General features: G+C 45.1%; 1 protein-coding gene and 1 long non-coding RNA gene across 4 annotated transcripts; both read left to right on the plus strand.

The window, feature by feature from the left end:
• Window positions 1-7,709: 7,709 nt before the first annotated feature.
• LOC132389204 (zinc finger protein 436-like) lies at window positions 7,710-15,576 on the plus strand. 3 transcript variants are annotated; one of them, XM_059961666.1, is made up of 4 exons: window positions 7,710-7,839; window positions 8,067-8,360; window positions 10,191-10,288; window positions 14,209-15,576. In XM_059961666.1, the coding sequence occupies exon 4, from the start codon at window positions 14,563-14,565 to the stop codon at window positions 15,430-15,432; it is 870 nt and encodes a 289-aa protein (XP_059817649.1). In that variant the 5' UTR covers window positions 7,710-7,839; window positions 8,067-8,360; window positions 10,191-10,288; window positions 14,209-14,562; the 3' UTR covers window positions 15,433-15,576. The 3 variants fall into 3 exon arrangements, with proteins under 3 accessions (XP_059817649.1, XP_059817648.1, XP_059817650.1); XM_059961665.1 differs by lacking the exon at window positions 7,710-7,839 and having other exon boundaries at window positions 8,005-8,360; XM_059961667.1 differs by lacking the exons at window positions 7,710-7,839; window positions 8,067-8,360 and adding an exon at window positions 9,206-9,297.
• Window positions 15,577-21,671: 6,095 nt separating this feature from the next.
• Window positions 21,672-41,029, plus strand: LOC132389205 (uncharacterized). The gene is made up of 4 exons (XR_009510447.1): window positions 21,672-21,794; window positions 25,368-25,540; window positions 26,740-26,914; window positions 40,523-41,029. It is a non-coding gene; the product is annotated as an uncharacterized LOC132389205 (long non-coding RNA).
• The last annotated feature ends 31,060 nt before the right edge of the window (window positions 41,030-72,089 follow it).

Raw genomic sequence — 72,089 nt, forward strand, 5'->3', positions numbered from 1 at the left:
CTTTCTCCGTCTGGTTATATTTTCAGGTCGCTTTCTTCTCCCTTCATATTAGACAATCAGACGGACTTCAGTTAGTAGCTGCGGGGGAGGGGCCGGTTTGCTGTTCTGTGAGACTCACCGCGCGGTTTTCTGTGTCAAGCTGCTGCCTGTCCGCAGGGCGGATTCCGACACGCAGACATTCCTCAGAGCGGGAGCGGCTTCTCTGCTGAAAACAAATCCAAATGGTTCGACATTCCGCGCTCACAGTCAACTGTGAACAAAGTTGTCTCAATACTGTCTTTAAATACTTCTGTTACGGGGAATACACTATAAAAAGAATGATATAGAAAAGCAGGTTCTCGAGTGTCTGCAATCTGATGTCCACTTGCTACAATTGCTATCAGACTTTATTAGATAACAGTATTTTAATTTTACCTCAAACTCCCATCATCTGTTGTTTTAATGTGCGTTTTTGCAATTTAATTAAATAAATCGATCTGTGATCGGTGGCATTCTGAACGGCGACATTCCGAACAGTCCCTCAGTTATTCTGAATTGTGTGTGTATGTGTGTGTGTGTATGTGTGTGTGTGTGTGTGTGTGTGTGTGTGTGTGTGTGTGTGTGTGTGTGTGTAAAAGATCAAGAGATAGAGAGATCAGAGACTGTCCTGAGCGAAAGGTTCTTCTGCACCGACTCAGTACAAACCAATCAGAGAATTCTTGTGATTCAAGGTAATAATATCGTTTCTTTCAATCCATTTGGTCAAAAATGAATTCGTTTAGTTGAACATTTCCCTTCTCCCCTAGTATTCCGTCACTATCCTGACAGATGCCGAGCTGCGGGGTAAACGCTCACTGTTTCTGGAGTAGCAGACACACCATTTACCTCTTTTGTTGAAACGGGGCGGAGTTGAGTGGGTTCCCGGCTGACCGGTGTGATCACCATGCACCGAGATTTCAGTCCGAGCCGCTGCTTCCGAGGCTATTCGGTTATATTCCATCTGTCGCCCATTACAGGTACACAGTTCCGAGTGAGACGGGGTAAATGTGGATTACAACAGTTCTGGCTCCGCAAACCCTCGCTAGTCTGGGACGTGTCGGACATCGGGAGGAGAAGGAACTGGAACAAATGGAGGAGGCACAGACGGGAATATTAAAGACTGGGGTGACTGTCAGTCGCGGTCGCAGCTCGGTTCCGTCCGGATTTCCGTGTAGATCTCACATTCCCCTTGTTTTTCAATTCCCATGCTGTGGAAGGGATTCTGAAAGTTTTTATTCTTCACCCTCCGTGGGGACGTGCTTCCCGACGCTGGACGAGTTTGAGCTCAAACATTCCTCACCTGTCCCGGCACCGGGAGTCGCAGTTCTGCTGAAATCAAACCAAGCATTTTGGACAAATTGCCCCCAGAGGAAATCTGAACAACTTCTGTCGTATATTTCTGAGAGATTCCCGATTACAGAAAATCTATAATATTGATTTAGTAACACTAACATTAAGATATTATTGCGTCTTCATCCGGACAAATGCTGTCACGAGAAAACCGTCGCCGGCCGTCAACAACGGGCTTCACTTCACAAGCAGCGCTTGTTGACCCACATCACGCCAAAACTCATCAGAAATGCTCCTTCCCTGATTTATTTATTTACTTATCCCTCCCCTTTTTGTTCTCTCTCTGCCCATCACTCTGCCCGTTCTCCATCTCCATCTGGTGCTCCCCTCCCGCTTTCTTTCTCCCTAGGTCTCCCGTCCCATGATCCTTCCCCTTCTCTGTATCCCTTTTCCCAATCACCTTTCTGGCTCTCAGCTTCACACCCCCCCCCCCTTTCCAGTTTTCTCCTATCATTTTGAATTTCCCTCTCACCCTCCTACTTACAAATCACTTACTATCTTTTCTTTCAGTTAGTCCTGACGAAGGGTCTCGGCCCGAAACGTGGACAGCGCTTCTCCCTATAGACGCTGCCTGACCTGCTGTGTTCCACTTTGTGTGTGTTGCTTGAATTCCAGCATCTGCAGATTTCCTCGTGTGTGGATAGAGATGCATTGTTTAAAGCGGAGATGCTGAGGAACGTCTTTAGCCAGAGAGTGGTGAATCAGTGGAGCTATTTCCCACAGGCAGCTAGGGAAGCGAAGTTTTTATTTATATTTAAGGCAGTTTGACAGACTCTTGATTGATCAAGGCAAGAGGGATACGGAGATTAGTCTGTAGACTGGGGCTGAGGGGAAAAATGGATCAGCATAATGAAATGGCGGAGCGGACCTAACTCTGCTCCTATATCTTCTCGTATTATGGCCCTACTGCTCCTGACAGAAATTTGTATAGGGAAACCCTTTGCTTCTAGAGATCACAAAACTATTAAATCCAACTGAACTATGGAAAAACAGTGCACCGTGTTGAGATTCTGAACTGGAATAATCTATCGGAAAGGATTTGACGTCTGGATTGGGAGCAGCAATTTTCTGGCAAGTCTGTACGTGGTAAACAGGAGACCTCCAAAAGGGAAACTGTGAGAGTTCAAAGCCTGTACGTGGGAAACAGGAGACCTCCAAAAGGGAAACTATGAGAGTTCAAGGCCTGTACGTGCCTCTCAGAATAAGAGCTAAGTGTATCAGTTGGGGAAACCGAGGTTTTCAAAAGATATTGAGGCTCTGGTAAAGAAAAAATGCAGGTGCATAACAGGTATAGATAGTTAGTAACAAATGCGGTATGTTTGGGGTCGAGGAAACGTAAGAAAAAAACTTGAGAAAGATACCAGAACGTTTAAAAGAAGACATGAATTTGCCCTAGCAGACAAGGCGATGGAGAATCTTATGGGATTATACTGATATTTGCAGAACAAAATTATTGTCACGGACAAAATTGACCGTCTAGATTATCAATTTATGCAACTTATTGCAATTTATGCATGGAGACAAACAAGATGGGGGAGATTTTAAATAGTTTATTTGCATCTGTGTTAACTCGGGAAACGGACACAGAATCTACCGAAGTGAGGCAAAGCAGCAGTGACGTCATCGACCCTGGACAGAATGCGGAGGAGGAAGAGTTTGCGGATTTGAGGCAAATTAGGGTGAATAAATCCCAAACGCGAGACAAGTTGTTCAATTGGATACTGAGAGGGGCAATTACAGAAATTGCAGGGGTGGTAGCAGACATATTGAAAATACGCTTAGCAACAGGAGAGGCACCGGGTGATTTTATGCTCACCTCACATTCGAATTACCTGCTGTTTTTTTCACGATGTCTTTCAATAAATCAACCCGCGGCAGTCCCGACCGCGACATGACACAATATAAAGAACTATATCAAGGGGGAGGGGAAGGGCAGGGGGTGTGTGTGGAAGCTCCTGAGGGGGAAGCTGAAAATGTGTTCCCCTCTGTGGGTAGGTTGAGAGAATGAGAAGGAGCGAGATAAAAGAGATGGAAAGAGGGGAGAGAGAGAGTGTGTGAGGAGAGGGGAGGAAAGGAGGGAGAGTGGAAGGGACAAAGAGCGGGGTAACTAGAGGGGGCGAGAGCTTGAGTTAGAAGAGAAGAGTGTAGAAGAACTGGATTATGAAGGATGGTGAGACGGTGAGTACAAGGCAGAGAGCGGGGAATGTGATAGGACTGGCAGCTCAATATTCCGCAGTTCCGTTGTTCCAGACACAACAAAGTTGGGGGCGGGGTAATTAAAGGGGCTGTTGTCGTCACTAGTCAGGCAAAAAAAATCGTGATTACTCAGTCAGGCCAAACTGGAGAACTGCTCCACATACAAGAAAGAAAAATACAGCACAGCGGCAGGACATGCGCCAAAATGTTGTGTCGAACAAGCTAAAATGCAAATCACTACATCCCTTCGACGTACGTCATGTCCATATCTCCCAAACTTCCTTACATATATGTGCCTACCCAAACGTCTCCTAAAGGTCTCTAATGTATTTGCCTCTGCCACCAAACCAGGTCATTTACAAACAGCACAAATGACAGAGGCTCCAGCGCCGATCGCTGCAGACTCTCCTCATTACAGACCTCCCGCTTGAATGTCCCTTCAGCCACTACCACCTGTCTTCTATACGCAATCCAGTTCTGAAATCAGGCTGCCAATTCACCCTGGACTTTCCCTTGTTCCCTTCACAAACAGAACAGCAAGACTGGCCACTTGCCAGTCCTTCGGGACCTTGTCTGTGGCCAAAGACGACAAGGATACTGGTCAAGGGGCCGGCAATCTCATCTCTGGTCTCCTTCAATAACCCGGTGCTAATTAACCCTTGGGTCCGATCCTCCTTAATACTCACCTTAATCGACAAGTGTCCGTTGGAACAGGTTGTTTTCTGAAAAGAAAATATACTATGTCAGTGGGAGAACATCAAAGGTAAAATTTTGGGAATTTAAGCTTTTCTGGGTCTGTCAGAATAAAAAGAAAAAGTAATATACTTTTTGGGAATCTTGATTTTCAAAAGATATTGAGCCTTGGTAAAAAGAAAAATTGAGGTGTGTGTAATGCACAGGCTGGTTGGAATAAATGTGGTACCTATGGAGTATAGGAATAACAGTGAACGTTTAAGAAAGAAATCAGCATCTCTATAAGATGGCATGAGTTTGCCCGAGCAGACAAGGTGATGGAAATCCGATGGGATTATACAGATATTTTAAGAACAAAGGGATTGCAAAAACAAAACTGACCTCTGGATTTTCAGAATGGTAATTTAGACGCGGAGACAAAAGAAAAACAATGCGGGCGATATTAAATGGAGGTTTTATATCTGTGTTCACCCAGGAAACGGACAGAATGTATAGAAGTGGGATACAGCAGAAGTAGGGGGTCATGGACGTGAGACAGATTACAGAGAGGACGTGCTTGCTCATTGAAGCAAATTAGAGTGAATAAATCCCCAGAGTCTGACAAGTTGATTCCTCAGACCCCGAGGGAGACAAGTGCGGAAAGTGCAGGGGCCATAGCTGATATGAGGGAGATGTAGGGGCAGCGAGAAAGGGTGTCAGAGGAATGGGACAGAGGGTCATGAGAGGCGTAGGGGAAGAGTGGGATAGGCGAGAGGAGAGAGCATGAGGCAAAAGGAGAGCGAGGGTGAGAGAAGGGTAGGAGTCCAGGGAGGAGTAAGGGTTAGGGAGAGTGAGGAATATGAGTAGTAGTGAGGGAGTAACAGATGAAGTATGAGACAGGATTAGGGAGGTTGAAAGGGGGAGGGGAAATAACGGGGGCGAGGAGGGGCTGAGGGAGTGGGTTGTGGAAGGAGAGGTGTGCGTCGAGGAGAAATCGGTGTGTGATAGGGGTAGCGAGCAAGGAGGGATGTGACTGAGGACGCGTGAGATGGTCTGCAGGGAGGGAGAGGTGGTGGGCTCTGCGAAGAAACAGGGTGACGAAGTCGGACGGCGAAGAACAACGGGGGAGTGAGATGGCATCAATGGCGACAGTGAGCGAGACGGGTTGGAGGCAGAAGGAGGGAACGTGTTTGCTGCGGAGGGGCAGGAGAGTGAGCATAACGGTGATGGAGAGAAAGAGAGTTGAGGTTGACATGTGGCGAGGTCAGAATTATTGGAACAGGTATTTATTTATCCACAATTGCAAGAACGGTTGTCATGGCTTTTCCTGAGTCACTGAACAAAGCCAGTGTGAGATTGCGGTTCCTTGTCTTTGGACACCACAGCGGGGATGTTCAGCACGCAAGGTTCCTGGTCTGCGATTTTACACGGGAATTTTCCACAAACGATTCATTCACGGTCTCTGGATCTTATTGCGCACCATTCCAGTCTTTACCACGCATGATTCTCATTCTCTGTATCCCACAGCAGGAGATTCACTGTGCACAGTTCCCGATCTCCAAGTCGAACGTGTTAATCTATCGAGTCCCATTCATCTGCTCTCCATCCCCTCACATCCATGTTCCACGAAAAAAATGCGATGCTTATGGAGTCGTGGAAAAGCAAGATAACATGGAGAGAGAAAATATGAAGGCCAAAAGGTGGGATACGGTTGCTTTGCAGAGAAGATGAGTAGGAATCCTAAGGGATTATACAGGTATTTGAAAATCAGAAGGATTGCAGGGGACACAAATGACCCTCTGGATTATCGGAATGGTAATCTGTGCGTGGAGACAAAAAAGATAGTGGAGTTCCGAGGTGGATGTTTGCACCTGTGCTCACTCGGAAAAAGGACACAGAATCTGTAGAAGTGAGGCCATGGACGTTGTACACGTCACCGATCAGGAGGTGCTCAGACAAATCAGGGCAGATAAATCCTCAACGGCTGACAGGTTGATCCCCTGGATCCTGATGGCGGCGTGCACGGAAATTGTAGGGACGTAGCGGATATGTTCAAATTATGTTTAGCGACAAGAGACCGACCAGAGGACTGCAGGATAAGTAATTTTGTTCCACTTTTTAGGAAAGGCACTAAATTTAAACTAGAAAATTATAGGACAGTTGCACCTCATATCTGTAGTGGAAGGAATTGGATGGACCAGAATAGTTAACATTTGAACAAACAGGCCTGTTTAGGGACTTCGTGTTTTCTAGAAAATCCTATAGGTTTTTTTTTGAAGAGGGATGTTATCAGGAAAATTGATGAAAGGAAGGCATTGGGTATTTTCTACATGGATTTTGGTAAGACTTCATACAAGGTCTCACATCGGATGATGGTCAATCAAGTTAATTCTCTTGGCGTTGGCGTTGTGGGAGAAGGCAGATAGTGGTAGCTGATGGTTGCCTTTCTGACAGGAGGCCTGTGACTGGCGGAATGTCGCAGGGATCGGTGCTGATATCCGTTGTTGTTTGTCACCTATATCAGTGATATGGATGATTGTCTGATTAACCGAATCGGCAAATTTGTGGATGACAGCGACGTTTGAGATGCATTTGACAGCGAGGAGGACTATCAGAGCTTGCAGACGGATCTGCATCAGGTGGGGAAAATGGGCTGAAAATGGCAGATGGAATTTAACTCAGGCCAGCGAGTTGTTGCTCTTCGGGATGATCAGCCAGGATAGGAATTTCACGGTGCACGGTTGGGCACTCAGAAGTGCGGCAGAACAAGGGCGCCTGGGAATACAGGTCCACATTTCATTGAACGTTGCGGCACACCTGGACAAGGTAGTAAAGAAATGTTTGGCACATCGTCCTTCATAAGTTAAAGTATTCAGTACAGGAGATTGCGTCAGTTAGGAAGGTTATGAGACCTAATTTGGAGTATTATGAGCAGTTTACGTCAGCGACCCACAGGAAAAATGTAAATAAGATTGACAGAGTACAACGACAATTTACAAGGATGTTATTGTGACTGCAGGACCCGAGTTATAAGGGAAGATTAAAGAAGTTTACGACTTTGTTCATGAAACGCGGAAGATTTGGGAGAGATTTAATGAAAGTCTACACAGTCATGAGGGGTATAGATAGGTTACATGGGGTAGAGGGATGGGGGGAGAGTGAGTATTAGGTCAGGCGATAGAGGGAACTGAGAGTCCCATTTTTAATTAGCACACTACTACTCCCCACCCCACCCCGGTAGCTCATTTTCAATCAGCCCATCACCACACCCCCTTGGTAAAACTTCCGGCCATTTGGAACAGCCGAATTTTAAGTGAAACAAATTCCACAAGTATTTCCGGCAGGATGACATTCAGCAATCACTGCTTGTGAAACGAATCCCGCTGTTAACCGTGAGCGAGGGGATTTCTTGTGACAGCAGTTGTCCGGATGGAAATACAATAATCTCATAATGATGGAGTTTATAAATGTTAATAAACTCCTCTGAATCGAGAGGCGCTGAGAAAATCATTGACTATATTTTTTTCCCACATGAGTTGGAATATGTAGTCGAACGTGTTTGCATTAATTTCAGCAGAAAGGCGGCTCCCTGTACCTGAACAGGTAAGGGACGTTTGAGTTGAAACTGTACCTACGCCGGGCAGTCCTGTTTACACACGGGGCGGAGCTCAGACCCTCCCAGAACCCGGACTGGATCAAATCCGCAGCCTGGGACTCGCTGAGTTAAACAGAGAAACTCCGCCCCACTGGTTACGATGAAAGAAAAAGGAGAGATCTACACAGAAATTCGGACAGAAAGGTTAACGCAGCCTGTTTGTTTTCCTCTTTAGGGTTGCTACATTGACCCCACTCCTGCCTCCTCCCGCTGTCAGACCCGTCCTGAGCCGGTGAGAGTTAGTGTGACCCGGACTGCGGCAGACCCGCTCTACCCCGGCTCACCCGGCCCTGTCCATCTGTAATGAGCGACGGACACATCACAGCCGAGTGGCCTCGGGAGCAGCAGCTCAGACTCAGCTCTCCGTACAGAGTGAGAACACCGGTGCAGGACCAGTGTCGATCGCCCGGCAAGTCAGACTGTGATTTCCCGGGACCACACTGAACGCCGTCCTGCTACAACATCAGAGGTAAGTGTTGTCTATGATTCTACACAACGATTCAGCGTTTACAGCGAGGCTCGGCTTTGGTCGGAATCGGGAGTGAATTTACTGGGAGAAGGGAGTCCTGACATGTACATGTTAACGGGACAATCATTGTCCAAATGGATTAAGAGAAACGATGCCGTTGCCTTCAACCAGAAATACTTTCCAGGGTGGTTTTTAATGAGTGCGAGCAGAAGATACCTTTCATCCTGATAGTGACACGTGAAATCCCACGGGGTAGTGACCCATCACCGGTCTCTCTCTCCCTCATTAAAGCACAGCTACTCAGAATAACAGGACGAGATCACAGTTATATTACGGAATGTCTCTTTTGGTAATGCCTCGGTTTGATTTATTTGAAGAAAGCCTGAAAATTATTTGAGCACATGTCCAGATGAAGCGAGTCTGAGATTAAACGCAAAATGCTGGAAACTCGCAGCAAAGTAACTGGTAACGTTGCAGGATCGAGACCACACGTAATGTTCTGTGCAGCACGTCATTGGGACTATCTCTTCCTGTAGCAGAAAGGGTTAAACTTCCTTCAGATTTGAAGGGCAGTGTTCTGTCCAACCGGTTGAATTTAGTCTCTGCATAACGGCCGCTCCCTGTTCAGAGGAATGTGTACGAGCAGGTAAATACTTGCACGCAGACACTGGGCTCCGAGACTCACAGAACCAGCCGCACCTTCCCAATCAGTCAATCATTTGGCCGCTTGCCCTTTCCATTCCAGTCCGAATGAAGGGACTCGGTCCGTTACGTCGACTATTGACATCCATCCATAGATGCTGCCTGACCTGCTGAGTTCCTCCAGTATTGTGTGTGTTGCCATGGTTACGAGAGATCCGTGTGGGGCATGGGCGGAGTTATTTGTCCGAAACGGCACACGGTATCCACACTCACAGAATATTCTTGGGGAGTTACGGTGAGAATAATTCAGCCTCTGATATTTATTTCGGATCTTTATTTCCAATTAGCTAGTCCTCTGTGCATTGGATCAGCGGTCAAGGAAATATTTTAAGCCACTTTTGTCTGTGGTGCTTTTTGTCTTCCGACTGTTACCGGCTTGCACAATTTACATTTTCCACAAGTTAAGTAAAGGTTAAGAACAGCTCTCGAACAATGGCCACCTGTTTCAAAGCAAGAGTGCGAGATCCGTACAGCAAAACACCTGCTTCGTTTTCAGAATGTCTAATTTCAGACGAAATATCGATTGTTCCTGCGCCGATTGGGAGAGTTTTGAACTCTGCTCCTCAATGGCCAGTGGAAGCAAAGTCTTCCACTCTGTTTATGGCCGATATTGTCGATAAACAGCGGGATTGAAGTGTTTCGGGGATGGACAGGGGTGGGGGGGGGGGGTGAATGCGTAATGACAGTTTAGATCAGATCTGCCGTGACCTCATTATCTGCAGCAGCAGCTTCTAGCAACCGTGTGGTCCAGTTATACGTATTGGTGTGTTGACACGAAAAGCTCTGACAATTTAATCAGTGCAATTTAGTATAATGACGGCTTGCGAAGAGGGATATGATTTTATTATAGGGTTGAATTGGAAACAAATAGTAAATCGATTAATTATTCAATTTCCAGTTTTATGCATTGATTATTTCCCCCTGCTGGTAAATAATCAACACACAGTTGGAATTTAAATAATTTAATTTATAATTAAGGTGAGGGGTTCACGCTGAGACGATTTGGGGAACCTTGTGTGCCCGTCATCTGCCAGACAACCGTCGTCAGGAGACGTGCGAGTTATTTAGTTCCATTGGTGCCGAAAAGTGTCAATTTCTGCCTCACCTCAGACTGAACTCTCCGCGCAGGTTAACCACCCTGGTCCAGATCCACTGCCGCTCACCCGGGAGGTCAGAGTGAGGTTACCCGGGACCGCACCGAACGCCATCCGGTTACAGCATCAGAGGTAAGTGGTGTCTCCTATATCAGGGTATAGGTTTATCTGCTTCCCCGCAGGTTAAACACCCTGGTCCAGATCCACTGCCGCTCACCCGGGAGGTCAGAGTGAGGTTACGCGGGACCGCACCGAACGCCATCCGGTTACAGTCTCAGAGGTAAGTGGTGTCTCCTATATCAGGGTATAGGTTTATCTGTTTCCCCGCAGGGCAAAGGGTTGTGTGAAATATGAAAGCGACGTCGATCATACCTAAACGAGAGAGAGTTGTTGGGTAAATTGGAGTTTGCGCGAATAGGGAGCTGCTGACAAATAGAACCAAGTCTCACAGGACCACAACCCACTTCTCCAAAATCAATCAAACATCTGGCCCTTCCCCCTTCCTTTCCAGTACTGATGGAGTACTGATAAAGCTGTTTACCCTCTCAACCCCAGATCCTGTCAATGGGGGTTAGTCTGTCTCCCTTCCTCCTGTAGTCCACAATCAGCTCCTTAGTTTTTGTGACAATGAGGGAGAGGTTGTTTTGTTGACAAAAGACAGATGTTGTTCAGACGTCAGGGCATGGAATTATGATATTGTAGCCATTACTGGAATTTGGTTTGACCCAACAGTCTGAGGGATTTACAGGAACCTATTTATAGAGAGATCGCAGACTATGCCAAGAAGCAATTTTTCATTTAGTAAGTGAATTTAACTTTCCATATATTGACTGGGACTCCCATACTGTAAAACGACTAGATGGGGTAGAGGCGTCAAATGTTCCTTTAATCAGTACGTAGAATTCCCGACGTAGAGGTTAGGAAATGATGCAGGGCTAGAGACAGAAATTAGTGTATGGGGACACTTTGTGTCTAGTGATCATAATGCCATGAGATTCCAAGTAAATACGGAAAAACAGAGGCCTGGACAGCACTTGACATTCCAAATTGCAGAAAGCTCAATTTTAAGGATTTGACAAGTGTGGATTGGGACAGAATGATTTTTGGCAAAGGAGTACTTGGTAAGTGGGAGGCCTTCAGAAGTGAAATATTGAGGATGTCTAGTTTGTATATGCTTGCCTACATAAAAGTTGAAAAGGAACTGGTGCAGGGTACCTTGGTTTTCAAGAAATATTGAGGCCCCGGATATTTTGTTCCTCTAAATGCCTCAGACTGTTGGGTGCAGCCAAGACTCATTAATGACTACATCATTACATCATGACAACATGACTACATCATTCCACGCCGTGAGCTCAGATGACATTTTTTAGTGGTCTTCTGTTGGTTTCTGAAAGCTTCCCTATGGGTTTTGCTCGTTTGTTTGCCCTTTCTTTGGCTTTTATGTTGGCTTTGGTCTCTCATTTCAACCACGGTTGTGCCCTCCTGCCTTTCCAATGCTTCCACTTCTTTGGGATGTATCTACCACGCACCTCCTAAGTTGCTCCCAGAAACTCCAGCCATTGCTGCTCTGTCGTCATTCCTACCAGATTCCCCTTCCAGTCAAGTCTGACCAGCTTCTCTGTCACAGAAACATGGAGAAGGTCAGAACAGAAACATGCCCACTCTGGACGATCAGAATGGTATTCTATACGGGAGACAAAATGGATGGGGGAGGTTTGAAATAGTAGTTTTGCGTCCGTATTTACACAGGAGATGGACACAGAGTCTGTAGAAGTGAGTCAAGGCAGCATCAACTTCAGGGACCCTGTACAGATTACAGAGGTGAAGGTGTTTTCTGTCTGAAGGAAAATTAGCGTGGATCAATCCCCAGGGCCTGACAAGTTGTTCCCCAGGACCCCGCATAAGACAAGTGCAGAAATTGTCGAGACCTAAGCACAGATATTTAAATCATCCTTAGTGACAGGTGAGGTACTGGAGGATTGGAGGACAGCCAATGTTGTTCCTCTGTTCAAGAAAGGCTCTAAAAATAAACGAGGAAATTGACATCAGTAGTGGGAAACGTATTGGAACATTTGTGCAGAAACAGAATATATAATTATTTGGATCTACGTGGATAGATGGCATGGCTTTGTGCATGGTAGGTCATGTCTAACCAATCTTATAGAGTCTCTCGAGGAAGTTATCAGGGAAGTGGGTGAAGGCAAGGCAGTGGATGTTGTCTACATGGACTTTAGCAAGGCACTTGACAAAGTCTCATATGGGAGGTTGGTCAAGAAGATTCATTCACTCAGCATTCAAGATGAGACAATAAATTGGATGAGATACTGTCTCTGGCAGAATTCAGAGTGTGGTAGCAGATGATTGTCTTTCTGACTGGGGGCATGTGACTAGTGGTGAGCCACAGGAATCAGTGCTGGATCTGTTGTTGTTTGTCATCTATATCAGCAATCCGGGTAATAACATGGATGGCCGTAACAGCTAATTTGTGGATGAAAACAAGACTGCGGGTTTAGCAGACTGAGAGAAGACTTGCTTGCAGTCTTGCAGTGCTTGCAGTGCGAACCGGACCAGGTGAAGAAATAGTTTGAGAAATGGAAAATGGAATTTAATGCATCCAGTTTTTACACTTTGGTAGGATCTACCAGGATAGGTCTTACACAGTGACTGTTAGGGCACTGAGGAGTGTAGTTGAAGAAAGGGATGGGACCATAGGTCTATAATTCACTGAACGATGTGTCACAGTTGGATAGGGATAAAAAGAAAGAATTTGGCACATATGCCTTCATAAGCCGAAGTACTGAGTACAGGAGATTGATGTTATGTTGACGTTGTACAAGACAATGATGAGGCCTTATTTGGAGTATTGTGTGTAGTTTTGGTCACCATCCACATGAAAGACTTTTAAAAAAGTTGAAAGAGTTCTCAGAAAATTCACAAGGATGTTGCCAGGTCTGGAGGTCTTGGGTTATAAGGAGAGATTGAACTGGACTTTATTCCTTGGAACGCAGAAGATTGAGGCGAGATTTGATGGAAGTGTACCAAAATTATGAGGGCATAGATAGTGTAAATTCAAGCTGACTTTTGCTACTGAGATTGGGTGGGACCAGAACCAAACGTCATGGGTTAGGGGTGAAAGGTGAAACATTAACGACAACATGAGGCGAAACGTCATCATGTCAACGTACGAGTGTGGAATGAGCAGCCAGCTCAAGTTGTGCATGGGAGATCGATTTCAGCAAGTTAGAGGTTTGTACAGGTACCTGGATGGTAGCGATATGGGAGTGGGCAGATGGCCAACGAGCCTGTTTCGATCTTGTACATTCTATGACTCTGATTCAAGAAACTGAAATAATACTAATATTCATTCTAAATCCTTTGAACAGCTGTGTGGATCAACTATTCATCTCAGCAGGATATATTTACATGGCTTTAAAATGTGGCACTTTAAATTGACAGTACATGAAAGAAAGTCAACATAGGCTACTTGTGTGAGATTGTTTCAGATGCTCTGGGGCCAGACACCAATGCAGCTCAATGGAAACAGGGAGTAATACCAATTCGAGAGTTAGACTGAGGCAAGTCACAGATTGGAGACAGCAGAAACATAGAAAAAATCCAACAGCACAATACAGGTCCTTCGGCCCACAAAGCTGTGCCGAACATGTTATTACCTGAGAAATTACCCAGGGGTAGCCATCGTCCTCTAATTTTCTGAGCTCCATATACCTGACCAGGACCCTCTTAAAGACCCAATGGTATCCGCCTCCACCACCGTCGCCGGCAGCCCATTCCACACACTGACGACTCTCTGTGTAAAAATCTTACGCCTGATAACTCGTCTGCACCGATTCTTATAGAGAAAGGAGGAGCATCAGAGAATTTGATGGGCATCCCATATACCAGCACTGTGCCCAGTTAGAAGGTCATTTCTCTCTCCAACTTGGGTTGAACTTCACTGTAACAGTGTGATGTCAGACCACACCTCGGCGACCAAAGTGATCTCATCTTAAATGTTGTCCTTCACATACTGATTGATTTTGTTATTTTTTCAGGTTACACACGACAAGGAATTTGGCTACGGGAATCTCGAACACAACAGGCCAGTCTCGCTGTGTCTGCCCAGATATTTAAAAAGTGCAGCGGGCTATTCGTGCAATCATCCTTCAATCGTGCAATCATCCATTCGTGCAATATTTCCCGATCCTACCTGTTTCGACCGGGAAGGGACTCGCTCGGTCATCTGACCTACTGGCATACCCGTCATTTTACACCGGGGAGCGGCCGTTCATCTGCTCAGACTGTGGGAAGGGATTCACTCGGTCATCCCACTTACGGACACACCAGTCAGCATACACTAAGGAGAGGCCAGTCACCTGCTGAATTTGTGGGGAAGGTCATCTGACATAATGGCAGATCAGCGAGTTCACACTGGGGAGGGGCCATTCACCTGCTCAGACTGTGGGAAGGGATTCAGTAAATCATCTCACCTACTGAAACACCAATCAGTTCACACTGGGGAGAAGCCGTTCACCTGCTCAGACTGTGGGAAGGGATACACTCGGTCCTTTCAGCTGAAGGCACATCGGAGACTTCACACTGGGGAGAGACCATACATCTGTTTTTTGTGTGGGAAGGGGTTCACTCAGTTATCTAACCTAAAAGCACACGAGTCAGTTCACATTGGGGAACGGCCCTTCATCTGCTCAGACTGTGGGAAGCGATTCAGTCGATCATCTCATCTGAAGGTACATCAGAGTGTTCACACTGGGGAGAGGCCGTTCACCTGCTCAGACTGTGGGAAGGGATTTACTCATTCATCCTACCTGCGGAGACACCTGGTAGTTCACTCTGGGGAGAGGCGATTCTCCTGCTCCGACTGTGGGAAGGGATTCAATCGATCATACGACCTACAGAAGCACCAACAACTTCACACTGGGGAGAGGCCGTTCACCTGCTCAGTCTGTGAGAAGGGATTCACGCGGCCATTCGACCTACAAAGACACCAGCGAGTTCACACTGGGGAGAGGCCGTTCACCTGCTCAGTCTGCGGGAAAGGATTCACTTTCTCATCTCACCTAAAGACACACCAGTCAGTTCACTCCGGGGAAAGGCCATTCAGCTGCTCAGACTGTGGGAAGACATTCACTCAGTCATCTAACCTACAGAGACACCAGCGAGTTCACAGTGGGGAGCGGCCGTTCACCTGCTCAGTCTGTGGGAAGGGATTCGCGCGGTCATCTAATCTACTCAGACACCAGCGAGTTCACACTGGGTAGAGGCCGATCATCTGCTCAGACATTCGGGAGAGATTCTCTCAGCCATCTCCACCAAATGTGCCTCATTGAGTTTACACTGGGGAGAAGCTGTTCACCCGTTGTGAAAGTGGGAAGTGATTCACTCAGTAATCTAACCTTGTGACAACTGGCGTTTAATATTCTGGATCTGAGACGAATAAATCAGTTCTATTTTAAACTCTGTCTCCGGTACTTAGTTAATTTATAACATGCGTAGTGCAGAGTAGAGAGTCTATTCAGTCTAGCTGGACCCTGCCAGTGATTCTGTTCCAGGGCAGTCCTTTAAATCCTCCCCTGTTGTTCCCCTTTCGCTCTCCCTGTGGGATGGGTTCCAGTCACCAGTCTATCGGTTAAGAGGTTCCCCTTGAATTCCCTGCAGACTGAAGAAGACGAGCTGACTGCAGTTCTGTCTGACATGTTCTCCGCCCCTCTCATCTCTGGACTGAGGAAGAATGACCTCCTTATTCACGACTCATTTCCACATTATGTGTCATTTTTCCTGCTTCTAAAGGTTGTTGAACACACCCCTGTCCTTTAAAGACTGAAAGCAGAATGGGGAAACATCTGTTGGATGTTCAACGAAGCAGGGTCAGAAACCCGATGGGGATCTGCACAGGGCAGAGTTTGGGGCTCTGGATTATGAACGTATGATGGTGAGAAGGGAAGCAGCAGCGGGGCGTGGCAACGAATGATAGAGTAGCAACTTTTGGAAGCTGATTGACAGAGAAAATCTTTTGTTTGTCTGACTGACGAGACAAACAATAACTGTGGTGCGGTGCTCCACTGGTCGTGGAACATGTGTGTGTTGGGAATGGTTTTATCTATTAAGGGAGTTGTGCCTGCTTGTTTATCTTGTAGAATTATATCCGGATGGTTATTATGGATTGTCCTATCCTAATTATTGATTATCATATAATTTGTAAGGTTTTGACTCTAAAATTGGATCAGGCTTGAATTTATTGTGCCTTTATGAAGTGATAGAGGGCATTCATGAGTTTGTATTTTAAAGATTTTGGTGAATGATATTTATAGACAATAGACAATAGGTGCAGAAGTAAACCATTCGGCCCCTCGAGTCTGCACCGCCATTCTGAGATCATGGCTGATCATTCACTATCAATACCCAGTCCCTGCCCTGTCCCCATATCCCTTGATTCCCCTATTGAGAATATTTGCCACTTGATTGTACTTTTGTAAGTAATCAGATTGATTTAAACTGCTGCAGGAGCCTGAAATGTCTCGATTGTCTCTGGTTTCTCTTGGCATTTTCCTCACTTACTGCTTTGTTTGTTTGTTGGTAGAATCTGCGGGTAGAATGAAGGGATAGCAAATGTAAAAACAAACTCCCTGATGGGAATTGTATAGAGACCTCCAAACAGTAGTAAGTATGTGGTCGACAAATTCCAATGGGAGTGAGAAAATGCGTACCAAAAGGGCAACATTACAAGATCACAAGACAATGGAGCAGAAGTAGGTGAGTCTGCTCCGCCACTCCACCTTTTGTTAATAGGAGGGTTAAAAATGGAACCAAGACAAATTCATGTTTGATAGAGCTATTTATAAAAAAAAGAGAAGTATAATTCAGATAATTGTAGTAGAATAATTTCAAGCGTGTACATTAAAACAAAATGGGACAAGGAATGAGGAATAATTATATCTGAGGAAGAATGGACAATATTATGGAGTTATCAATGGAGCTGTACCAGTTCACAGAAACGGACGGAGATTGGATGGAAAACTTTGATATGATTATCTTATTACACCCTCTCAGAAATCCCATTATGATAGTTAACTTCCTGTTTGCTGGAGAAATTGTGTAAATCAAAATGCATACCATTATCATATTTTCTGGGATGGCCCTGTTATCAAAGACTATAGGGGTGGATTGCACAATGCCCTGAAAGACATTTTAAATGTGAAATACCCTTAGAAATTAAGACCATATATATTGGGTATATACCTTAAGAATCGGTACAAAGGGATAAATACTTAATGAATATACTTCTGGTGACTGGTAAAAAGATTTTTTTTTTACCAAGAAATGGTTATCACAGAACAGCCCAACCTTAAACGCATGAATGGAAATTACAATGGATATTTACAAAATGGAGAAGTTAACAGCATCTGTTAATCATAAGTTAGAACAATTTGATTCATACTGGGGAAAATGATTTAACTACATAACACCTCATAGACCTGATTTTATTCTCACAAATGAATGAAAGTGTTGTAAAAAAAAAGACCACTGCTTACTTGTACATAGTTTTCTCCTTTCACTTGTTCTTTTATCTCTTTTCTATAAGTGCATATCTCAGATAAATATTATGTGGAGACTTGTGGCATATATGTGTACAATACCTGAAATACATCTTATGGAAAAGTTTGTTGATGATGAACTTCATTAAAAAATGAATTACAATAAAAAGAATCGCGATCCCGATGAAGGGTCTTGGCCCGAAATGTTGATTCCCGTCCATAGGTGCCGCCTGACATGCTGAGCTCCTCCAGCACTTTGTGTGTAGTGCTCTAGATTTCTAGCATCTGTAGGTCCTCTTGTTTCCAGATACTTATATATTTATTGAAAAAACAAGCTGCTGGTGCGGTTGTGTGTCTCTGCCGGTAAAATATTAAATAAAATCATGAGAAAGAGGTGGCATAGGTTTGGAAGGTGTAGAATCTGTGGGTAGAATGAAGGAGCAGCAAATGTAAAAAAAAAAAAAAATCCCTGTTGAGAATTGTATAGAGACTTCCAAACCTCCAAAGTACGTGGTCCACAAATTATAATGGGAGATAGAAAATGTTTGTCAAAATGGCAATGTTACAATAGTCATGGGGGATTGTCATGCAGGTGATTAGAAAAATCAGGATGGTGTTGGTCTCAAGAGCAGAAGTTCCTGGAATGCCTACAAGACGCTTTTTATAGAGCAGCTCGTGGTTGAGCCCGCTTGGGGATCAGCTTTTCTGGATTGGGTGATGTAACGAACTGGAATTAATTAGGTCACTTAATTTCCAAAAAGCCTGAGGGACAAGTGATCTTAATCTGATCCAATTCACCCTGACATTAGAGAAGGAGAAGCTAAAGTCAGATGTGAAATAATTAGAGAGGCATGAGAGCAAAATTGGTCGAATTGATTTGAAAATAACAAGGGCAGTGATGAAAACAGACAAGCAATGGCTGGAATTTCTGAAAGCAATTCGGAAGTCACAGAGAGGAAGTGGTATGCTAAAGGTAAGGTGACAAAACCGCGGCTGATAAGAGAAACCAAAGAAAACGTAAAAACCAAAGAGAGGGCTTAGAGCAAAAATTGCTAGGAAATATCTTCAGCTACATATAGTGTAAAAAAGAGTTGAAAAAGGATATTGGACCACTAAAAATTACGCTGGAGAGGTAGTAATGGGGTGGCGGTGCAAGGTGATGGCAGATGAACTGAATAAGTATTGTACATCACTCTTATCTGTCAAAGGCACTGGCAGTAATATGGAAGTCCCAGATGTCAGTGGTCAGAATGTGTAAAGTTACGTTACTCGGGAGAAGGTTCTTTGGAAACAGAGACGGTCTGAAAGTAAATAGGTCCCCTGAATCAGATGGTGTACACCCCATCTGGAGATCTGAAGGAGGTGACTGAAGAGATGTCGAGGCACTAGCAATGAGCTTTCGAGAGTCGTTAAGGAAACTAAGAAGTTTTTACCTTCACTACTCCCCCTCTCGCAGTTTCACCTATTACCTACCACTTCTTCCACCCCTTCACCCCCACACTTCTTCCTCTGACATCTCATCTTTTTGTTTTCCCCAGTCCTGATGAAGGGTCTCGACCCGAAACTTCGACTGTTTACTATTTCCCATATATGCTGCCTGGCCTCCTAGGTTCCTCCAGCATTTTGTGTATGAGTTGCTTGGATTTCCAGCATCCACTGATTTTCTCCCGTTTTTGATAAAAGCAAAAGCAGGGTCAAGTCAAGTCACTTTTATTGTCATTTCGACCATAACTGCTGGTACAGTGCATAGTAAAAATGAGACAACGTTTTTCAGGACCATGGTTTACATGACACAATACAAAAAACCGGACTGTACTAAGTAATAATATAAAAAAAAACACAGAGAAAGCTACACTAGACTATAGACCAACACAGGACTTCATAAAGTGTACAAAAACAGTGCAGGCATTTACAATAAATAATAAACAGGACAGTAGGACAAGGTGTCAGTCCAGGCTTCGGGTATTGAGGAGTCTGATAGCTTGAGGGAAGAAGCTCTTACATCGTCTGTTTGTAAGAGCCCGAATGCTTCGAAGCCTTTTCCCAGACGGCAGGAGGGAGGAGAGTTTGTATGAGGGGAGCGTGGGGTCCTTCATAATGCTGTTTGCTTTGCGGATGCAGTGTGTAGTGTAAATCTCCGTAATGGCGGGAACAAAGACCCTGATGAACTTCTCAGCTGACCTCACTATCCACTGCAGGGTCTTGCAATCCGAGATTGTGCAATTTCTGAACCAGGCAGTGATGCTGCTGCTTCACTCATTATATATATATATGACTATCGGTCATACTATATAGCAAGAAAATAGTGGGAAGTTAGAGGATTGCAATGATTTTACATAACCAACAGGAAACAACCAAAAATAGAACACAGGAGAGACAAGATGAAAAATTAAGGTCAATGAGCCGATAATATCAAGTATCAAAAGTTGTTCAGATACAGAAAGAGTAAAAGAAAGGCAAGAGTTGATATTGTACCGCTGGAAGATGATGCTGGCGAGTTAGTAATAGAACAAATAGTGGCCGAATGTAGTATTTTGTGTCAATCTTCACTGTGCAAGACACTAGCAGTATAAGACCATAAGACATAGGAGCAAAAAATAGGCCATTCAGCCCATCAAGTCTGCTGCACCGTTCTGTCATGGATGATTGCGTTTCTCACTCAACCCCATGTACCTGCCTCCTCGGCATTTCCTGTAATGCCCTAACTGATCAGCAAACTATTAGCTTCTGCCTTAACTGTACCCACAGACTTGGCCCCCACAGCCGTCTGTGTCAAGAGAATTCCACAGATTCACTGCTCTCTAACTAAATAAAATCCTCCATAACTGTTCTAAAAGGTTGCTCCTCAGTTTTGAGGCTGTGCCCTCTGTTATGGCTACCCAGACCATGCTAAAAGTCCTCTCCTCATCCACCCTATCCAGACCTTTCCACATTCGGTGGGTTTCAGTGAGATTTAACACCCCCACCCATCCTCATTTATAAAACATAGGTCAGTGTAGGAGTACAGGCCCAAGGCTGGAAAATGCTCCTCATATCTTAATCCCTTAATTCCAGGAATCATCTTCTTGAACACCCTCTGGACTCTCTCTAATGACAACACACGTTTTCTGAGATATGGGTCCCAAATACTCTCAGTGCGACTTGAGTTGTGCCTTATAAAGTACCAGCATTATCTATCTCCATGCTTATATATTCTACTTCACTTTAAATAAATGACAGCATTTCATTTGCCTTCTTTATCACAGACTCAACCTGTAAACTAACCTTCTGGGAGTCTTGCCCGAGGACTCATCTTTCCTTCTGTACTCCTGTTTGAACCTTCTCCCCAATCAGATAATAGTTCACTATTCACAAACACGAGGAAATCTGCAGATGCTGGAAATTCAAGCAACACACACAAAATGCTGGTGGAACGCAGCAGGTCAGGCAGCATCTATAGGGAGAAGCGCTGTCCACGTTTCAGGACTGACGAAGGGCCTCGGCCCGAAGCGTCGACAGCGCTTCTCCCTATAGATGCTGCCTGGCCTGCTGCGTTCCACCAGCATTTTGTGTGTGTTGACTGATTTAAAAGAAACCAGTTCATTTTCTGTGTGGGTCTGAACTGTGTGTCGGGATGGGAAGTGAATCGAGACTATAACTCTGAGAACTCTGTGACCTGGGGCAGGAGGGAAAGGGATCGGGGAAGATATGGTGGGGAAATCTAAATACGTATGGAAATGATATAGGGAAATAATGAAATAATGTGGGTAATGCGGCGGTGGGTAGGGCGGTATGTGAAGGGCGAGGAACAGACACCGGTCACATGGGAGACCCTCCAGCGAAACGTGATCGTGTTTTACCGCAGATCGGCAGCATTTGCGGGTTTGTTTCCGTGGCCCCGCCCACCACCTGTGACGCAAAAGGAAGCACATTGCGCATGCTCACAGGGACGAGCCGGGCAGTGATGTTTTTCGTTCTTTGTGGAAGTGGGTCAGCGGCGGGTCCGGGTTCGGGATCGGGGTCGGGATCGGGAGGGGGTCCTCGCCCCCTTGGACGGGGAGCCGGAGACGGATTATTCTCTGCGGGGCAACACCAACAATTTCCCTTCCGTGAGTATTGAAGCCGGTTCCGAGCGGGGAGGTCTGACGTTGTGTGGTGAGTTAACTTTCCCGAACTCAAACAAGAGAAAATCTGCAGATGCTGGAAATGCGAACAACGCGCACAAAATGCCGGAAGAACTCAGCAGGCCGGGCAGCATCTAGGGGAAGAATACAGTCGACATTACCGGACGAAACCCTTCGGCAGGACTGGAGAATAAAAGGCGGGGGAGGGGAAGGGAGAGAGAAACACAAGGTGATCGGTGAAACCTGAAGGGGGAGGGGATGAACTTTCCAGAACTGGCGGCCTCGCCTCGCTTCCTTCACAGAATCTGCCGGGGTCGGTCCGCGTTGTGAGACCTTCACACCGAACCGTCTGAGATGAGCAGCCGCTCAGCCCCTGTTGTTCTGGTCTTATTAGCCAGAGGAAGTAAAAGATGTTTCTATCTTGTTACTGACAAAGAATTGTATAATTTGTGTCCTGTGTGTTATCTGAATTTACTTACCTGTGATGCTGCTACAAGTCAGTGTTTTTCTGTACCTGCACATTCCCGTACTTGTGCACTTCTTAATAAATTTAACAGAACCTGAGAAATCTCAGTGAGATTTGATTAGTGATGATCATCTTGGCAGCTCGGTAGGTCGAATGTATGCGACAGTACACTGTTGAATGCAAAACCCTGAACAGTGTTGATGATCAGAGGGATCTTAGACTCCAAGTTCATCGCTCCCTGAAAGAGACTGCACAGATTGATCGGGTGGTTAAGCAGGCAAATGGCATGGTTGTCTTTATCAGTTGAAGCATTGAGTTCAAAAGTCGGGAAGTTGCGTTGCAGCTTTATAAAACTAGTTAGACCACATCTGGAGTGTTTCATACAGTTCTGGTCGCCCCCATTCTCGGAAGGATGTCGGGGCTTTGGAGTGGGCGCAGAAAAGGTTTACCAAGACACTGCCTGGATTAGAGGGCCTGAGCTATAACGGGAGGCTGGACAAACTTGTGTCGTTTTCTCCGGAGCCTTGCCGGCTGGGGTGAGACAGGAAAGACATTCATAAGATTACCAGAGGATTAGAAGCCATGTCTCAGAAAGGCAGCGTCTATTATCAAGGAACTCCAGCACCCAGGGCATGTGGTTTTCTCAATGTTACCAGCAGGTAAGGAGGTACAGAAGTCTTCAGGAACAGTTTCTTCCCCTCTGCCATCCGATTGCTAAATGGATATTGAACCCTTGAACACTACCTCACATTTAAAATATATAGTATTTCTGTTTGTTGCACGATTTTTAATTTATTCACAAAAACAAAGAGAACCTACAGCACAATACAAGCCCTTCGGCTCACAAAGTTGTACCAACATGTCCCTAACTTTGGAATTACTATGGTTACCCGTAGCCCTCTATTTTTCTAAGCTAGTATTTCTTTATTTTTCTCCAGGCACCTATTGTGCTGTCTTGTCATAACCATTTCAGCCCTGGGAAAAGTCTCTGACTATCCACATGATCAATGCCTCTCATCATCTTATACACCTCCATCAGGCCACCTCTCATCCTCCGTTGATCCAAGTAGAAAAGGCCGAGTTCACTCAAACTTTTCTAATAAGGCATGCTCCCCAATCCAGGCAACATCTGTGTAAATCTACTCTGCACCCTTTCTATGGTTTCCACATGCTTCATGTAGTGACGCAACCAGAATTGAGCACAGTGTGGTGTGACCAGAGTCAGATATAGCTGCAACATTACCTCTCGGCTCCTAAATTCAAACCCACGATTGATGAAGGTCAATGCATCATATGCCTTCTTAATCACAGAGTCAACTGGCGTAGCAGCTTTGAGGGTCCTTTGGACTGGGACCCCAGGATCCCTCTGATCCTCCACACTGCCAAGAGTCTTACCATTAATGTTATGTTCTACCATCATGTTTGACCAAAGAAAATGAATCACTTCACACTTATCCTGGTTGAACTCCATCTGCCACTTTTCAGCCCATTTTGCATCCTATCAATGTCTCACTGAAACCTCTGACAGCCCTCCACACTATCCACAACTCCCCCAACCTTTGTGTCATCAGCAGTTTTGCTAACTCATTCGTCCATTTCCTCATCCAGGTCATTTATCAAAATCACTAAGAGTAAGGGTCCCAGATATACTGTAAATGATTTAGTTGTTTATTTTTATTATTTTATTTTGTTTTTTTTCCTTCTATAATATGTATTGCATTGAACTGCTGCTGCACAGATTTCAAATTTCATGACACACACTGGTGATAATAAACCTGATTCTGTTTCTGAGTGGACAGACAATCTATTTTTTCCTGGGGGTTGAAATGTCTAATATATTTATGGTGAGAGGAGATGTAAGCAGCAAGTTTGTTTCTTTACACAGAATGGTGGGTAGCTGGAAAACTCTGCCTGGGGTGGGAGACCCGACTGGTCATGTAATCCTGTTTGCCCCTCCCATTTAACAGCAGATGGGCAGCACCTGTGCATCTGTTTCCAAGGCCCTGCCCTCCGGATGATGTGACACTCACTTCGCGCATGTTCACTGTCTCCGGGCGGGCGGTGTTTTCTTTTCCGCTCAGTGCTGAAGTGCATCATCTGTGGGATCGAGGGAAGGGTCCTCACCTCCTGGGTGGGGGAGCCAGGGGTTGGGATCACTGTCTGTGGGTTGAAGATATTGCGTTCCCATCGGTGAGTATTGAGACCGATCCCAAGCAAGGAGATCCGATGTTGGCCGTGAGCCCCCAACTGAGGACCAATTACTCATTTATTTTCCAATTATCTGGGCTGGTCAAAAATGTGTAGACTTCACTTAATCTGCATTGAACAATCCAAACCTGGAGCCCAGGCTGTCTATTTCCACAGAGTTGAAATGGAAGACCTACCGACAGGTAACGTGAGGCTGTTTACTGCAGATCTGCCGTGCTCTTCGCTTTGTGATGCAAGATGACGTGGTGTGTGCTCAGAGTCCCGGGATGGGTCAGGATGCTTCCTCCATGTTGTGTTGGGGAATCTGATGTTGGTCACTGAGTCCCGTTAACTTCCCCCAACTCGCCTCATTTCCTGAGGCTGCTCATATTTGTCCTTGAGCTTTCTGGCTGTTGTGCCTTCTCCCGGACTGGGGTGGGTGAGAAAGGGGAACGTCCCAGGTTTTGGGGATCTTTGATTTCACTGCCTGCTTTACTGAAGGACTGGAAAGTCTAGGGGGGTGAATAGTTTCTGTGATGTGCACGTGGCCGAGTGGTTAAGCAATCTGAAGGACATGAGTTTGAGCCTCAGGCCGGGCAGTGTGTTGTATCCTTGAGCATGGCACTTAACCACACATTGCTCCTGCACGTTTATAGCCCAGATGGATCAAATCACCTAATCCTGTTCCTGTGTCTTATGTATTACCATGACAGAATGATGGCTCCTTCTTATCCTATTTAGTTTTGTGATGTGTGAGGGACAATAAAAGATTGTTCACTGAGATTATTATATTTGGCTTCAATGTTCAAATTTCAGTGAGTTTTGTTCTTAGTAACATGAAGCAGAAATGTTTGGTTCTCCTTTTCATTGTTAATGTGCTTCATTATCTCTGTGATTAATGTTAGACCTGCGGTGAGAGGTTTATTGGAAGAAAAACCCCAACTGGAAGCAAACCATGGCTGAAGATGTGGGAATAGCAACAAGTGAACTGGCCCGAGGACTGAGAGCATCAACTGGAGAGAACAACACTGAATCGGCTGACTTGGAGTTCCCACTGAGTCAGTGAGGAGGAAGTTTGGTGAGTCTCATTTACTCAAACACTGGTCCTTTATACATTACATACCTGTACAATAGAAGATGGGAAATAGTTGGAGTGAAACTGACTGTGCCCAGAAGAACCATTTATGCCTCTGTCAGGCACAGTTGCAATCACACCAGGTCTGGTAATGTGTTTCCAGCAGCCCAGCCCTTTAAAATCACTCCCATTTTGTGGAAGTCAAATCTGGATAAAGTGGTGGAAATCGGGCAGAATCTGAAGTTGCTGGAGATCTGCACTAAAAACTGAAAATGCTTCAAGTCATCCTGACAAAATGTTATTAACCTGAATTGTAAAGATTGTTCCCCTCCCCACAGCTGTTCCTTACATGCTGAGCAGTTTGGTAATTACAATTTCTTTTATTACATTCATTCTGGATTAGTTTCTGTTTCCTGAAATGTACCTGTTTTAACGTGGGAGTGGAAATGGCTCACTCTGTGATAGTAGAACAGTAAAGTAACCACAACTTTTCCCTGCAAATTACTCTGGTACCAATTAGTTTGTTATTCCTAGAAATGTGTTCAGTACATTTGTTGCTAACAAGGTTTACAAGAATAATCTCAGGAATGTTTGGCATTATGTATGAGGAGCATTTGATTGTTCTGGACCCGTGCTCAATGGAGTTCATCGGGATGGTGGGGGTGGTGGGGGATGTATGGTTAAGTAAACCTACCAAATGATGAAAAGCCTGGATACAGTAGACATGGAGAGGATGTTTCCATTAGACTGTGATCTGACAGTGCAGTCTCAGAATAAAGAAGCTTCCCTTTAAAACTGAGAGGAAAAAAAAATTGGCCAGAAGATGTCTGATCTGTGGAATTTGTTGCCACAGAGGGTGGTTGAAGCTGCCATTTGGGTATACATATGACAGAGATTAACATATTGATGATTGCTGAGCAGCTCAGGGTTACAGGAGGAAGGCAGGAATGTGGTGTTGGAATGAAAATCAGCCATGGTTAAATGGTGGGGCAGACCAGTTGGACCAAATCACATAATTCTGTTCCTGACTGAATGATGGCTCCTCCTTATCCCATATTGTTTTGTGATGTGTGAGTGAAAATAAAAAATGTTTACTGAAATCATTATATCAGCCTTCAACGTTTTGTTCTTAGTAACATTAAGCATAAATATTTGCTTCTCCTTTTTATTGTTATTGTGCTTCATTATCACTCTGTTTAAAGTTAGACCTGCAGTGAGAGGTTTATTGGAAGAAAAACCGCAACTGGAAGCAAACCACGACTGAAGACGGGAACAGCAATAAGTGAACCAGCCTGAGGACTGAGAACATAAACTGGAGAGAACAACTCTGCCTCAGGAGAATCGGAGATTCCATTGATTCAGTCAGGAGAAAGTTTGGTGGGTCTCATTTACTCAAACACTGGTCCTTTAGACATTACATACCTGTAAAAGGGAAGGTGGGTTTTAGTTGGAGTGAGACTGAATGTGCCCAGAACAACCAGTTATGCCTCTGTCAGACCCAGTTACAATCACTCCAGGTCTGGTAATGAGCTTCCGGTTTCCAGCCCTTTAAAACCACTCCCATTCTGTAAGTCGAAGCTGGAGAGAGTCACTCAGAGACCGTGCGGTACAAACTCGTTATTCCACGTACCTGGGGCTTACTCAGTTAGTCGCTCAAAGAGAAACAGTCAATGACTGTCCCCACCCAATCCACTAACTGACTAACAATTCCCCTTACACCACGGATATATCCATCCAGATACCCCCACACAAGACAGGCTGGAGCCAAAGGTATTTACTACATGAGCCGCCCCTATTGACAAATTACAAAACAGTCATAAAGGATTCCAGACACAGAACAGACTGAAGCTGTCCTATCTCTTCTCATGAGTGCACATGGAGATAAGCATCTTGAAACTCCAGCTAGCTACGCTCAAAAAGAACCACGGCTCAGCACATCGGTTGATCATCAGCAGTTTCTTCCAGAAAAACAGGCTGCTATTGTTTAACAAAGTGTTAACCATTTTACAGACTTTATCATTCCCTCCTTTTGATCATTACAATATCAACAAAGCACTAACTTTTTATAGAGAAAGCAACTGATGACAGCATTGGCTTATCAGTGGGTAAAGACAGTGTACAACAGTAATTACAACAAAGATATGTACAACTATTAGGCTATAATGCAGTATCATACCCCACATATTACCAAACAGGCCTTCACAGATCACCACTTCGATCCTTCAGTGAACCCGTGTAAATCCTGCCCTACTTTCTTGATGCCGTCAGTCTCCTTGGCAGTGTGCTCGGAAAGGGATGTAATGGTAGTAGATTCATCAGGGATATAGGTTCAACATTCTGTGTCAATAATAGCACAGGTTCCCCCTTTCTCTGCTAGGATAAAATCTAAAGCCATATGATTCTGTAGGACTGTTTGCCAGATTGCAATCATTTCAGTGGATATTTCTGTTACTTGGGCCTGTGTTTCTGTCAGGTCCCCTGCAGTATTGTGGCCAGCTCCTCAAGTGCTGTATCCAAATTGATTATCTCTGATGAATTCCTGGCTACTCCATAGGAGAGAAAAGTAATCATCCAAAATCAATCAGTCTCAGTTGTTCCTCTCTGCTGCTGGGCACCTGCAAGTATGGCCAGGATGCATGTTTCCCAGAATTGGAAGTTCCGTTTGGTGGGGGCCTGAGACACCATTCCTCAAAACACTGACAGCCACAGTCATCTCTGACTGGACCACAGGTCCTCAACTCACTTCCCCGTATGTTATTTGAGAAAGCCCAGGCTGAGAGTTCCTCACTCTGGTTGAGCGGGATTACTGACATTGGAACCATAGTTTTACCATGCTGTGGAATTTCAGCCCAAACCCAGCAGGCCCCTAGTTCTACCTGATTGGCACAGGTATAACAGAAAGATGGAAATGTGTTAACGTGGGGGCCCCCGGATGCTGGGGTGAGCCCTCTCAAAGACATAAACATGAACACCACTAACAACCAATACATTTTCCATTAGTCCGAGAGAGACCTTCTACTCAGTTCCTTCAGTAACATGTTTGGCGCCTAATGATGTATCCACCGAGATTGCCCCTTCAGTTTCTCAGCTGTGGGAGTGGTCGGTAACACCTGATATGGTCCTCTCCACTGAGGTCCAAGATTCCCTTAATCCCAGTTCTTCATCAGGAAAAAAAATCCCAGGTTCCATGGTGCAGAGTAGTTCTCTTCCTTGTATGCCTGTCATACCTGTGAATGTATGCTTGGAAAATTTTGGTTAGTTGGCATATATATTTCCCAATGTCTTCGCCTCGGGTATGAATATCCAATTTTGCTGGTAGACTTTCTGGGAACAATGGTACACAAGGTCTTAGTCCCCAGGGTGTCTTCATGGGCCATCCATAAATGATTTCAGCTGGTGACAACCCTGTTTTCCCCTGTGGGGTAACCCTCATGTGGAACTGGGTAATGGTAGGACCTTCAACCAAGTGAGTCCAGTCTCCACCGTTAGTTTGGCCAATTTACTCTTCAGAGTGCCATTGGCTCTCTCCACTCTGCCAGCGGCCCGTGGGTGGTGTACACAGTGGAATTGTTGCTGGATAGCTAGTTCATTACGTACGCCTTTGTTTACTTTCATCATGAAGATTGGGTCATTGTCAGAGCTCAGCATCTCTGCCAGGCCGTACCTGAGAATTATTTCCCATAATAATACCTTCACAACAGTCATAACAGTATTATTGGTAGTTGGAACAGCTTCAACCCATCTACTAAACACATCTATAATATCTAAGCAGTATCTATAGCAATGTACTCTAGGCAATTCAATCAAATCAACTTGCAGACACGAAAAGGTCCACCTGGCAAGGGACTCGTACCCGATGTGCAGGGTACAGGTTACCAACCATTCCCTCCTTTCCCAGGTGTGTACAATTATGTATATAATCGACCAATATTGGTAAAAACTGTGTAGGAACACAAACCTGTCCCACTGGGGTGATCCAAAATCCTAGGTCGGGGTCTTTCTGGCACCCCATATGGGACCACAGTTTTCACTCCTCAGAGGCATCCCCCTGAGAAAAACAAAACTTACGGTAGCTGTAGAGCGGTGAGTAACTTGTTTACAAAGGTGCCATTACTGCTGGGGTGGCCAGAGGAAGTCAGGAATCCCCATGTTCCCAGAGATCCCCGTGGTCATGTACAATTCCAAATGCATAACGGGAGTCTGTGTAAACATTCCCATTTTAGTCTGTTGCTGGGATACAGGCACGAGTCAGAGCAAACAGCTCAGCCTTCTAGGCAGAGACAGCTGCTTCAAAAGAGGCCTGTTCAATTACTTCACTGCCCGTCCCTATCGCATAGTCAGAATATTGTTATCCTGCTGGATCCACAAAAGAGCTTCCATCCTCATAAAACTTTGCCTCAGGATTGAGGGGATATTGCTAAATGGATGGGAGAGTCTGTCCTTCTTTCATGGTGATCCAGACAGGGGGGCAGTTGGTGCAACAGACTTCTCGGCCTGAAATTGCACAGAGATGGGGTACAGCATCTTGGGATTGGTCACTATTAAAAGGTTGTCTTACCAGATATCCCATCTTCACCTCAGATTCCTTCCCGTATTGGACTAGACCCATGGCCAAGTCTTGCCAGTCTCCTGGAGGCTTGCTTCGTTAGGGTGTAGGCCAGGAACCCTGGGCTCTTTGTCTTGAACCCAGAGCAAATCCTAATGGTGGTATGGGGAACTACCAGTTCTGTCTGTCGCCAAAGGAAATCCGGAAATTCGGCCAGTAATGCAATACCGTCTCTTCCTGTAACCTCTCTAATCAACGTGACCGGGAACTTATGTCCCTCGAGGGGTGCATAATATTGGCTTTCCTCAGTGACGCACCCCATAGGGTCAAAGCACAGAGTCACACGAGGGTTGGCTGCTGGCAGAAGGAGTGGGGTCCAAATTAAGTGCCCTCCACTTGGGGGTCAGAAACTGGGGAAGCTGTTGGTTGTTCTCCTGACAAGGGTGACAGCATTGTCTGTGCAAATAATCTCGACTTCCAACGGACAGAGCAAGTCTCTCCCTGCTAGATTACACCCCCGTCTGGTGGTGACTGTAAATGAAACCTCACATTGGCTCCCCTGGAATTCCACCTGCAGTGGCTGGGTACGTGAATATGTACGTTCCGTGCCTTTGAACCCAGACAGAGTGATTGTAGCATCTGATAGCTGGAATCCCTTTTCCGATACTATTTCCTGATCAAGAGTGGTTGTGGTTGCCCTCATATCAATTATAAACGGAACTGGAGTTCCAGCAACTTGCAATATTAAATTGGGCTCTTCCTGAGGGTTGGCACTCATGGTTGCAAGCATCTTCTTGTCAGTTTCTAAACGGGTTGTTGTCCCCACCTGCCCCTTGGTAGGTTTTTGCTCCCATTTCTGTTCCTCAGATATAGCCCGTTCGCATCCTTCTTCCCGCTGAGCATATTCACCTTTAATATTAGTTCCCTTCGGGGTTGATCGGGATTCGAAAGTTGGGTCCTAATGATATGTCAAAGCTCGTCGCATTAGATTTTGGTCATTGTCAGGCCAATCCATATTATTTGTTTTAATCATGTTGGCTAACTTAGTTGGTAAGCATTGGAGCAGTAGGGCATTGAACAGGGGGGACAGATTCCCATCATTAAAGTCTTGGTCTCCTGCGAAGTGATTGTAGCAGGCCACAAATCACTCTCAATAGTCTGGTCCCGATTCCCAGGCTTAGGTTTGCATTCAGGTACTTTAGTGATGTTCACAGGTTGCTGGAGAGCCCTTTACAAAGCTTGAATGATCTGGTCCAGCTTTTCATTCTCATTATGTTTTCCAGCCTGTAACTCCTAATAGGTTTGGTATCTCAATTCTGCTTTCCATTTTCGCCCCTCATCACCTGAGCAAATCATGCAGGAGAGACTGAATAAATCTTACGGAGTCGCATTAAACATTTGTATAGTACTGTGGAGACACTGAGCAAACTGCGCTGTTTTTTCTTTTCTATCTGGGGCCTGATTCATGATCATTATCATTTCTTGAGGCTTCCAGGGAGCATACACAGGAATCGCTGAGGGCTGTCCCTCCTCCTAATCCTAGGGGGAACATTTGCTAATGCTGTTCAGGAGGGTTTAAGCTAATGTGGCAGGGGGATAGGAACAAGTGCAAAATGAGAGCAGAAGCAAAAAGTAGTAAGGTGAAAAGTAAAAGTGGCAGGCAGTCAATTCCAGGGCAAAAATCAAAAAGGGCCATTTTTCAACATAATTGAATAAGGGCTAAAAGTGTTGTAAAAACAAGCCTGAAGGCTTTGTGTGTCAATGCAAGGAGCATTCGTAACAAGGTGGATGAATTGAATGTGTAGATAGTTATTAATGAATATGATATAGTTGGAATCACAGAGACATGGCTCCAGGGTGACCAAGGATAGGAGCTCAACATCCAGGGATATTCAATATTCAGGAGGGATAGACAGGAAAGAAAAGGAGGTGGGGTAGCGTTGCCGGTTAGAGAAGAGATTAATGCAATAGAGAGGAAAGACATTAGCCTGGAGGATGTGCAGTCGATATGGGGAGAGCTGTGTAACACTAAGGGGCATAAAACGCTGGTGGGAGTTGTGAACAGGCCACCTAACAGTAGTAGTGAAGTTGGGGATGGCATTAAACCGGAAATTAGAAATGCGTGAAAGAAAGGAACAGCAGTTATAATGGGTGACTTCAATCTACATATAGATTGGGTGAACCAAATTGGTAAGGGTGCTGAGGAAGAGGATTTCTTAGAATGTGTGCGGGATGGTTTTCTGAACCAACACGTCGAGGAACCAACTATAGAGCAGGCCATTCTAGACTGGGTATTGAGCAATGAGAAAGGGTTAATTAGCAATCTTGTCATGCAAGGCCCCTTGGATAAGAGTGACCATAATATGGTGGAATTCTTCATTAAGATGGAGAGTGACATAGTTAATTCAGAACCAAATGTTCTGAACTTAAAGAACGGCAACTTTGAAGATATGAGATGTAAATTAGCTAAGACAGACTGGCAAATGATGTTTAAAGGGTTGATGGTGGATAGAAACATAGAAAATAGGTGCAGGAGTAGGCCATTCGGACCATCGATCCTGCACCGCCATTCAGTATGATCATGACTGATCACCCAACTGAGAACCTTGTACCTGCTTTCTCTCCATACCCCCGATCCCTTTAGCCACAAGGGCCATATCTAACTCCCTCTTAAATATAGCCAATGAAATGGCCTCAACTGTTTCCTGTGATAGAGAATTCCACAGATTCTCCACAATCTATGTGAAGAGGTTTTTCCTCATCTCGGTCCTAAAAGTCTTCCACTTTATCCTTAAAATGTGACCCCTCTTTCTGGACTCCCCCCAACATCGGAAACAATCTTCCTGCATCTAGCCTGTCCAATCCCTTTAGAATTTTAGACGTTTCAATAAGATCCCCCCTCAAGCTTCTAAATTCCAGTCATTCTTCATATGAAATTCCTGCCATCCCAGGAATCAATCTGGTGAACCATCTTTGTACTCCCTCTATGGCAAGAATGTCTTTCCTCAGGTTAGGGGACCAAAACTGCACACAATACTCTAGGTGCCATCTCACCAAGGCCTTGTACAACTGCAGTAGAACCTCCCTGCCACTGTACTCAAATCCTTTTGTGATGAATGCCAGCATACCTTTCGCCTTTTTCACCGCCTGCTGTACCTGCATGCCTCCCTTCAATGACTGGTGTACAATGACACCCAGATCTCGTTGCACCTCCCCTTTTCCTAATCGGCCACCGTTCAGATAATAATCTGTTTTCCTGTTCTTGCAACCAAAATGGATAACCTCATATTTATCCACATTAAATAGCATCTGCCATGAATTTGCCCACTGACCTAACCTATACAAGTCACCCTGCATCCTGTTAGCATCCTCCTCAAAGCTAACACCGCCGCCCAGCTTCGTGTCGTCCGCAAACTTGGAGATGCTGCATTTAATTCCCTCATCTAAATCATTAATATATATTGTAAACAACTGGAGTCCCAACACTGAGCCTTGCAGTACCCCACTAGTCACTGCCTACCATTCTGAAAAGGTCCCGTTTACTCACACTCTTTGCTTCTTGTCTGCCAAACAATTCTCTATCAGCATCAATACCATACCCCCAATACCGTTTGCTTTAAGTTTACGCACTAATCTCCTGTGTGGGACCTTGTCAAAAGCCTTTTGGAAATCTAAATATACCACATCTACTGGCTCTCCCCTATCCACTCTACTAGTTACATCTTCAAAAAATTCTATCAGATTCAGCAGACCTGAGTTTCCTTTCACAAATCCATGCTGACTTTGTCTGATGATTTCACCTCTTTCCAAATGTGCTGTTATCACATCTTTGATAACTGACTCCAGCATTTTCCCCACCACCGACATCAGACTAACCGGTCTGTAATTCCCCGGTTTTTATCTCCCTCCTGTTTTAAAAAGTGGGGTTACATTAGCCACCCTCCAATCCTCAGGAACTAATCCAGAATCTAAGGAGTTTTGAAAAATTATCAGTAATGCTTCCACTATTTCTTGGTCTACTCTGGGGTGCAGACCATCTGGCCCTGGGAATTTATCTGCCTTTAATCCTTTCAATTTACCTAACACCACTTCCCTACTAACATGTATTTCCCTCAGTTCCTCCATCTCACTAGAACCTCGGTCCCTTACTATTTCCAGAGCATTATTTATGTCCTCCTTAGTGAAGACAGAACCAAAGTAGTTATTCAATTGGTGTGCCATGTCTTTGTTCCCTATGATCAATTCATCTGTTTCTGACTGGAAAGGTCATAACATTTGTCTTGAGCAATCTTTCTTTTTTCACATATCTGTAAAAGCTTTTAGAGTCAGTTTTTATGTTCCCTGCCAGCTTTCTCTCATAATCCTTTTTCCCTTTCCTAATTAAGCCCTTTGTCCTCCGCTACTGGTTTCTGAATTTCTCCCAGTCCTCAGGTGTGCCGCTTTTTTTTTTGCTAATTTATATGTTTCTTCTTTGGACTTGATACTATCCCTAATTTCCCTTGTCAGCCACAGGTGCACTACCTTCCCTGGTTTATTCTTTTGCCAAACTGGGATGAACAATTGTTGTGGTTCATCCATGCGATGTTTAAATGCTTGCCAATGTATATCCACTGTCAACCCTTTAAGTATCATTTGCCAGTCTGTCTTAGCTAATTCACGTCTCATACCTTCAAAGTTACCCTTCTTTAAGTTTAGAACCATTGTTTCTGAATTAAATATGTCACTCTTCATCTTAATGAAGAATTCCACCATATTATGGTCACTCTTACCCAAGGGGCCTCGCACGACAAGATCGCTAATGAACCCTTCCTCATTGCTCAATTCCCAATGTCGAATGGCCTGCTCTCTAGTTGGTTCCTGTGCAATGGGAAGCAATTAAAGATTGCATGGATGAACTACAACAAGTATTCATCCCAGTTTGGCAAAAGAATAAACCAGGGAAGGTAGTGCACCCGTGGCTGACAGGGGAAATTAGGGATAGTATCAAGTACAAAGAAGAAACATACAAATTAGCCAGAAAAAGTGGCACACCTGAGGACTGGAAGAAATTCAGAGTCTAGCAGAGGAGGACAATGGGATTAATTAGGAAAGGGAAAAAAAGATCATGAGAGAAAGCTGGCAGGGAACATAAAAACTGACTGTAAATGATTTATAGATAAGTGAAAAGAAAAAGATTGGTTAAGACAAATGTAAGTCCCTTACAGTTCGAAACAGGTGAATTGATCATAGGGAACAAGGACATGGCAGACCAATTGAATAACTACTTTAATTCTGTCTTCACTAAGGAGGACATAAATAATCTTCCGGAAATAGTAGAGGACTAAGGGTCTAGTGAGATGGAGGAACTGAGGGAAATACATGTTAGTAGGGAAGTGTTAGATAAATTGACGGGATGAAGGGCAGATAAATTCCCAGGGCAAGATGGTCTGCATCCCAGAGTGCTTCAGAAAGTAGCCCAAGAAATAGTGGATGCATTAGTGATAATTTTTCCAAACTCCTTAGATTCTGGATTAGTTCCTGAGGATTGGAGGGTGGGTAATGAGACCTCACTTTTTTAAAAAATGAGGGAGAGAGAAACCGGGGAATTATAGACCAGTTAGCCTGACATTGGAGGTGGGGAAAATGTTAGAGTTGGTTCTGAAATATGTGATAACAGCACATTTGGAAAGAGGTGAAATAATAGGACAACATCAGCATGGATTTGTGAAAGGAAAATCATGTCTGGCGAATCTTAAAGAATTTTTTGAGGCTGTAACTAGTAGAATGGATAGGGGAGAACAAGTGGATGTGGTATATTTGAATTGTCGAAAGGCTTTTGACAAGGTCCCACACAGGAGATTAGTGTGCAATCTTGAAGCACACGGTATTGGGGGAATGGTATTGATGTGGATAGAGTATTGGTTGGCATACAGGAAGCAAAGAGTGGGAGTAAATGGGACCTTTTCAGATTGGCACGCAGTCACCAGTGGGGTACTGCAAGGCTCTGTGCTGGGACCCACGTTGTTTACAATAATGATTTACACGATGGAATTAAATGCAGTGTCTCCAAGTTTGCGGATAACACGAAGCTGGGCGGCAGTGTTAGCTGTGAGGAGGATGCTAAGAGGATGCAGCGAGACTTGGCTAGGTTAGGTGAGTAGGCAAATTCATGGCAGATGCAATTTAATGTGGATAAATGTAAGGTTATTCACTTTGGTTGCAAGAACAGGAAAACAGATTATTATCTGAATGGCCAATTAGGAAAAGGGGAGGTGCAACGAGACCTGGGTGTCATTGTACACCAGTCATTGAAAGTGGGCATGCAGGTACAGCAGGCGGTGAAAAAGGCAAATGGTTTGTGGCATTCGTAGCAAGAGGATTTGAGTACCGGAGCAGGGAGGTTCTACTGCTGTTGTACAAGGCCAATCTGAGGAAACACATTCTTGCCATAGAGGGAGTACAAAGAAGTTCTACCAGATTGATTCCTGGGATGGCAGGACTTTCATATGAAGAAAGACTGGATCGACTAGGCTTATACTCGCTGGAATTTAAAAGATTGTTGGAGGATCTTATTGAAACATATATAATTCTAAAGGGATTGGACAGGCCAGATACAAGAACATTGTTTCCGATGTTCAGTCCAGAACGGGGCTGTCACAGTTTAAGGATAAAGAGGAAGCCTTTTAGGACCAAGATGAGGAAAAACTTCTTCACACACAAGGTGGTGAATCTGTGGAATTCTCTGCCACAGGAAACAGTTGAGGCCAGATCATTGGCTATATTTAAGAGGGAGTTAGATATGGCCCTTGTGGCTAAAGGGATCAGGGGTATGGAGAGAAAGCAGGTACAGGGTTCTGAGTTGGATGATCAGGCATGATCATTCTGAATGACAGTGCAGGCTTGAAGGGACTAATGGCCTACTCCTGCACCTATGTTCTATGTTTCTATGTGTGGAAAATTAAAATCTCCCACAATCACAACCTTGTGCTTACTACAAATATCTGCTATCTCCTTACAAATTTGCTCCTCCAATTCTCGCTCCCAATTAGGTGGTTTATAATACGCCCCTATAAGTGTTACTATGCTTTCCCCATTCTTCAATTCCACCCAAATAGGCTCCCTAAATGAGCCCTGTAATCTATCCTGTCAAAGCACCGCTGCAATATTTTCTCAGACAAGCATTGCAATACCTCCCCCCTTGCCCTTCTGAAACAACAAAATCCAGGAATATTTAGTTGCCAATCACACCCCTCCTGCAACCATGTTTCACTAATAGATACAACATCATATTTCCAGTTATCAATCCATACTCTAAGCTCATCCACCTTTCTTACAATGCTCCTAGCATTAAAATAGATGCATTCAAGGAACTTTCCACCTCTTCCTCTCTGTTTATCCCTAACGGTGCAAACAACTTTATTATCTCTTTTTTTACCTTTCCCCTACATCTTCGATCTGAGCGCTTCTACATCAGGGAGGATGTTCAAGTCATCTCTGTGTTAAAAGTTTAGCCATCATGGTGACTGAAGGCAGTTGCAGGTTCATGACGGACGGTTACTGTCAGATTCTGCAGTTCTTGTGGCTGCTCGTCGCACCCAGGACTGAACCCTGGTCAGTGAGCCTTGGAGGAGTCTGTTCTGCTGATGTTAGTCTTAATCTAGATTGGTGTTTAATATTGTGGATCTGTGAAAGATAAATCAGTTCTGTATCAAATCCCGTGTCTCAGGTACTTACTGTCTCTACCACACTCACAATGTACACTAGAAAGGCCACTTAGCCCATCTGGTTCCTGCCCATGTTTCTGTACCATATCAGTATATCAAAATCCCTCTCTGCCGTTCCCCTCTCACTCTCCCTGAGATGACATGTTGCAACTAGTCACCACTCTGTGGGATAGGAGATTTCCCGTGAATTTCATGGAAACATATAAATGCACAACTCATTACAGATGCTTTGTCCCACATTGCTGTTCTGACCATGTATCTTACTCTAGAAACTGCTTAGAATTACCCTGCCACATAGTCACCTATTTTCCTAAGCACCATGTACCTATCTGAGAGTCTCTTAAAAGACCCTATTGTATCCGCCTCTACCACCGTCGCTGGCGGTGCATTCCACACACACACCACTCTTTGCTTAAAAAACTTAGCTCTGACATCTCATCTGTACCTACTTCCAAGCAGCTGAAACCTATTCCCCCTCATGTTAGCTGTTTCAGCCCTGGGGAAAAAGCCTCTGGCTATCCATACGGCCAATGTCTCTCATCATCTTATACACCTGTATGATTTTGTCCAGGGTGAATAAGATGATGAGCACATTGTGGTTTTGACATTCTCTCTCTCTCTCTCTCTCTCTCTCTCCTTGTGTCTGACGTCACAGTCCTGCCTCACTCAGGCACTTAAAGCGACACTCACAGTAAGCGAACCTGCGGTCTAGTAACATAATGTGCATCTAAAGTCTGACAGCAGAGTAGTGAGTAAATCTTCGATGGTGTAGAGTCAAAAACCAAAAAGTTGCTCCAGAGAGAGATTGGGTCTAGAGTTCACGAGGAGGAGGAGGAATCAGATCAGCAGGATGTGACTACAAAAGAAAGGTCAGAAACATTTAGAAACTGGTTGACTGAAAAAATGGTGGTTAATTTCGGGCAGCAAAATTGGAGAGGAATAAAAAGACAATGTTTAGGCCGAGCCCCTTCAGCATGCCTAGACTGTGTACTCCGCTGCTTAGTTGTTCTCTGAAATGCAGAGTTCCTCCAGGGTTTTGTGTGTGTGCATCTCTGTATTTCCAGCAACTGCAGAATCTCCTGTGTTTTATAACAGCATTGTACTTTGGCACTAGATTCACGTTGATATTGAGTATATTGTTTATGGGAGCCACTTTCTGCGTTAGAACAGCTGCAGATTTTTTCTACACACACTATAAAAAAAATGAGGTATGGACATTGAACCAGTGCTTGCAGAAATGGTTAATGGCACAATGATGTCTCAGAGGGCCATGCGTTAAGAATTTTGCCGGCGTTAAAGAGCTGATGAAATACGCAGGCGTCAGGCTGAGGCCGTCCCTGAGTATCACGTATGCGCGCAGTACACAGAAGGCCTTGAAAATGTCGGGTACAGATAAGAGCGATTCTCTGTGTTTTTATCTTAAACACTGACTTCAGGACAATTCCTGTGAAATCCGGACACCGTTGCCATCAATCCCGGGACAGTCCTGCTCTCGTCCCTGTCTCTCAGCCACATGATCCATACACGGGCCCTGGGGAGCTTCCGGCTGCTGAGTGAATGGGAACCGATGGATCTCTCAGATAGAGCTGAGCTCCAGCTATAATAAAGGCAAGGATTAGCAACTCAGAGAAAGGGAACAAAATCCTTTACATCACCAGTTGAGAAAATCACCTTTGTTCTATCTCCAATCACTAACAAGTTAAAATCTGCAGATGCTGGAAATCCAAGCAACGCTCACAAAATGCTGGAGGAATTCAGCATTAGTACTCTTTTCCATAGATGCTGCTTGGCCTGCTGAGTTCCTCCAGTATTTTGTGTCTGTTGCTTGTTCTACCTCCTCTTGTTCTGGACTTTTCCACCCGTGAGAACATGTTTTGTCCCATTCTCTCTGGGTATGTAATGATATCAAACACCTTTGTCATGGGCAGCAAGTAGCTTTCACATCCCAAATGTGCCAGATTCCAATGAGACAGACTCCTGCACTTCCCTTCGTATTCATTGGCATTGCCATCACTGAGTTCACCACTGTCAGTCGTTGGGGGAGGCTTCAGGGGAATACAGAAACTGGTGATACTTGTGTGTATTCTGGTGTTGCCAAAGTTGCTGGAGAATTTGCAATTGGGAAGAAGTGGAGTGATATTTTGGAAATCTGACTTTTTAAAGTGTAACTTAGCAAGCAAACCACATATGGACAATATGCAAAAAATTTTGATGAGAAAATCCTACATTACCCATTACAGGCCAGCTACATAGGTTGTGTGTGTGTGCAGATGAACTGGATCGAACCCAGAGGAGATCAATGTTCCTATTGACAGTGATTTGCCAGCTGTTAAAATGAATACCTCTCTATAAAAATTCACTGTGCACATGTTGTCAATGGGTAAAAAAAAATAACACATTGCACGATTTATGTACACTCTGGTTATTACAAGTTAGAGGGGGTATTGGAGGAAAGATGGGGAGACTTGTAGTGTCCCTGATGCCCTCCCTTACAAGATGCACATCCAGATGCAGTTTGTAACCCTGCACTTGAAGGAGTTGCAACTTGAAATGCATATGGGAATTGATGATCATTCCAGATACCAGCACTCTGCCCAGTCAGGAGATGATTTATCTTCCAACTTGAGTTTAACCTCACTGTAACAGTGTGATACGAAATCAAACCTTGGCAACTCAAGTAATCTCATCTGAAATGTTGTCCTAAACCCATTGATGGATTTTGTAAATCTTTTACAGGATAAAAAACGAGAAGGAATTTGTCTCCAGGAATCTCAAACACGACACGCCAGTTTTGCTGTCTCTGTCTAGATATTTAAGAAGTGGAGCAAGGTATTCAATCAACCATCCTTCCTGCTCAGACTGTGGGGAGGGATTCACTTGGTCATTTGAACATCTAGCAAGCCCGTCATCTTACAGAGGAGAAAGGCCTTTCACCTGCTCAGACAGTGGGAATGGATTCACTCGGTTATCACAATTGAAGGTATATCAGCAAGTTCACAATGGGCAAGGCCATTCACCTGTTCTGTGTGTGAGAAAGGATTCTGTCGGGCAACCCACCTGTGGACACACCAGTCAGATCACACTGTGCAGAGACTGGTCATCTGCTGAATTTCGGTGAAGGGATTCTCTCGGTCATCTGACCTAATGGCACACCAGCGTGTTCACACGAGGGGGCGGCCATTCACCTGCACAGTCTGTGGGAAGGGATTCACTGCATCATCCAACCTACAGAGACATCAGCGAGTTCACAATGGGGAGAAGCCATTCACCTGCTCAGTCTGTGGGAAGGGATTCACTCAGTCATCCCACCTACAGAATCATCAGCGAGTTCACGCTGGGGAAAAGCCATTCACCTGCTTAGACTGTGGGATAGGATTCACTCAGTCATCACAACTACTGGCACACCAGTCAGTTCACAGTGGGGACTTGCCATTATAATGAATCCCTGGGTTTCCTTTGCTGTGGACTCTCATTTTAAGAGAGAGACATTAAGAAGATGAATCAGTCTGACTTGCAGCCTGTTTACATCGCTCGCGCTTGTTTAGCTTTAACCGAGGACACAGACACTCAGAGTCAAATGGAGACGAAGGAGGAAAAATGGAAGGATTGAAACCAGGGAACTAGTGACCAAGGGTCACTGTTTAAAAGTTTCCTATGCCCACAAGGGTGGGTTAATTATCGATTCATGTACATCGAATGTGTGGAAGTCACATTGTTTGATCCATAGGAGTGGATCTGATTTGGGATATCCTGTGGAGACCACTTATGTGTTAACACTTGAATGGCTGTGGTGTGGTAGTTCACTTGAAAACATACCCCTGGTTACAAGTCACTTTCGGTGATAATCAGTATGTGGATTTGGAATGATGACGGATAAATTCTACAATGACTGTTCTTTCGTTTTGCCACCATGGAACCTGAGGAATGTACATATTTACATATCTACATATATCTACATATTATCTACATAATATCGACATTTTTGCCTTCTCTTGCCATTTACCCTGGATTACAAATCTCTCTCTCTCTTATCGCCTATTCTGTAGTTGAACTGAACTTTCATACTTTACCATCTCAAGACTCCGAGCCTTGTTTCCCCCGAGCTCAATAGTTTGGGAGTTATATTTACACACATTTATAAACGTAACACTATTAACTTCTGTTTATCTTGTTTAAGTTGCAATATTACAAGTAGATTCTAATAAAGACAGATTTAACATCAAAACCAGACTCCAGGTGTAGTCTATTGCTGCTGGCTTGGTTCTAAAGCATTATGGTTCATAACAAATTTGGGGCCTGCGTCTGGGATATGAACAAATTTGGTGGCTATTGATCGATGAATTATCAGTTTGATTGGGGAAATCCCTTTTGATTTTTTTGTGTGTGAAAATCAGCAGCAATGGACATTTATAAATTTCTGGAAGCGCCAACCCCTGAGGCATTACGAAAAGCCAAAAAAAATGAATTGCTGACTGCTGCTAATGGGCTGAATCTTAAACAGGTAAGGGGGTGTGAAGGACCAAGGCAACCATAAAATTGGGAGAGGAGGTAAAGGTAAAACAATAGGGGTTTTATTATAAAATATAGGCATCCACCCCCTTTTTCAGAGACTGGGATCCCTGTTTCTACCAGTAATGATGTTGGGCATTTCAATGTGTTCACTTCTGTCCTCGATTCCCTAAATGAAAGGGTTATCACTTTTGATCTTTCTTCATATGATGACCCAACCATTTCAGGGATGAGTCTGTTGAAACTTCATTGCACACTCTATAACAAATACTCTCTAACCACTTGGTTAATCATCTGTGCAAAAAATGTTCATCTTCAGCAGCCCCATGTTGCCCCAAACACTCACCTCCTACCCCCGTCATTGGCCCACTTGCAGGTCAACCGTCTGCTGGTTCCCCCCCCCCCCCCCCAATGTGAATCCCTATGTTCGCCACCACTGTGGTGTCAGATATTTCCACAGATTTCCACCGGGACAAACATATTGCCCGCCCCCTCTCACACTATCTTTTTCCATTCAATAAAATCCCTCCTCTCCCTCCCCAGGGAACTGGCATCATACCGATGGGCCGAGTGGTCTCCTCCTACCTCTCGGCGACACATCAGACTCCGGCCGCAGCAGACGCTTCACAAACACCCCAACTTCCCTTGGAGGGAAATGGAAATAAATCAAAAAACGGACATTTACTCTGCTGTGATGTGGAGTTTGAGGCCGGAGGGGAGGCTAACTCAGCGGGGGTAACACCCTCTGGACTTGTCCACCTCTGCGACTGGTGGTAACAAGTGATTGACATCGCTTTGCACCAGAGGGAATAGCGCAGCCCCCGAATCCTCTGTTGACAGCTGTGGGGGAGGGCTGGTCACGTGACTATTAGCCCAGCTATTAAACTGATAAAGCCCGAGCTCAGCAGCGCATGGATGACGTAAGACACTGTGCACGTAAGGGCAGATCCCGGTGTGTGAAGCCCATACGTGACGTCAGCCACGAGGGGGGTCTGTGTGACATCACCTGTGGGGAAGCGCTCATATTAAAATGCACCTCAATGTGCGTTTCTTATGATTTCAGAGGGACAAGAACATTAATCACGGGTTTCATTACTGAATCCAGTGTTGTGAGATGTTAAAGTTCCCTGTTATGTGTCCGGCTAGGCCATGTTGTTTGGGGGCTATTGATCGATTAATTATCTATTTGATTGGGCATATCCCTTTTGATTTATTTGTGTGTGGAAATCAGCAGCAGTGAATATTGATAAATTTCTGTAGGTTGGATGACTGAGTGAATCCCTTCCCACGTACTTCCTCATCCAGGTCATCCACTCTTGGTCTTCCTGGAATCATTCTTTGACACTTCTCCAGACCCACTCCAATACGAACACATCTTTTGCTCAGATAATAAGTCGGAAGTACAGGTCGGAATCTGCTCACAATCCACCAACAGTGATCTGCCCAATGCATTATAAGGCTATAGTATCGCATCCTTGCTCTTATATTGCTAACATTGCAGTTGTCATCCTTAATCAACTCAATCTACAAGCAAATCTTTAGGGCCTCTTGCTCAAGGACTTACAAGCACTTATGCACCTCTAATTTTTTCAAGCCTCTCCCATTTATTTTTTTTCTACGCCCAATTACTTCTACCAAATGTACATGACTTGCATACACTATATTTCAACTGCTACTTTGCTGGCATTCTCCAGACCTATCGAAGTCCTTCTGCAGACTCCCGCTTTGCTCTAAACTACCTGTCCCGTACCTATCTTTGTATCAACAGCAATGTTCGTCGCCAAGGTATCAATGCCGTCATCCATATCATTCAGATTTAACATGAAACGATGCGGTCTCAATACTGACCCCTACAGAACAGCATTCGTTACCGACAGCAAAACAGAATTGCCCACATTATTCTGACTCTTTCTCCCTTGTCAGCACAAGTTTCTTCCCTGTAATTCCATGAGCTGTGATCCTGTTAAGCAGCCTCACGTGCAGCACCTTAGAAACATAGAAAACCTGCCGCACGTTACAGGCCCTTTGGCTCACAAAGCGATGCCGAACATGTCCTTGCTCTAGAAATGCCAAGGGTTACCTACAGTTCTCTATTTTTCTAAGCTCCGTGTACCTATCCAGGAGTCTCTTAAAAGACCCTATCATGTCCGCCTCCACCACCATTGCCAGCAGCCCATTCCAACCACTCACCACTCTCTACGTAAAAAAAACATACCCCTGACATCTCCTCCGTACCTACTTCCAAGCATCTTCAAACTATGCCCTCTCGTGCTAGCACTTTCAGCCCTGGGAAAAAGCCTCTAACTATCCACACGATCAATGTCTCTCATTTTCATGAACACCTTTATCAGGACACCTCTCATCCTCCACCACTCCAAGGAGAAAAGACTGAGTTCACTCAACCTATCCCTATCCAAACAACATCCTCGTAAATCTCCTCAGCACCCTTCCTTTGGCTTCCACATCCTTCCTGTAGTTTGGCGACCAGGACTGAGCACAGTACTTCAAGTGGGGTCTGACCAAAGTCCTATATAGCTGCAACATTACATCTCGGCTTTTAAACTCAAGCCTGCGGATGATTAAGGCCAACGCACAGTATGGCTTCTTAACCACAGAGTCAACCTACATAGCAGCTTTGAGTGTCATGTGGACTCCATCCCCAAGATCCCTCTGTTCCTCCACACTGCCAAGAGGCTTACCATTAATACTATATGCTATCATATTTGACCGAAGCAAATGAAACACATCACACTTCTTTGGGTTGAACTCCATTTGCCGCTTCTCATCCCAGGTTTGCAGACTATCAATATCCCCCTGCAACCTAACCCAACCTTTGTGTCATCAGCAAATTTACTAACCCGTACCTCCACTTCCTCATCCAGGTCATTTATAAAAGTCACGAAGGGTAGGGGTCCCAGAACCGATCCCTGAGGCAGACCACTGGTCACCGACCAACCATGCAGAATATGACCAGTATACAACCACTCTTTGTCTTCTGTGAGCAAGCCAGTTCTGGATGCACAAAGCAATGTGCCCTTGGATCCCATGCCTCCTTACTTTCTCAATAAGCCTTGCATGGGGTACCTTGTTGAAGATCTTCTGAAAATCCAAGCAAACAACATACACTGCCTCTGCTTTATCTATCTTTCCTGTTATTTCCGCAAAGTATTCCAAGAGATTTGTCAGTCAAGATTTCCTTGAAGGAATCCGGCTGACTTTGGCCTACTTCATCATGTTTCCCCAATTACAGTACCCAAAAAACACACTCTTAGTACACTCTAACATCTTCCTGACCACTAAGGTCAGACTGTCCAATAATAATAACTGTCCAACAATAATAACTGTCCAATAATTTTCCTCTTAAATTGTGGAGTGACATTTGCAAATTTCTGGTCCACCAGAACCGTTCCAAAATCTAGTGATTTGTGATAGATCATTACTCATCACTTGAAGAGAAAACTAAGGGGGAACTTCTTCATTCAGAGGCGGGGAGAGTGTGCACCGAGCTGCTGAGCAAGTGGCAGGGACGATTGTAATCTTTAAGAGAAGTTTGCTTAGGTCACTGGATGAGAAGCATATGGAGGGCGATGGTCCAGTTGGAAGTTGTTGGAACTCGGAAGATTAATGCTTTAGCACGGACTAGACTGGCCGAATGGCATTTTCCTGTGTTGTAGTGTTTTATGACTCTAATGCCTTCACAATCTCTTCAGCTACCTCTTTCTGAACTCTGCGGTGTCTTATCTACCTTCAGGCCTTCCTGCTTCAAAAACACCTCCTCTCCTTGGTAAAAGCATGTATCCTCATTTCTGCCCCAGGTACTGCTGAATGATTGGCATTTATGTAATAAATTTAATGACACAACTGTAGTGGGTGACTTCACTCTGCAGGAGGATCGGGAAAGTCAGGTTGGCGTGAGATCGCAAAAGAGGGGATGTATTGAAAGCTAACGAAATGGCTTTTTAGAGCAGCTGATGGTTGAGCCTACTCGGGGAACTGCGATCTTACATTGGGTGTTGTGTAATAACCCAGATCTTATTAGGCAGGTTAATGTAAAGGAACCATTAGAAGGCAGTGATCATAATATGATTGAAGTCCTACTGCAATTTGTGAGGGAGAAGCACAGGTCACATGTGTAGTATCGCAATGGAATGAAAGTGAATTACAGAGGCATGAGAGAGGTGATTCCCCAGGTGGATTGGAGGATGCTGGTGGAGATGACGCCAGAGCAGAAATGGCTGACGTTTCTGGGAATAGTTCATAATGTACAGGATAGATATGTCCCACAGACGTAGTTCTCAAACAGCGGGACTAGGCTATCGTGGCTGACAAAGGAAGTTAAGGACTGTATAAAAGCATATAAGGTAGCAAAAGTGAGTAGTAGGTTGGATAAATGGGTAGCTTTTAATATCCAACAACAGGCAAATTTAAAATAAAAGCTATAAGGGGAAAGGTGAAATAAGACAGCAAACTATACAATAATATAAACCAGTTATAAAATATACGGAAGGGAGGTGAGAGTTGATATTGGACCACTGGAAAATGATGCTCATGGGGTACAAATGGGGAAGAGATGGTAGACTAACTTGATAGGTACTTTGCATCCGTCTTGTCTGTGGAAGACACCACCAGTGTGCCAGAGATCCATGAGTGTCAGGGAACAGGAGTGAGTGCCATTGCTTTTACAAAGGAAAACGTGCTAGGCAAACTCAGGTTCTTAAAGTGGATAAGTCACCTGGACCAGATGGATTACACCCCAGAGTCCTGAGAGAGGTTGCTGGAGAGATAACAGATGCATTGGTCATGACACGTCAAGAATCACTTGATTCTGGCATGGTCCCGGAGGACAGGAAGATTGCAAATGCCAATCCACTCTTTGAGAAGGGAGGAAGGCAAAGTAAAGCAAATTATAGTCCAATTAGCCTAACCTCAGTGGCTGGGAAAGTGTGGAGTCATGATAACAGTTGAGGTTTTGGTGTACTAGGAGACTAATGATATAATGTCAAAGCCAGCTTGGTTCTATACAGGCAAATCTTGCCTGACAAGTCTGTAACAGATCTTCGAGGAAGTCATAAGCAGGATGGACAAACGAGAGGCAGTGGATATCATTTACTTGGATTTTCAGAAAGCTTCCGATAAGGTGTCACACATGAAACTGCTTAACAGGATAAAAGTCAGAAGTAATACTGGCATGGATAGAGGAATGGCTGACAGCCAAGAGGCAGCGAGTGGGAATAAAAGGGGCCTTTTCCGGTTGGCCAGCAGTGACTTGTGGTCTTCAGGGGTCAGTATTCGGACCGCTACTTTTCACAGTTTGTCAATGACTTGGATAATGGAACTGATGGCTTTGTGACAAGGTTTGTGGATGATACAAAGGTAGGTGGAGGCGATGGTAGTGCTGACGAAGCAATGCGATTGCAGCAGGACACAGACAAATTTGAAGAACGATGAAGAAAGTGGCAGATGGAATACAATATTGGGAAAAGTACGGTAGTACATTTCGGCAAAAGGAACAATAGTGAACTGTTATGTGATTGGGGAGAATGTTCAAGCCACAGAAGTACAGAAAGAAACGTGATGATGATGATGATGACGTCGTCGACTCAGGACTGACTCAGGGCAGCGTCGGGCATTTCCATGCCTGACAAGGCGCGAATCGGAAGGTTGTGTAGGGCGCTTCTCCTCACATAGACATTTCACAGTATTTTTCTTTATTTTATGAGGTCGAATTGCGAGCTCAACACTCAACCCGGCACGGATGGAAAGCGTACTCGGGAGAGGCCCGACAGTATTCAAACCCGGGAACCTCCGTTACGGAGTCCGGCGCTGACGTCACTACGACACCAGGACCTTGGGCAAGACTCCCAGAAGATTAACTTCCGGGTTGAGTCTGTGGTAAAGAAGGCAAATACAATGCTGGCTTTATTTAAAGTGAAGTAGAATATATCAGCAAGGAGATAATGCTGATACTTTACAAGACACTCCTCAGGCCGCACGTCAGAACATAAGAAATGGGAGCAGGAGTCGGCCATTGGCCCATTGAGTATGTCCCGCCATGCAATAAGATCATGGCTGATCCGTCAGGAAACTCAGCTCCATCTACCTGCCTTTTCCCTATAACCCTTCATTACCTTATTCTGCAAAAACCTATCGAACTCTATCTTAAATATACTTCGTGAGGAAACCTCAACTGCTTCCCTGGACAGAGAAGTCCACAGATTCACCATTCTGTGGGAAAAGCAGTTTCCCCTCATCTCCGTCCTAACTCTTCTCTCCTGAATCTTGAGGCAATGTCCCCGAGTTCTACTCTCATCTACCAATGGAAACAACTTTCCTACTATCTTATCTATCCCTTTCAAAATTCTGGGTATTTCTATAAGATTCCCTCTCATTCTTCTGAACCCCAGAGAGAAAAGTCCCAGGCGACTCAATCCCTCCTCATCCCTGGAATCAAACTGTTTCACCTTCTCTGCATTGCCTCCAAAGCCAGTACTATATATCCTTCCTCGAGTACGGAGACCAGAACTGGATACAGTACTCCAGGTGCGGCCTCATCTGTACCCTGTATAGTGGCAGCATTACCTCCCTGCTCTTGAATTCAATCCCTCTACCAATGAAGGCTAACATTCCGTTAGTTAGAGTATGCGGGACTTCTTAGAAAATGTGTGTTATCATTGGAGAGAGTCCAGTGGATCTTCAAGAAGACGATTTCGGGAATGAAGGGGTTAAGCATGAGAAGCGTTTGCCAGCTTTGGGCCTGTACTCCTGCACTGACTTATGTTCAGTAAATGTGGGTGGAGGGTGTTCAGAAGCTGCAGAAGGCTGTAAATCTCGTCACCTCCATCTTGGGTACGAGACTACAAAGAATCCAGGACATCTTCAGGAAGCGGTATCACAGAAAGGCAGCGTCCATTATAAAGGACCTTCAGCACCCAGGACATGCCCTTTCCTCACTGTTACCATCAGGTAGGAGATACAGAAGCCTGAAGGTGCACACTCAGTGATTCAGGAAAAGCTTCTTCCCCTCTGCCATCCGATTCCTGAATGGACTTTGAAAGCTTTGTTCACTCTTCAATATACAGTATTTCTGTTTTTACACATTTTAATAATCTATTCATCACACATAATTGATTTACTTGTTGATTATTGTTTTAATTAGTTTATTATTATTATCTATGTCAGAATATGTATTGCATTGAACTGCTGCTGCTGTCAACAAATTTCACGCCAAATGCCGGTGATAATAAACCTCATCCTGAATCTTGAATCTCACTGAAACCCACCGAATGTGGAAAGGTCCGGATAGGGTGGATGAGGAGAGGACTTTTCCTATGGTGGGTGTAGCCATAACAGAGGGCACAGCCTGAAAACTGAGGAGCAGCCCTTTAGAGCAGTTAAGGAGGATTTTATTTAGTCAGAGAGCAGTGAATCTGTGGAATTCTCTGACACAGATGGCGGTGGGGGCCAACTCTGTGTGTACATTTCAGGCAAAAGCTAATAGTTTATGGATCAGTCGAGGCATTACAGGATATGCCGAGGAGACAGGTACATGGGGTTGAGTGAGAACCGGGATCAGCCATGATAGAACGGCAGAGCAGACTCAATAGAGCTGATTGGCCTAATTTTGCTCCTATGTCTTATAGTATTATTCTGCATGTGTCTTACACAGTGAAGATTGACACAAAATACTTATTACATTCGGCCGCGATTTCTTTGCTCTATTACTAACACGCCAGCATCATCTTCCAGTGGTACAATATCAACTCATCCCTCTCTTTTACTCTTAATATATCTGAACAACTTTTGATACCTGATATTATTGGATCACTTACCGTAATTTTTCATCATGTCTCTCCTGTGTGTGTGTGAGTGTGTGAGTGTGTGTGTGTGTTTTTTTGTTGTCTCCTGTTGGTTATGTAAAAGATTTCCAGTCCTCTCACTTCCCACTGTTTTCTTGCTATATTACATGACCCTGCTTTTGCTTTTATCAAAAACAGGAGAAAATCTGTGGATGCTGGAAATCCAAGCAACTCATACACAAAATGCTGGAGGAACCTGGGAGGCCAGGCAGCATATATGGGAAATAGCAAACAGTCGACGTTTCGGGCCGAGACCCTTCATCAGGACTGGGAACAAAAAAGATGAGACGTCAGAGGAAGCAGTGTGGGGGTTGGAGGGGTGGAAGATGTGGTAGGTGATGGGTGAAACTGGGAGACGGGGAGCAGTGAAGGAAAAATCTTTGGATTTTATTTCCTTAACGATTCTCGAAAGATCAATGCTAATGCCTCCACATCACTTCAGCCACCTCTTTCGGATCTCAGGGGTGTACACCATCTGGTCCAGGTGACCTATTTACCTTCAGCCCATCTCTGTTTCCCAAAGAACCTTCTCCCGTGTAACGTAACTTTACACATTCTGACCACTGACATCTGGGACTTCCATATCCCTGCCAGTGTCTTCGAGAGATAAGAGTGACATACAAGACTTTTTCAGTTCATCTGCCATCACCATGCAGCCCCACCCCATTTCTACCTCTCCAGCATCATTTTTCAGTGGTCCGATATCCACTTCAGCCTCTCTTTTACAATATATGTACCTGAAGAAAACTTTGGTATCCTCTTTAATATTGCGGGCTCGCTCATCTATGTGATCCATCTTTCCCTTCTTAATTATTTTAGTTGCATTCTGTTTGTTTTTAAAAGCTTCCCAATTCTCTAACTTCCTAATAATTTTTGCTCTGTGCCCTCTCCTTGGTTTTTACATTGTCTTTGGTTTCTCTTATCAGCCACGGTTTTCACACTTTACCTTTAGAATACTACTTGCTCTTTGTGATGTGTATATACCCTATGCCTCGCAAACTGCTTCCAGAAATTCCAGCCATTGCTGTTCTGTTTTCATCCCTGCCCGTGTTCTTTTCAAATCAATTTTGACCAATTCTTCTCTCTTGCTCTCTTTTTAAATCTTGTTATTAATTTTAAACAAACATAAATGAAACATGAATACAAAGTGTTTGAGAATACATAATTAATAGTGTAAAGACATTAATATATATAATAATAAAAATAGATAACCTTCCAAACTCACAACATTGATGAACAAAGAAATAAAAAGAAAAAAAGATAAAAAAAAACACTAACCAACATGGGCCATTCAATAATGTTAAGTACGTATACAGTAGTGCCAGTAACTCCGAACCTCCATCCAAATAATTAAAGATAATGTAAGTAAGGTTTAGGAAAAGACAATTCAACTCATATGAAAATGTTTCATCATTTCCATCGAAGTACGTCTTTATGTCATCAGGGACGCACCTTCTGAATTCTTCAATTAAAACCAACTCTCTCAAGCTGTTAAAATCCTCATTTACATGTTCAGATGTGCACCAGCAGTCAAAACACACAAATTTCTCATAAGCAAATTCTGTATGTCTGGTTCATAGATTTCTTCAAATTTCTAAACTTTTGCCTGTCTGCTTCTGGGACCAACCCGTAAGCTTTGAGCACAGCCTGTTTTTCACTATGTCATAATATGTGGTCATAATGCGTGACCATGTGGTTAAGGTGTTGAACTAGCGATCTGAAGGTCATGAGTTCAAGCCTCAGCCGAGGCAGCTTGTGTGTCCTTGAGCAAAACACTGAACCACACACAGCTCCTGCACATTTATAGCCCAGTGGCGATGATTGGGGCAGTATAAATAAGTAAATAATCAGCTGCTTCAGCTACTGTCAAAGCAGAATAGGCTTGCTAAGCCTTCCCTTTAATTACACTTTGTAAGAGAATTTTCTGTCTGTTTTTTTGCCTTTCCAGCCTGAAACTGCCTCTGCCTTTCCGGAGCCTCCATCTTCAATTTTTCTAACTTCTACTGGAGCTCAAGCCCACGATGTTTACTTTCAGGAAACACCTCCAACTCCTCCACTTTAAACACACCCTCAGATACATAATGTTCAGCTGTTATCCTCTGCATCACTGCTCTCCTCTTTGTCAATTTCACCTCAGCAAGTATTAACGTTCTAGCAATACTCAACAACTCAATCCTTCTGGTGTCCTCTAATGCCTGAGAGGTTCACACTTCCAGATATCTATCAACATCCATTGCTGCTGATTGTCCACACACAAATTAATCAAAAGGGATTTCCCCAATGAAATCCATATTAAATCAATCCTTAAATTTGTTCATATCCCAGGTGCAGGCCCCATTTTGTTACAAACCATAACGCTTTAGAAATGAACCAGCAGCAACAGACTACTCCCAGTGGCCATACATTTTAATTCCATGTCCCATTCCCATTCTGATATGTCTATCCATGGCCTCCTTTACTGTCAAAATTAATCCAAACTCAGGTTGGAGGAACAACACTTTATATACCGGCTGGGTAGCCTCCAACCTGATGGCATGAACATTGACCTCTAACTTCGATTAATGCCCCTCTTCCCCTTCTTACCCCATCACTGACATATTTAATTGTTTGCCTGTTTTCCATGTCTCTCTGGTGCTTCCCCCCACCTTTCTTTCTCCCGAGGCCTCCTGTCCGATGATTCGTTCCCATCTCCAGCACTGTATCACTTTCGCCAATCACCTTTCCAGCTCTTAGCTTCATCCCACCCCCTCCGGTCTTCTCCTATCATTTCTCATTTCACCCTCCCCCCACCACTTTCAAATCTCTAAGTATCTTTCCTTTCAGTTAGTCCTGACAAAGGGTCTCAGCCTGAAACATTGACAGTTCTTCTCCTTATAGATACTGCCTGGCCTGCTGTTTTCCACCAGCATTTTGTGTGTGTTGTTTGAATTTCCAGCATCTGCAATTTCCTCGTGAGTGTTATGTGTATAAATATAACTCGCAAACTATTGAGCTCGGGGGAGACAAGGGTTGGAGTCTTGAGATGGTAAAGTATGAAAGTTCAGTTCAACCGCAGAATAGGTGACGAGAGAGATATTTGTAATCCAGGGTAAATGTTGAGAGAAGGCAATTATGTCGTATTCCACAGGTTCCATGGTGGTAAAATGAGACCAACAGTCGCTGTAGATTTTATCTGTCATCCTTCTAAATCCACAAACTAATTATCACCCGAAGTGACTTATCATGAGGGGTATCGTCTTCAAATGAATTACCACACCACAGCCAGGCAAGGGTTAACACATAAGTGGTCTCTGCAGGATAAACCAAATCAGATCCACTCTTATGGATCAAATGAGGTGACAACCACACATTTGAGTACGGTGAATTGATAATTAGCCCACCCTTGTGGGCAAAGGAAAATTCCAAACAGTGGCCCTTGGCCACTAGTTCCCTGGTTTTGATTCTTCCATTTTTCCTCCTTCGTCTCAGTCTGACTCTGAGTGTCTGTGTCCTCGGTTAAAACTAAACAAGCTGCACGCGATGTAAACAAGCTGCGAGTCAGACACATTTGCCTTCTTAATCTCTCTCTCTCTCTCCACAGCAAACAAAACCTAGGGATTCATAACAATGGCCACTCCCCATTGTGAGCTGACAGGTGTGCCAGTAGGTGGGATGACTGAGTGAATCCTTTCCCACATTCTCAGCAGGTGAATGGCCTCTCTCTAGTGTGAACTCGCTGGTGTGCCAGTAGGGTAGATGACTGAGTGAATCCCTTCCCACAGACTGAGCAGGTGAACTGCTTCTCCGCAGTGTGAATTCGCTGATGACTCTTTAGGGTAGATGACTGAGTGAATCCCTTCCCACAGACTGAGCAGGTGAACTGCTTCTCCGCAGTGTGAATTCGCTGATGACTCTTTAGGGTGAATGACCGAGTGAATCCCTTCCCACAGACTGAGCAGGTGAACGGCCTCTCCCCAGTGTGAACTCGCTGATGTGCCTGTAGGGCAGATGACTGACTGAATCCCTTCTCACAGACTGAGCAGGTGAACGGCTTCTCCCCAGTGTGAACTCGCTGATGTACCAGTAGGGTAGATGACAGAGTGAATCCTTTCCCACAGACTGAGCAGGTGAACGGCCTCTCCCCAGTGCGAACTCGCTGGTGTCTCTGTAGGCTGAATAAATTAGTGAATGTCTGCCCACAGACTGAGCAGGTGAACGGCCTCTCCCCAGTGTGAACTCGCTGATGATTCCATAGGTTGGATAAATGAGTGAAGCTCTTCCCACAGACTGAGCAGGTGAATGGCCTCTCCCCAGTGTGAACTCGCTGATGTCTCTGTAGGTTGGATGACTGAGTGAATCCCTTTCCACAGACTGAGCAGGTGAACAGCTTCTCCCCAGTGTGAACTCGCTGATGTCTCTGTAGGTTGGATGACTGAGTGAATCCTTTCCCACAGACTGAGCAGGGGAATGGCTTCTCCTCAGTGTGAACCCACTGGTGAGCCATTAGGTCAAATGACTGAGTGAATCCCTTCCCACAGACTGAGCAGGTGAATGGCTTCTCCCCAGTGTGAACTCGCTGATGTCTCTGTAGGTTGGATGACTGAGTGAATCCCTTTCTACAGACTGAGCAGGTGAAAGACTTCTCCCCAGAGTGAACTCGCTGATGTACCAGTAGGGTAGATGACTGAGTGAATCCTTTCCCACAGACTGAGCAGGTGAATGGCTTCTCCCCAGTGTGATCCCGCTGGTGAGCCATTAGGTCAGATGACCGAGTGAATCCTTTCCCAGAAATTCAGCAGATGACCAGCCTCTGCCCGGTGTGGTGTGAACTGATTGGTGTGTTCACAGGTGGGAAGACCGACTGAACCCCTTCTCACACACAGAACAGGTGAATGGCCTTGTCCAGTGTGTGAACCTGCTGATCTAACTTCAATTGTGATAACCGAGTGAATCCATTCCCACTGTCTGAGCAGGTGAAAGGCCTTTCTCCTGTGTAAATTACAGGTGTGACAGTTGGTCAAATGACCGAGTGAATCCCTCCCCACAGTCTGAGCAGGAAGGATGGTCAATTGGATCCCTTGCTCCACTTTTTAAATATCTAGACAGAGACAACAAAACAGGTGTGCCGTGTTTGAGCTTCCTGGAGACGAATTCCTTCTCAGTTTTAACCTGTAAAAAGATTTACAAAATCCATCAATGGGTGTAGGACAACATTTCAGATGAGATTACTTGAGTTGCCAAGGTTTCATCTGGTATCACACTGTTACAGTGAGGTTCAACACAAGTTGGACAGAGAAATCATCTCCTGACTGGTCAGAGTGATGGTATCTGGAATGACCATCAATTCCCTGATGCTCTTCCTGTCTCTATAAGAATGGGGCATTTCTGCCGTCTCCTGGCTCAGTTTGACTCTCTCCGTTGGTATTATTCCCTGTTCCTGCTGAGCAGCATGGGTTCTTCGCCCCACAGTAACTGAAACACTCTCACACAAATAGTCTTTCTTGACGTGTATTGGAGTGTTATATATTGGAGTATAAATTTTGCTGGACCAAAACTATGCAGTCAGCTTTGACTTGCTATTTGCTATGCATGTACCGAGAATGAAATCTTAGGAATGTAGAAGACAAAGGTGTGTTAATGAGAGGTAGCTAAGAGATGTAGATTAGTTTGGTCAAATTTTGAAGCTTGCTATTTTGCTATGCATGGACCCAATTTAGTAGAATGAAATCTTAGGAATGTAGAAGACAAAGGTGTGTTAATGAGGGGTAGCTGAGAGATGAAGATTAGAATATGATTAAATCAATTGGTAGAAACAATGGTGGCAAGATGTACGTGTAGTACGTGTGATACGCAACTATAGATCGATTACATATGCTAATACAACTGGACAAGTACTATAAAAAGTGCTGTGTCCGAGGATTGGGGGTGGGGGGGCAATCAGCGACTAGCTCAATGACTGTCTCAGCTTTGATTTGCAAATTAAAATTTAACCCTTCTTGAAGAATCTTCTGCGTCTCCTGGTCATTTGTGAGGCACGAAAAACCACGACATAATTGGCGTCAGGAACAGGACCGGAAATAGACCCGCAGAAAGGAAACGGCAGATTGTGAATGCTTCCCAGCCCTCTGGGGATCCCCACAAGGCTAACAGAATTAAGGGTGCACCCAAACAAAAGGTAAGCGCTTTCTGCGACAATTTGGACTAATAATTCGGTTGGCTTTGGGGAGGTCTTGGGGTCTCTGAAGTGTGGAACCACTGCTGAAGGGTCTCTCCGGTCCAAAGAATCTGGCAGAGTTGGGGGGTAACAGAAGAGGCTCAGAGGATTGATCAAGAACACTGCAGTGAGGGTAAGTACAAATAATTTAATAAGACGTTAAGAAAAAGTCCACGTGGTGTTGGTAGATCACTGTAGGTACCGCTTCGTACGAAACGAAGGGCTGAACGGGCAGGGAAAGGAAATTAGACTAGGCACAGAATTAGAGTAAATTTAGTTAAGAAAAAGTCCATGTGGTGTTAGACAAGGCGTAGAATTAAAGTAAATAATATTATCCAGTAAACAAACTGTGAATCTCTGAAATACCTTAAAAAGAGAGAATAACCTGACAGGTAAAGGAATGGCAGTAGAGAATCTGAGTAAAAAATTCCTGTTAATTAAATATGAGATCACAAAAACTTCAGAAAAATGGGGAAAAGAACCAAAAACCTGGCCACAAAGTGGCCAAGAGAAGGAAAGTTTGATGTAAGCTTGTGCAAAGATATGGAGGGACTAATTAAAAAATTACAAACCGAAAGATAAATCTAAGCAAAGAGGACAAAAAAGAGAACGAGAAATGGAAGTGCTAAAACTCTTCAGAATGGAGGGGGAAAGGCTGAGGGGGACAGGCAGAATATTGATTACAAGCGAGGAAGACACTAAGGTGCCGGAGAAACACCAGAGAGAGAGGAGGGTACGGAGAGAAGCTGGCTTCAGCTCCGCACCCGGATGCGAAAGAAACAGAAAAGCCCCCTCCCTATAATGCGGAAGGAACCCCTAAGCTGTGCCCCCTGCTGACGAGAATGGTAAACATGCAGGGAGAAGTACAGGTTTGGGATAATGTGGAGGAGGAAAAAAACAATATGAGAAGGAAAAAGCGGCGATATGGAAAGAGATACAGGCAGAAAGGATAAAGATAGAACAGGTACAGAGAGAAATGGGAGAAGAGATTGAACGGATGAAATACTTGAGAGAGGAAAAGGAGTATAAGGAGTATTGGTTATACTATAGAAATAAACAGACTAGAAAAGAAAGTAGCTCATCAGAACAGGAAGAAAGAGAAGGTGACTCATTGGAGGAGCAAGAGTTAAGTGGAGAGAGAGAGGATGCGAGAATTTGGGGGAAGAGGGAGGAGGCATAAGCCTAGAAAGGCAGATGGAGGCGGTAGAGGAACAACTTGCAGAAGTAGAGAGAGAGCTAGATAAGTTACTGAGAGGGGATTGCCAGGAGAGATGCGAAAAATACTCTAGGGGCCAAACAAGTATAGAATGAAGACAGAAAGGAAGGACTCCACAGGGAGACCAAGGGAAGAAGAGGACCCCAGAGACATTTGTGTGGGAGGCAGTACAGACAGATGGGGAGTCAGGTGAGGAGGAGAGCCAGGTCAGGTGGGAAGAAGGAGGAAGAATGATGCCTTTGTTAGTTAAAGGATCAGGACAAGTGCAGTATATCCCTTGGGGATCCCAGGACCTAGAAGGGCTGAAAAACACTCTGCCCAGTCTACATGAAGGAGCAGGGAAATGGATTAGAGCCTTTGAAGAAGAAACAGCAGGACGATTATTGGCTATGGGAGATTTGAAGTCACTGTTGATAAGGTTGATGGGAACCTCCAAATTTAACAAACTAATGGAAATGGCTGGCATAGTAAACTCGAACGACCCAAGAACTGATGCAGATGGGTTTGAAAGAGTGAGGCAGAGGGTATGGCAGGCTTTATCCACCCAAAGTGGACCCCAAAGCCTTAAACGGGGATCCACTGAAAACCCAGCAGCCTACGTCGAAAACCAGTTGAAAAGGTGAAGACTGGAGACTGAACAAGAGGTGGAGAATAGCTTATTTATGACCTCACTGTTCCGACATAACATTTTGGATGCAATGCCTCGACAAGTAAAATCCAAACTGGAGGAAGTGGTTGGGCTGACGTCAATGACCCCACAAGTATTTAGAGACCACATAGTCCATGCGGTTGAGAAATACCGGAAAGACAAATGAAGGTTGGCTGAGCAGCAGGAAGAGGTGCAAAGAAAGTTAATACAAATGCAGCCTGAAGAACTCAAACAGAAGGAAAAAGAGAAAAACAAAAAAATGCTGCCAGCAACCACCAGTTCGAGTACAGCCATCGAACTGGACAAAGCACTTCTATATGGAGGGACCGATCATACTGTAAGACAAGGGCTGGAAAACCCCATGCCAATAATTGTCTTTAAGGGAGCACTCCCACAAATGCCTTGTCAGGAACAGACTAAATTCAAACAGCCCAGACAGGACTGGAAGCCCCAAGGAGGGGGACAGAGGAGTTATGGGCAGAGGGGACCAGTGAAGAAACAGGGGGAAAGAGAGGTAGAGAGATTGTTCTGGGGATGTAATCAGCCAGGTCACATGAGAAGAGATTGTCTGTTTACACCATGGCCTGTCACACACCAGCAGGAACCGATAAGGGAACTAAAGTTTAGTCAAGGGCAAGCCCCCACAGGCCCAAGCAGACCTGTGAACCCCTATGCGAGATATTAGGGGTGCCCCGAGAACTTGAGTGGGAAGGGACATTACCCAATGATAAGGGAGTCAGATGAGGAACCCATTGTTCAGGTTATGTTAGAAGGACAACTGACACCAATGATGATAGATACTGGAGCCACGTACACTTGTGTACAGCCACAGTCTGCCCTTCACCTTCCCATGTCAGGAAAGTTTATTAAGACGGTAGGGTTCTCGGGGAAAACACAGTTGACACAGTGCGCGGCTCCAGTGCGGTTGAGAATGGGAAATAAAGAAATTGTTTTGCCGGTGCCAGTATTTAAAGAAACTCCAATTAATTTGATAGGCAGAGATGCCTTATTGAAATTGGAATTAAAATTAGAATGTACTAGAAATGGGCTGAATGTGGAAAGAGCAGGAGCTCAATTGATAGTGCAAGAAGACAAGAAGGCTAATGTCTTTTGGATAGGAGACATCACAGATCAGATTCAGGAAACCTGGGAAAAATGGAAAAAGGGCGAGCAGGCTATATTATCCAGGGCTGTAACGCCCAAATCTGAGCTACATTATACAGTGATTTTTGACGAGACTCAGAACAGGGAGTTAGAGGAGAGATGGCACCTGGAGGTATGTACCCATGGCACCTGGAGGTATGTACCCAACAGCACCTGTGATAATTGAAAAGCAAGGGGCAGCTTTACAAGTTAAGTGGAACACCTTTTTAGAAAAATGGTACAGGATACCGGAGGCTGTGCCCCACATAACGTTGTTGGTAAACAAGGGATATCAGTCTAAAGACTTAGGACCCTTAGTTAAGAGTGCTGAAACCGTAACAGTGTGGAGGAAAATCACGCCCGAGGTGTGGGTATCAGAAGACAACAATTGCATTAAAATAATGGTAAGTGTAGATATGGTAGGGACAGCGAGAGAGGTCGAAATAACTCCCCAACCAGACCTGCCCTTGCTGGGAAAGGAAAGAGGCCAGCAGAAAGATAAAAGGTTATATGAGTTGCCGTCTATTCTGTGGTCACACCATGACACGGACGTAGGGAAAATAAAAACAGCTCGTCCGGTGGAAATAAGGCTGAAAAAAGGAGCAATTCCACCCAGGAGACCACAATACCCGCTAAGACCAGAAGCAGAAGAGGGAATAGCATCGACAGTGCAGGGATTGCTTGAAATAGGGGTGCTTAAAAGAACAAACAGTCCATGTAATACCCCGTTGCTGCCGGTCTTAAAAGCAGATAAATCTAAGTGGAGATTGGTGCATGATTTGCGAGCGGTAAATGATGTGGTAGAGGACTGGCCAGCGGTAGTCCCCAACCCACACACGCTTTTGACTAATGTCCTACCAGGAGCAAGTTACTTTTCAGTGATTGATTTGTGTTCGGCTTTCTTCAGCATTCCTCTAGCCGACCAGTGTCAGTATCTGTTTGCATTTACTTACAGAGGTGCTCAGTATACTATACCAGAATGCCGCAAGGATTTAAACATTCACCACACGTTTTTAATCAGGTGTTGAAGGCAGACCTAGAGGGCATGCCATTGTTACATGGTTACGGTATGTTACGGTATGTGGATGACCTGTTGATTTGCTCCCACAGTAAGGAACAGTGTGAGCAGGACACTATAACTCTGTTAGAGAAGCTGGCATACGGAGGACATAAAGTATCTAAAAAAGAAACTGCAATTTTGCACGTAGCAAGTGGAGTACCTAGGCAGGGTAATATCCAAGGGAGTGAAGGCGAGAGCACCAGATCAGATTGAGGCAATAAGTAAGGCCCCCAAACCCCAGACTGTAGGGCAGATGATGACGCTTTTGGGAATAGCAGGGTACAGCTCAGATTGGACAGGAGAATACGCTGAGATTGTGGCACCTTTGGGAAAAATAATGAAAGAAGCAGGACATACAAATTTGAAGAATGGCTTACAGTGGAATGGAGAGGCGGAGATAGCTTTCAATACTATTCAGCAGGAATTGCAGTCAGCACCAGCATTAGCTTTGCCTGACTACGAGAAGGTTTTTCATTTGTATGTATCCAACCGACAGGAGGGTTATGTCACAGCGGTTTTAACACAAGAGACAGGCACAGGAAAAGCAAAACAGCCGATAGCAGACTACGAGACTAGATGAGGTGGTTCAGGGGTATCCACCCTGTTATCAGGGATTGGCGGCGCTGTACTATGCATATGAAAAGGCGTCACCTGTCACCCTGGGCTATCCTGTGACTCTGTCCACACACCACAAAGTAGCAGAATTGTTGGAAAGAGGGAAATTTGTGCTAACGCCAGCCAGGATAGCAGCGGATCAGATGCTATTGACATTTCCTGACATATCAATACAGAGATGCACTACCAGTAATATAGCCGATTTTGTCCCTTTGGACTATGAAGGAGAACCCTATGATTGTGTAGGGAAGACGATGACATTTGCCAAATTGAGTGCAGATTGACGGTCAGAACCTCTAGAGGATGCAGATAAAAAGGTTCTGTTCGTAGATGGCTCTTGTTATAGGGATTATGATGGAAATCATGCAGGGTTCTCAGTAGTACAGCATGATCAGTCGAGGTATAAGATTATTAGGATGGAGTCCTGTCTCCAACCGTGTTCCGCCCAACTAGCGGAAATCAAAGCCCTGACAGCTGCGTGTGAAATGATGGAAGGTGAGAAAGTAGACATCTATACTGATTCAGCATATGCTCATGGCGTTTGCCATTTGTTCAAGGCAGTGCGGAAGTAGAGAGTTTTTTAAAAAAATAGCGGAGATCCCATACAACATTGTCAGCAAATTCTAGACTTAATAAAAGCTATAATGAAACCTAAAGCATTGGCTATAGTAAAATGCCAGACACATAAAAAGGGAAATGATGTAATTACAAAGGGAAATCAAGCTGCGGATGAGGCAGCCAGAAAAATGTCTGGATGTACATCAGCTGTCATTGCTCCCCAGGTAAGCCTAACTCCAGAACCTGAGGTAGAGGACCTAATTGAAATACAAGGTAAGGCAACTTTGGCAGAACAGACAATGTGGAGACGGAAGGGGAGCCAAGCAGAACCCGGAAGGCTTGTGGAGCACAGAAGACGGTTTGTTGGTAGTGCCCACCCCTCTACTGACGATTCTGATTTCAGAAGCGCATGGGATTGACCATTGTGCATTGGGGGAAGTGATAAAGAAAATAAAGGATAGTTTTTGGTCACCTTATTTACAGGCTTCAGTGGACTTTGTCTTGTCACAGTGCGAGGTATGCGCACAGGATAATGTTCGGAAGGGAATTACAACCCCAATAGGTCACATTCCTGTACCTGAAGGACCATTTAAACATCTAGTGATTGATTACATAGATATGATAAAGACAGCGAGAGGGAAAAGATACATGCTGGTAGTAATCGATCGATTTAGCAGATGGGTGGAGGCGGTACCTTCAAAAGATCAAGGGGCAAAGACAGTGGTAAAATTTCTGACAAATGAAGTGATCCCAAGGTTTGGAATACCTGCAGAAGTTAGCTCAGACAGTGGTTCAGCTTTTATCCAGAAAGTGGTCAAATTGGTACTACAGGCGCTGAGGACAAAGCAAAGATTTGGATGTGTATTCCACCCTCAGTCACAGGGCATGGTAGAGAGAATTAATGGAACCCTGAAAGCCAAACTAAATAAAATTTGTGCAGACACTAAACTTAATTTGGTCGATGCTTTACCGTTAGCATTGATTGGGTTACCACATGCAAACTAATCGAATGACATGCCTGACACCGCATGAGATTGCTGCAGGCTGGGAAGCTATCACACCTGTGAAAGGGGCAAGCAAAAATGTTGAATGGATAAACTATATATACTATAATCAACAGAGATTCATCAACTACACCGATGATGCACTGGAGGCCTTAGGGCAACAGCTAGATGCAACTAGCAGGATGGCGTGGCAAAACAGACAGGTACTGGATTGGCTTTTGGCAGAAAAAGAGGGTGTGTGCGTAATGTTTGGAGAACAATGCTGCACTTTCATACCGAACAATACTAGCCCAGAAGGATCATTTACTAAAGCAATGAATAAATTAAAGAATCTGCGGACGGAGGTTAAACAGAATGCAGGATTTGAACATCATTTTTTTGATTGGTTAGAAAGTACACTCGGAGGATGGGGAACATGGCTGTCTAAAATAGCAATAACTGTCAGTATTGTATTGTTGAGCTGTGCGTTTGTGCTGTGCTGTTTTCTTCCTTGTCTCAAATCTCTTGTAGTGCGTGCTGCAACCAAACAATTTCCGATGCTCGTGGCAATTACTGAAGCAAGCTTAGTGGAGAAAGAAACACCGAAGATGTATCGTTACAGCCTACAACACCTGCAGGCTGAACAAGAGCAAAAGGACAATGTGGGAGTAGATAGTAAGGGCTTCCGAGTCTTTTTCCCTGTCTCAGGTACAAGGGGATAGGTTTTTGGCTCAGCGGCCCAGGGTAACAGGAAAAGAATACTTTGAGGCCTTGGCACAGAAAGTTATAGTTTAACCCGAGATTTGGGAATAAATGCTTGAGTTTATTGAGCGTTTTTTGCGCAGACACTCTGTGTGAGACCCTCTGGGTCTCAAAGGGGGGATATGTTGGAGTATAAAAGAGTATAGAAGTATAAATTTTAACTATGAAGTCAGTTATTTGCTACACATGTACTCAATTTAGTAGAATGAAATCTTAGGAATGTAGAAGACAATGGTTTGTAAATGAGAGAGCTAAAGAAATGTAGATTAGAACATTGCTCAGTTCCGAGTTTATTATTTGCTATGCATGTACCCAATTTGGTAGGAGACTGAAGTCTTAAAAATGTAGAAGACAATGGTATGTTAATGAGAGGTAGCTAAGAGATGTAGATTAGAACATGATTAAGCCAATTGATAGGAATAATAGGGACAGGATGTACGTGTAGTACGTGTAGTACGTGTAATACGCAACTATAGATAGATTACATATGCCAATACAACTGGACAAATACTGTAAAAAATGCTGTGTCCGGGGATCGGTGGGCAATCAGCGACTAGCTCATTGACTATCTCAGCTTTGATTTGCAAATTAATGTTTAACCCTTCTTGAAGAATCCTCTGCGTCTCTTGGTCATTTGTGAGGCACGAAAAACCACAACATTACCCGTCTGGCTACCCGCGTAACCAGATCCAAGTTTGGACTTACAAGCCCGATTCATGGGCCTCCCAATTTGGTATCAGATCTCGAGACGAGAACCCCAAGTTGTTACGTAACCCGTAACTGGGTCACTTACCAGCAAAGTTAGAGAGGTCCGTTGAAATCTGATGGTAATATTTTTAACAGTATTTATTGATAAAAATATACAAAAATAATATCAATGCAATCATACAGATAATATACGTCGTCAATACTAAATCTAAAAACGCGGGTACAATAATAATCAATATGAAATAGCTCTATCGTTGTCAAGGGATGAATGTATTGACCGATGGAAATATAAAAGTCACTTTAGTTCATTCAGGCTGCAGCCTTTGGTTGGAGTCAAGAGAGAGGGATTTTTGGAATTTGCCAGAGTTTTTCCTTTTTATGATGTCGATCCTTCGAAATGTCGTCGGTGTTCTTTCCTTTTAGCTAAGCCGTTCTTCCTTTGTCTGTCCCGCCAATCCCAGGCAACGGGAAAGGACGCACGCAGACCCCAAGGCAAAAGTAGAAATAGAGGCGATGGAGGATATCAGAATCCTCATGAGGAGAATGAATGGATGTGGACCGTGTGTGTGCAGATGGGATTGGTTCAGCTAGGCATGAAATTACCGGTTCAATTGGTTCAGAACAGCACAATGCGCGAAAGGCTTGTTCCCGTTCTGACCCATTCGGGTTTGGTGAGATCTGTCATAGGGTGGCAAGACTCAGACTCTGAAATACCAGGCTAGGGTGTCAAGAAAGCAAGGGAAGTAGGAAATAAATGACGGTGGAGAAGGCACAGGCCCTGTACGAGACTAGGATACAGAGCCTGGTCTAGGACGAGACTACGAAAGCAGGACCTGGACGAGGAACTAGGAACTTGGAACCTAACAAGGACTCCGAGACAAAGACTGTACTGGGAATTGGAACCTGGGTCTTTCTTGGGGTCGGACTTCGGATCTAGGCGGGGACAAGGCAAGGCAACAGGATTGGACGTGGGACTCATGGGCTGGATGCGGACATGAAGCTCAGACTTGGACTTTGCAGACTGGAACACACAGCCTTTGTCTTGGGAGACAGGAACACAGAACACAGAGCCTTGGTCCTGGGAGACAGGAATGCAGAACACAGAGCTTTAGTCTTGGGAGACAGGAACACAGAACACAGAGCCAGGACCTCTCCTTGGGAACAGGACGTGGGACCGGTACTCATACACAGGCGGTGCATGACATAATGACGAAAGTGTAGAGTAACTGGTTTTGGTTTCTTTGGAATCAAAGTAAAGGTCTCCGACTTTTGTTATAAACTGAAAAGTCACGGACATGTTTTACTCGCAGAATCCTACGAGCCTGCGTTGACTGCGAACTCATCACATAATTCAGACCCACCACGACAACCACACAGTTCAGTATGCCCCGACTGCAAAACTACAAAAATGCTTGTGAATTGTCTCCAATCCCCATCTCCATCCCTGCATTGACGGTGGGTAGAACTTACAATCCAGGCAGGTCACTCATGAAGGAGAATAAGGACCCGGTCTTGTCAAACTCTATAACATAACTCCCCCACCCCACTTCCTGGTATCAGACTCGTAAATTGTTTCCGTCCACTTTCCACTTTGACCACATTTCGCTCCGTGTCCTACACACACACAAACGCTTCACCCTCCGTTTCTGGTCCACACCCCAGCTGCTCCTAATGTCTAGATACTGTCGGTCCATGGAACACTCCTCCCGGAAATTACACATGAGAGATCAGGCGGTAAATGTGTGTATCTGGAGCCCGGACTGGAGACACTACGGCCGCCTCCAGACTCCGCTCAGTGCGCGGCCTGAGTAATGAACTGAAGCACCGAGGTGACCGGATATTTCACCGCGCAGATCATCTGCTCCCTGAATTTCGACTGAGTGATCACGTAAATAAATGTGTTCGTGCACCAGCTGAAATTCTTCAGCAAGGCTCCGACCTTGTGAAAGATCCATTCAGAATCATTGAAATTGAATCCTATTCCTGAGATCTCATAATACACGAAAATTACAACGTTCGTCATCCAAAGGAGGATGAAGCTGCCGGAGAGGGTGAAGAGTAAAACCACAGATCTCCTCCGGCTCTCCATCTCGGGGTCCCTGCTGTTCTCCCCCTTGCTCTGACCCCTCAGCCCCTTACGGACACGACTGGCCACAACAATGTGCCTGACCGTCAGAGCGTTGAGCAGCAGAATCACAGCGAAAGGGATGAACGGAGTTAAAACTATGTTGAGCCAATCGTATACTATCCACCCGGGGTCAGTGAAAGAATTGGCAAGTTTACCGAACCACGGTACATTGTTGACTATCGTTAACCTTTTTTCAAAAAGGACAGCGCGCCTGTTGTTGTGAGAACCACAGCCGCAGTTATCCCGGTGCAATATTTTGTTTTCAGATTCTGACAGCAGATGGCGACACACCGATCAAAAGTGAAGGTGACGGTGAACCAGACAGAACAGTAAGTGGCTGTGAGCCTCAGTACTTCGATAACCCTGCACACAGGGGTAGTTTTCAGAAAATGCCATCGAAAGTAATAATTTATAACTCGACGCACAAGGACCTCTATGACAATGGTCAGCAGATCCCCCGCTGCCATGGCCACCAGGTAGCGAGTGGTGCAGGTAGAGAGGCCGCACTTTCCCGGGATAGGAGCAGAGTTGTCGTTGAATTCACTGAGGGGAGAGAGAAGAGAACAGACACCGGGCATTATTAAAATCATTCTCAGGAAATGGACACAGATTCGGGCTTCCGCCAGAGGTCAGGAGTGCTAGATGCGGTGAACGGCTCCCCATCCAACACCAAACATGGGTTCCGCTCTCTCCGACCCTGCGTCTTCAATGTTGAGATAAGGCGATGTGTTGGTAATGGACTAAAGGTTCCCAATCACACCTTCCCGAAGGATTTCCGGATCCCAGCCCTGGGACAAGATGGGAAGGGTGTCATTAAAGGACCAATAATTCAATTGGGTCAATAACTCAAAGCATTCAGTGTCTCACATTCTCACAGGGCTGCCTGTCCCCAGCATTGGTACCACTCTGCACAAAATCCCATTGAATGCAAGATCAACGTCCGGGTCGATTTCATGAGTTAGAGGAGAGACAGGGATTTAGCTCCGTTTGTCATTAAACATTTTAGACCAGAATATTGAATGGACAGGATTGATATCTCTGAGGGATATTACTGCAACCAGCATCAAGCAGGAAGCTTGTAAAATGACCCCAAACAGGCTTAGTCCGGTTAACAGACCGAAGTGCCAAACACGAATATCTGTGCTCGCTCATCAGGAACTCCAATGGCGACGATGAACACGTTCAGTATGTTATCCACACGGAGGTACCTATCAAACAGTGCTGGCATTATCTCTGATCAGGGATCTGTCCCCGTGAACAACAGGCGATCTCCAGGAATGGAATGTCGATGCTGCACATACCTGGGGTTTTAATACCATTTACCGACTCAACAGGGACAGGTTTCAACAGATTTAAAAATAAACATTTTTAAAAATTTATTTTCCATCTGATTGCCTGAGCCAAGAGCATCCCCGGGTTGCGACATTGTGATTAACTTAGTGAATTAATTGCGAAACTGCAAACAATGGAAATTGTGATGTTACTAAGGGTTGCAAGCAGCGAATGGCATTGCTCCAGCAAAGGGGATCTTGTTTCAAACACTATCAGACCCAACTCTCCACCTCACCTTGTGTCAGTGCGACTCTTGTCCATCGGCTGAGCAGATAAACTGAGAGTTAAGCAGCGACTCCACTCTGATTCTGCACCAATTGTAATCACAGCTCATCTCACTGTAAACTTATCTCCCACTCCCGATACCAGAAACCATCCTCAGCTTTTTCTGGGTGAAATGTACCAAACTTTGACCTGGGACGAAAACATGTCTACGGTCATAACCACTGAGAGGAATGTTTGCTCTGAGAAATAAAACTTCTGTCTTTTGTTTGTTCTACATAGAACAGAGAAAGGTAAAGAACGGGAACAGACCACTCGGCCCACATTGACTGTGCCAACCAGTACGTCGTATTAAGGGGAACCTACCTACCAACACTCGATCAATCCTCCCTACGCTCCCTGACTGTCAACCCCCACAACAGTAATTGTGGAGTTCTGGGATCTCAGATCCCAGAAGCTTTTTGACCATCTGTGTGGATTAGTTGGAACCTACAAAAGTGACCGGACCTTCAAAGCTGTCTCATCAATAGGAAAATGCTTCCACTTTACTTCAGAGGAACAATTTGTCAGATACAAGTTCTTGAATGAATTCGGATATTGCAGCTTGTCTTATTGGATTCAGTCGCCTATTGTTTCCATTGTCCCCAGGAGTATAAATTCTTGACGCAGTTTGAGTTTGAGAGTCTCTGCCGAAAGTGCGTCCAATAAAATGTCTACTTGTGGTGATGAATAAACACTTCCATGTCCAAAAGACTTTTCAGTACCTTCAGTGACTTCCTCACAGTCACAACATTCAGGACGCTCACCTAATCCTAAGGCATGGTCATCCAATTTACCAGTCTAAGGGGAGGGGGTGAACTATGTGTCAAAGATCACGATTGAAGCGGCGGGGGGAACGGAGAACACGGTAAAGGGGGGCGATGGGTCAAAAAGCTGGAGAAATAGATAAGAAAGTCTCATTCTGTATGTGCGATCTCAACAGCCTGGTATCGGTCCCCAAAGTAGCCCACCCTTTCTCCACAACACTGTATCAGCCCCAAACTAGTCCTACTGACCCCGCTTTCTCCACAGCACGGTATCGGACCCGAAACCATTCCACACAGCCCCCTATTCCCCTGATCACTGTATCAGTCCCTAAACTACTCCTACTAACCCCTCTATCTCCACAGCACTATATCAGTCCCTGAAATAATCCAACTGCCCTGATCTCTGCCCGTCACTATATAAGTCCAGAAAATTATCTCTGTACCTCCTCGCGCTCCAGAGCACGGTATCGATCCACACACTGGGCTAACTGCACTGCGCTGTCTTCACGGCCCCGAGTCGATGGACAGAATAACAACACCGCTGCTCTCTCTACCGACAGCCCAGAGACAATCTCGAAAGTAATCCATCGCCACAGGTGGAGAGAGAAAGCGAAAGCTGCGGAGAGACTGGCAGAACTGCGACGAGCTTCGAGAAGAAACTGGATGCAGGAGGCGAGAGGAGGGGGCGAAGGGAGTACGGAGTGGGCAAGTTAGGAGGGAGAGGGAGAAAGAGAGAGAGAGAGAGAGTGAGAGAGAGAGAGAGAGAGAGAGAGAGAGAGAGAGAGAGAGAGAGAGAGAGAGAGAGAGAGAGAGAGAGAGAGAGAGAGAGGAGGCATAGAGACATAGACAGGCACAATAGAGCGATGTTGGAGGGAGCAGGGAACAGAGGAGTGGTGAGATAGCAGCGGGAGATAGAGGGAACCGGAGAGGGTGAATGGGACAGAAGGAGAGAGGCAGAGAGCGGCGCGAGAGAGAAAGAGGGAAAGATATGTGGGAGAGTGGGAGGAAAGGGATTGGGGAATGAGGAGCCAGAGAAATATTGATGCTGGGAAAGTGATGGCGGAGGGAGAGAAAGCGAAAGGGAGAGATGGTGGAGTGAGGGAGAGAGCAACGTTGACAGATGGAAAGAAGGGGAGTGGGACCAGCGGGATCGAGACAGGGGGAAGGAGATGGGAGATAGTGGCCGTAGGTGATATGGGAGGGAGGGCGAGGGCACGAAGAGTTGAAAGAGAATGGAAAAAGGATAGAATGGGAAGGAAGTGCCAGTGAACGAGTGTGGCATGGGTTAAAGAGTGGATGGAGGATGATGCGAGTAAGAGAGAGAGAAAGGGTGTGAAAACACAGCGAGAAGAGGAAGAAAGGAGAGCGGGAAATGGGGGAAGGAGGAGGGAGCGATATAGCGTGACATTTGCACACGTAGTATGGACTTGGGCTTGATTTGGACACGGAGCTTAGACTTAGACTTGAGTTGGACACATCCTTTTGAGCCGGGACTCGAACTTGCTCACGGAGCAGGAACTTGAACTTGGTCAGGGAGCCGGGACTTGCTCACGGAGCGTCCAAACCAAGCAACAACAGACAATTTGTATCGTGGCTCGGAGTAGCAGCAAACGGCCAGCACGACTCAGCTGAACACGAAAATGACAGACTTCCCAAAGCACCTTTAGCACGGAAGCCCCTCAGAGTCCGCTATTTTCGGCGGCCCGGAACGTGCATTGAAACGCTGGCCAAGCTGACGGTTCCACGCACTCCGACCCTGCTACTGTTCCACCGCGGATTAAAACAAGCCGGCAGTGGAGAGAAACTTCGATGCGAAACTGTCCTGCTGCCCCGCGGCAAATTTTCGTCAGTCGGAAGTGATTGGCTCCAGGTCGACTGATCAAGGCAATGTCTGAGCAAGCGCGCGTCACAAATTTGTGGGAGGTGCGGCCGAGGAAGGAATTGAAGGAGACGGTGAGTGATGTAGGTGAAGGACGTGTTGACGGATCACCGGAGGTGTGTTGGGGAGGTAGGAGTGACGATGACGTTGTGGGGTGCAGGAGAAGGAGGGGATGGGCAGAGAGGGAGTTACAACTTCGGGAAGAGACTGGGAGACGGCTGCGACATTGTGGAGGGAGGGGTAACAGGCTATAGACTGAAGGGGGAGTTAATGGTTACGTAGACGGAGGGGGCAGAGCGCTGTACGTAACTGAAGGAGTGATGAGCTGGAAAGCAGCAAAAGGAAACAGACCTCTGAAGTTCACGGGCTCCCAGAGTCACGAAGCAGTCCTCACCGAGAGTGTAACGGAGGCGAGATACGCTGTAGGGCGCGTTAAAGTTTTCAGAGAGGGGAGAGGAGATGGGAGGAGCGTATCTGGGACGGAGCGGTTGCCGGAGACGGTGTGAGGCACAGCGGAGCTGTGTAGGGGAGGGAGGGTGCGACCGACACGCGAAGGTGCGTAGCAGGTGGAGGGGCTGACGGAGGAGCGGATCTCTTTTCTGGAGAGAGGAGTACTCAGATTCGGAATGAGTCGTTGGAAAAGGAGGGGTATCGGAGATGGGGGTTTGGTGTAGAGGTGGATGGAGGACGTTGGTTGGGGCAATGAAATGACAACCTCTCAACGACTCTGCATCCCTCTCTCCTCCAGAGCTCGATTTTGGACAGGCTCTAAGCTATATCTACATTAAACCACATTCTCAGCGTTTGAAGGGTCACCCCTTTTCGAACTTCAGGGAAAATACGCGAGGAAAGACCTTCTGGTTCCCCTCCTCGGTGGGCGGCAGAGGGGTGAGAACTCACCATAATCTCACCAACCCTTCCGCCTCGCTCTGCTTCAGCCACCACATTCCAACCCCCACTCCCCGGATCTCCACCCAATAAAATCCTCAACGCCCCAGCACTATCGCCCAGTGCTCGCATACCCCAACCACACCACCCCGACAATCAGTCGGCTGTAACACGGGGGTGGGGGGAGGGAGACACGACGGGCTAATGAACAGACGCCCCACTCACACCGGTGATTCAATATCGTCATGATGTTTATCTTCTGGATCTTCCTGTGCATCCGCAAATACCCGCTTCCCAACCGGCTCCCCATCAGAGGTCTGAGAGAAGGGTTAGAATGCAGTAGCCTCTATGCCCACCTGCTCCCTCTCCCTCATTACCTGATGTGGAGAGTACGGTTTACTGCTGAGCGGTTTGGTGTCGTTAATCTGCAGAGTCTATCTGCTGTCCCGGGACCTGATCGGCTGATTCTCTTTCTCTTTTTCCTCTGTTCCGATCTCCTACGAAGCTCTCAGCCTCTCTTCCTATCTCTGTCCTCGCTCCCTGTCTATTACTCTGTTCCTCCCAGCCTCCCTCTTTCTCTCCCCTGATCGTGTGATGTCTCACTTTTCGTTGACGAAGGAAGATGTTTCCGTGTTTCCGCGTTACGTGTTGGACATAATGGCGTTTATGGAGTGTGGCGAGCTCACACTAATGATTTTTTTTGCGTGTTTTTCACCCATTTGCTTCCCTTTTGATTTGGGAGGAGTGTGCGTTTAAGTGTCCACATTTTTGCTCTGTTTCGCGCGGTACAGGGGGG

The sequence above is a fragment of the Hypanus sabinus genome, unplaced genomic scaffold, assembly GCF_030144855.1.
Source record: "Hypanus sabinus isolate sHypSab1 unplaced genomic scaffold, sHypSab1.hap1 scaffold_499, whole genome shotgun sequence".
NCBI lineage: Eukaryota > Metazoa > Chordata > Chondrichthyes > Myliobatiformes > Dasyatidae > Hypanus > Hypanus sabinus.

Bases quoted from the DNA above. Each gene is read 5' to 3' on its own strand.
- LOC132389204 (XM_059961666.1), top strand. From the start codon at position 14,563: ATGGCAGATCAGCGAGTTCACACTGGGGAGGGGCCATTCACCTGCTCA.